This window comes from Miscanthus floridulus, chromosome 1 (assembly GCF_019320115.1).
Source record: "Miscanthus floridulus cultivar M001 chromosome 1, ASM1932011v1, whole genome shotgun sequence".
NCBI lineage: Eukaryota > Viridiplantae > Streptophyta > Magnoliopsida > Poales > Poaceae > Miscanthus > Miscanthus floridulus.
Genome location: NC_089580.1, coordinates 191,427,854 through 191,499,002, shown reverse-complemented (window position 1 = coordinate 191,499,002; position 71,149 = coordinate 191,427,854). Strand labels below are relative to the sequence as shown.

Here is a 71,149-nt window from a genome sequence, read left to right as displayed (position 1 = left end):
CCTACCACTCAACCCAGGGTGACCCTGGAGTCCACCGAAACGCTGAGACTATGAGACATAGTACTAGGCCCCCAAGGTCACTATGCTGTCTTAGGAGGGTGTGGGCCCCCATGCCTGTACCTCCCTACACTATCACCTTCCAACCTAGTAGTAGTGGCACCGCCCTAGTCAGTCGGGTAATCGTCTCCCGCCCATCAGGAGCGAGTGGTGTGCACGAAGGGTCCTATGATTCCGGTTCTCAAGACATACCAGTCCTTAGGGGGACCGGACAGGATATCTTCTCAAGGGGATAACCAACACCCTGTGCCTCAACGGCACCTCTACTGGGGATAACCAACACCCCGTCTGCTCTCACATGCACCTGCCATAGGTACATCTCATGAGGGATGCCCAGGTCGCACCCCATCGGCATGACTTGCCCCAATGACTCATCGTAGGATCCTGTCCGATCGACTCAACCCTCACCATACACCCAAGACGCACGCCAAGATCTCCCCAAGTTCATTATCCAGATTTACCAAGTTACCGACATCACGTGCCTTATCCACTCACGTTATCCCTTCACCAAACATCACATCATAGGTATAATGCGTAGTGAAAGTAAAGCAGTAAGTAGGATGCGAGCGTCTAGCCTAACAGCGGGTGTGCGGGGGAATAGGTTGCGACAAGGTAATGGCTCACAAGCAATCTACCATGCAACCTATCACAGTTCATTTGCATAAAAGTAAAGCACTAGTATCTACATTATAGCATGTCTAATAGGTTCTACGAGGTTGGGTGGGACATGGAACACCTGTTAAATGTCTTTTTTGAGATCCTCGGTGCACTTGTAGTCATACTTCTCCATGGTACTTCCTCCACCCACATGTCCTTCCTCTAACGGTCCTGATCTGATCATCGCTATCCTTGACACAACTACCTCAAAACAGCGACAAGCGAAAGAGCAATCAAACCACTAAACCTAGAAAGACTGCGGAAAGAGAGGCAACAAGGCACAGAAGAACTACACCAGAAGAACACAAACAGGGGAAACGACTTAGCCCTCTCGGCGGATGTCCGATCCCTGGGCCAAAGAAATGCAAGTGGTGATTTGCTAAGCACAAACTTAGGTCTTAGCCTAGCTAGTACTTCCTGGGTCGATCGTGTCGACCTGTATGGCTTAAATAGAAATGGCATAGGCCCTAGCTCATTCCAAGCAAACACCATAGCTCACGGTCTTCGATTCATGCGCCATGGAGACTGTCAAGAACCAAAAGGACTACAAGCATGAGAAGTTCTGTTCTCTCTCAATCTATACGCCATTATACTTGACGAGAACCAAGAGAGGGTGGAACGGGGAGAGAAGAGAAGAGAGAGGAGAGGCGGTCTACTTCCAATACACATGCCATGGCAAGAGATGAGGCATTGGAAGGGAGCAACACACAAAGAACATGAGCGTCCAAGTTACTTGTAGGGTACCACAACCTAGGTGCACTAAATGCACTAAGACATCCCTAGGGTTCTTAGCGGTGCGGTTGTCACTGCAAGAACCACAGAAATGCTACGGTCGAAGAAGGTACAAGCATACAAGAGCTTAAGCACGATAGAACCAAAAGAGGGGAACACAAGATTCACCTTCCTCAAATCCACTCGCCATGGCAACGATGGGAATCAGGGAAGTGGAATCTAAAGAGCAACAAACACCAAACAAGCCAAAGGCTCATTCCACATCTTACTAGATCGACGGGGATTTAGAACAAGAGAGGAAGAAGAAAGAATGGAACCCGCACTCCTCCGACCAACTCGTCATGGAATGGACGAAAGTTGGATGAAAGGAGGCATGATCCACAATCCAAACCAACTCATAGGGCACCACAACCGTGCAACTAAACGACACAAGGCTATTCCTACGGCTCATAGTGATGTGGTTGTCATCGCTAGACCTAAAGGAACACCGTGGTAGAAGTGGTACCAACATACGAGGTGGTTAGGACAAGAATGAGAGAAAGAGAGGTAGAGCTCGATGGTCATGGTGAGGTGAACTCGCGGCCACAAGCTGTACCTACATGAGTTGCTCCCGCTAGTACCATGATTGTCGTCCCCTATCTCATATCCCACTAGATTAGGTCTCACAGGGCTCGAATGGTGCGGATGAGAACCATGTCGATAACGACATCAAGTCCATGGTGACTGCATCCTAGGGACGTAGGTAGGAGCTCTTGATCATGGCACTACGAAGACAACAAAACACAAGGAAATGAGTTATGCTCGGCACCACAGCCACGACGGGATAAACCCACGACCGAGATGGACGAACACAACGTTTCCCAACCGACTCGAAGGCACGGTCCACATAAGACACACGAACAACCCACAAAGGACCACAAGGCACAACAACGAACCATGACTCGATAACCGACCACACACGATGTGATGTGGAGTAGCACTTCTTCATAGCAATCATAAGAAGATAGATAGACCGGCGGCGAAGGCACGACACAGGCATAGAATAAATAAAGATCATGATCATGTATAGACAATGGATATTGATAGATCAAGTAACAATGTAGATAAATGATATTGATGATCAAAGTCAACAAGTATGAAGAGAACATGGAAAAGAAAGGCAAGGGTCTTGCCGACATCATGTACGGCGTCGACTATGTTCGAGGGGTCAACCTTGATGAAAGCGGGGAGGTGGAGGGCTGCTGTGGCTTGTCCCGAAACATGGCAGTAGGCAGCCGAGAGACGACGGAGCACCTGTGTTGCAGGACGGGGTAGCCACACCAAGAGAAATGAGGCGTAGCCTCCCTACAAGGCAAGGATTCATAGCATGAAGGCTAGACACAAGGATGGACATGGCCAGGTGGTGCTGTCGTCCTCTGGCATGGTGGCGTTGTGGGGTCGCTTCCTCCCTGTGATAGTGGGAACAGTGGCACGAAGGCCGGGCTCAGCACGAGTAACGGTAGAGAGGGGGAAATATGGGGTCCTGGGCTTTGGGTGCTCACCGTCTGTTCGGGTAAGTCATTGCGGTCTTGGAACGGGGGCGCGTCGAGGTGCTGCCACCATGCTTGGGGCATGGATGAACATGCTGCGGCAGTGCATCAAGGCGAAGGCTTGCTATTCTAGTTGTAGCTTCAGCAGGGGATGCAGCTCCTGCTCTCGGCCATGGTGATGTCGGTGCGAGTCAAAGTGGAGGGCACCAATGCGGCCTCAGTGGAGCATGACGACATCGATGTGGAGAGGCTCATTGTGGCCAAGACAGGGTCGGGGCTTGGCGTGGCCACGACCGTGGATGAGGCACGGAGCAGAGCCTCAAGGTGGACATCGACGAGGTGGTGCAGCTGCGTGGACATCGTGGGGTCCTCGGGCTCGGCCTACGGTGGTTGTCGCGGACGCGCTCGTGGAGACGCGGCCACGGATGATGTCGAGGACAACGTGAACATAGGGGTGAGATGGTGCTCGTGGACAAGAGGCAAACGCACGGTGGCGGATAGGCTCGGCATGGCCATGAGCGTCGAGTGACGTGGCGAGGCCGGTGTCATGGCCACATATGTCAACGTGACGTAGTCTTGGGTGAGGAGATGGAGGACGGTGCCTCAGGCTCGACCTCAGGTCCGAGACGACGCTCGTTGGGTGGCCGCGGAGCACGGCGTCGCGGGTGGCGCCACGGCTTTGGCAGCGGCTCTGGCTTGGCGTGCTCTCCAGCGAGATATGGGGCATGACAAGGTGGAGTAGGGGCTTGCGGTGGTGAGGCAACTGGTGGTGCATCGGAAAGTAGCTGCTCGTGCGGAGGAAGAGGGAGAGGGATGGTGGCGGCGGCTGAGAAATGGAGGAGAAGGGGCGGTGCTGTGGCGGCCTTTTATAGCGCTGCGCGCTAGGGCTTCTAGGAGGCTCCAGTCATCCTTGGCATCCGTGCCCAGGGAGGGACATGTGGCATGAATCAAGGAGTGGAGTAGGTGAGGCGTGGGTGAGGGGGCGCTGGCATGCGTGTCGCGCAGCGTGTGAGCAGCGGCGGCGCTGGGAGCTCCCTACTCTTGCTAGGTCTCCCTAGGGCGGCTTGGGCCGGCTGGGCCACAACTGCAAGCTAGGCTTGGCTGCTGCTATCAGCGTGGGCTGAGATGAGAGAAGGGGGGAGAGCCGGCTGGGCTGGTTTGAGGAAGAAAGGAAAATAGATTTTCCCTTTTAATCATTTGTGACTTAGGGAATTTGGGAAGGGGAATTTTAGCTGAAGCTTGGAAGAGTTCCAAATGGGATTTGAGATGACTTTCAAAGGAGATTTCGAGTGGGAAATTTTGGAGGAGGATTTGAGGGAGAATTTTGAGAAGAACTCAAAGGGAAGTTTGAGAAGATATTCGGATGGAAAAGAGATGCAGCTCAAGAGAGAGATTGGGAGGAACTCTTGCTATGGATTTGTGCACTCCGACACAAAACCCTAAACCAACTAAAGAACTCCAGCACACTCCTACAAACAACCTACATGTATGCAACGATTTGTTAGTGAGTTAGACTTGAGCTAGACCTAGATCTACATGCTTCACTCAATTGCAGGAAAAGAAAAAAAAGTTCATATTTTTGGTCACTTGAAAAACCAGGATGTTACACTAAGGTGCCTGCTCTGTCTCCATGGCCTGCTCTCCCTCCTGAGTCTGCTCTGCTGGCTATGGCTCCTATTGTGACCCCCCTGAGGCTGACTCTCATCCAAGACAACTCGCCATCCCACAACCATGACAGTCCCAGCTGGACCACCATGACGACGCTTGACCTACTCTAGTGCAGCTCTCATAGATGGAGAGAGCTGATCTACGATCTAGACTCCACTCCTAGCACCTCCTACCTCTACACACTCTGATGCTGCAACTATGGCTGCTCTAGCTGTATCTGCATCTGGATACTTCCACTTCTTTGTTGCAAGCTTCTTTGTTGCCTTGCCTTTTAGATCTGTAGGCAAGCGAGGCGGGTGTCTTAGATCCTCATCACCGAGACCTCCAACATTCTTGACGTGAACCATCTGATGGATCTAAAAAGAACAACTGCCACTGACGAAGATCAACTGCCAACTGTCACTTCCGAGGCTTGGCCTCGATCCATACTCACGAGGTTGGCCCTAAGTTGATTGACAACTACAAATAGGACCACAACGGCATCGACTCGCTACACGATAGAATAGAGGGTATACAAATGATTTTAATTATTCATCTAGAGATACGAAACCCTAGGAAAATAAGCAATTAGATGTGAAATTAGAACCGAGGGCTTACTACCAGACAAACTGGTGAAACAATGAGAAGAGGAATGGATTGGGGGGCCACTGGGTTGGCAACAGGTGATTAGGGTTCTGGTGAAGTGCGGTGGCCGAGCAATACAATGGAGGGTAGTGGATTAGGGCACGGGCGAGTAGGAAAGTGGCTCTATTGCTTGCGATGGCAGGGACTCCGGCTTGGATCGGATGGCGGCGCTGGTGCATGGAGGCGACGCTGGTGAGGTGGCACGAGTAGGGCACGACGGTGTGGGCAGCGGCGGCGTGGCTACGGGCAGGGCACGGCAGCGTGGGTAGTGGCGGTGGTGTAGAGGACGTGCACAGTGGTGGCAAGAATGCAGAATAGAGATAGGTCAAAAACCACATGCAAAGATTTATAGTGGCCCCCATGGAGTAGAATAGGAAACAGAGAAGAGAGTTCGATTCCCGCACGATTTCTATTGATCGAACGCTTTGGTGGCAGCAATCGGATGCTGCCACCCAGCGTCCGATTGATTCCAGAGAGGTCCAAATCCCCTGGAATCGTGACCGGACGCGTCCGGTGAACATCGACCGGACACAGCCAGAGTCTGGTGCAAGCTGCCTTCATCGTCTTTGATCGATCGGACGCTGGATCGCCATCTGACCGGACACTAGGAGAACACTATTTCAACGTCCGGTCACTCCTTCTCAGTAGCAGTTCACCTCCTATGAACTGACTGGATGCTGGATATCAGAGTCTGGTGCAGCGTCCAATCACCCTTTTTCTAGCAAATCTTTAAAGTCCTTCGTGCTGCCTGTTCCCAATCAAGTCTCAACTGCAATAAGATCCAAATAAACACAAATTGGGACTGACATGAGTGACCTCTCTTAAACCCTCAAGTTTTTCAAAAATATTTTGCCTTAGGCTATAATTCTTTTTAAGAAAATAGGCAATAAGAGGGCAATTGAAGATAAACGATAATGCAACATTCATGCATATGCAATGCAATACTTGAAAATAAATCTAATTGCATGTCAAGTTTGATCCAAGGTTAAGCTTCTTCACACGCTTTACGGCGGTTATCTTAACCATGTTAGACAAGCCCTATATGCATTACCAAAAATTAAACATGTTGTATATTACAATGCAATGCAAGCTCATTTTTTAGTGAAGTTACTAAAATCAAGAACATTGAGCTCATTCTGCAATCGACAAAAGGTCACCTCATCTAGTGGTTTAGTGAAGATATCCACCAATTGATCATCGGTCCTTACACCTTCTAATGATATATCATTTTTAGTAATATGATCTCTAAGAAAGTGATGGCGGATATCTATGTGCTTAGTGCGAGAGTGTTGAACCAGATTATTTGCAAGTTTTACCGTACTTTCATTATCGCACAAAAGAGGTACTTTTTCTAGAACTACACCATAGTCTAGCAAAGTTTGTTTCATATAAAGTATTTGTCACAACAAGCACCTGCGGTAATGTATTCCACTTTGGTGGTAGATAAAGCCACACTATTTTGTTTTTTGGAGGACCAAGACACAAGTGATCTACCAAGCAAATGACACCCTCTGGATGTGCTTTTTCTATCAACTTTACAACCAGTATAATCCGAATCAGAATAGCCAACTAATTCAAATATAGCTCCTTTGGGATACCAAAGGCCAATACTTGGTGTGTGCTTAAGATACCTAAGGATTCTTTTAATGGCAATCAAATGAGTTTTCTTAGGATTAGCTTAAAATCTAGCACACATACACACACTAAATATGATGTCAGGCCTAGATGCGGTTAAATATAACAAGCTACCAATCATAGAGTGGTAGATAGTTTGATCAACCGTATTACCTCTCTCATCTAGGTCAAGATGTCCATTAGTTGGCATTGGTGTCTTGATTGGCTTATATTCATCCATCTTGAATCTCTTGAGAAGATCATTTGTATATTTCTCTTGAGAGATGAAAATCTCTTCTCTCATTTGCTTGACTTGAAAACCAAGAAAGAATGTAAGCTCTTCAATCATTGACATCTCAAACTCCTTTGACATCAATTCACCAAACTCTTTGCAAGAATCTTTATTTGATGATCTAAAGATGATATCATCAACATACACTTGACAAATGAAGATGTGCCCATCAAGCTTCTTGGTGAATAGTGTAGTATCGATCTTCCCAATGGTGAAGCCCTTCTCAATAAGGAAGTCCCGAAGGTGCTCATACCATGCTCTTGGGGCTTGCTTAAGCCCATATAATGCCTTGGACAACCTATAAACATGATTAAGATATCTAGGGTCTTCAAACCCGGGAGGTTGATCAACATAGACTAGTTCATTAATAAAGCCATTTAAAAATACACTTTTCACATCCATTTGATATAATTTCATTTCATGATGTGATGCATATGCAAGGAGGATATGAATGACTTCTAGTCTTACAACCGGTGCAAAGGTCTCTCCAAAATCTAATCCTTCAACTTGAGAGAATCCCTTTGCAACTAGTCTTGCCCTATTCCTCACAACTACGCCTTGATCATCTTGCTTGTTGCGGAACACCCACTTTGTTCCAATGACTTGCACCTTTTGGTCGCTCTTCAAGAGCCAAACTTCATTGCGGGTGAAGTTGTTCAACTCTTCATGCATGGTATTTATCTAATCCAGATCTTGAAGAGCTTCTTCTACCTTGGTAGGCTCATAGCAAGAGACAAAAGAGTGATGAGCAATAAATCAAGTAAGTTTTTATGAGCGAGTCATTACACCATTTGATAGACTTTCTATGATGAGATCTTGTGGATGATCTTGTAGTAGAGGTATATTTATTCTATTGACCACTTGAGGAGGAGGTTGTGGAGCATCAACATCTTGTGCTTGTACCACCATTTGATCATGGGAGATATGAGTATCTTTATTTTCTACTCTCCCATCTTTATCACCATCTTGTGGCATACTTGATGAAGAAGATGGATCAATCACTTGTACATCATCTTCATCATCTTTAGGCTTGATGTCTCTAACCAGAATGTTCTTCATAGCCTCCCTCAATGGTTCATCACCTATATCATCAAGATTCTTATGTGTTCCTTGGAAGCCGTTAGATTCATCAAATTCCACATCATATGTTTCTTCAACCAAGCTAGTGGCATAATTAAATACTCTATATTCTTTAGACTTTGATGAGTAACCAATAAGAAAACCAATATCACAACGTCTTTGAAACTTCCCTAGGTGTTGTCGCTTCTTGTAGATGTAGCATTTACAACCAAACACCCTAAAGAAAGAGACGCCCGGCTTATTCCCATTGAGTAACTCATAAGGTGTCTTACCAAGGAACTTTTGAAGGAATAGATGGTTGGATGCATAGCATGCGGTGTTGATAGCTTCTGTCCATAGAGTTTCAGGGGTGTTGTACTCATCTAGCATTGTTCTTGCAAGAGTGATCAATGTCCGGTTCTTTCTCTCAACTACACCATTTTGTTGAGGAGTATATGTTGCGGAGACCTTATGCTTGATCCCAACTTCATCACAATAGGCTTCTATGTTTGTGTTGTCAAATTCCTTCCTATTGTCACTTCTAATCTTCTTGGGCTTTACTTCAAATTCATTTTGTGCTCTCTTGGCAAACTTCTTGAAGCAAGATGCAACTTTGGATTTATCATGAAGGAAGAATACCCATGTATATCTTAAATAGTCATCAACAATCACAAGACAATAAAGATTTCCTCCTAAACTCTTGTATGTTGTTGGTCCAAATAAATCCATGTGAAGGAGTTCTAGCACGTTTGTGGTTGACATGAAAGCTTTGGTTGAATGAGTATTTGCAACTTGCTTATCGGCTTGACATGCACTACAAAGTTTGTCCTTCTCAAACTTCACATCCTTCAACCCTCTCACCAAATCATTCTTCATTAGCTTCTTGAGTGAGCTCATCTCAACATAAGCAAGTCTTCTATGCCATAGCCACCCAAGTGTTGTTTTGGTGAATAGGCAAGTCTTCAAATTTGTATCTTCGGAGGTGAAATCCACTAGATATAGGTTGTTGTATCTAAATCCTTTGAATATCACTTGATCATCATCCTTCTTAGATACAACAACTTCCTTCTCGGTAAACAAGCATTAGAAGCCAAGATCATATAATTATCTAACGGATAGCAAGTTAAAGCTCAATGAAGCAACATATAGCACATTTAAGATAGAATGATCATTTGATATTGCCACTTTGCCCAATCCTTTAACCTTGCCCTTTGAATTATCTCCAAATATGATTCTTTCTTGTCTATCTACTTCTTCATCTAGTGAGGTGAACATATGAGGATCACCGATCATATGTTGTGTGCAACCACTATCAATAACCCAATGACTTCCACCGATCTTGTAGTTCACCTACACACAAGAGATTAAGCTTTAGGAACCCAAACTTGTTGAGGGCCCTTCACCTTCTCAACAAGTGACTTTGCAACCCAAATTTTCTTAGGCCTATTCTTGTTGGGAGGCCCTAAGAATATGACTTTCATTTTCCCACTAGAATCCTTTCTAAGCATGTAGTGAGCATTGAAGGCAAAAGGTCTAGCATACTTGGGCAAGGGTTGTGGTGCTGGAGTTTGGCACTCATGGGCAAAGTGACCTTCTTGTCCACACTCAAAACATCTCTTTGGCTTTGGCTTTGACTTGTGTTGTTGTTGAGCTTAAGCCTTCTTCTCTTGGTTTGCTAAATACCCAATGCCACTTCTATCCATCTTCATGACGGTGTTCATAAGTAGCTCACTTTGTAGATACTTGCCTCTTGTGAACTTGCTCAATTCAATTTTGAGATGCTCTTTCTCTAATTTGAGCTTCTTGTTTTCTTCCTTGAGAGCATCATTGTTTTTCTCTTCCTTGAGCTTCTTGTTCTCTTCTTTGAGCTTCTCATTCTCAAGGATCAAGTCACCATCATGATCAAGAGTTTCTTGTACAATAGTGTTGTGGCTTTTGATCTCTTCAAGATCTTTCTTGAGCTTTTCATTATCATTCTTAAGCTTGACAAACTCATCATAATCATCGGCCTCAACCACTTGCTTGCCCTTGCTACTAGAACTTTGCTCAATGCTCTCAATGATTAAATCATCACATGATGTAGCTATATCAATCTTAACAATATCATTAGTAGCATCATGTGGCTCATTGGATAAGAATTCTTGAGAAATAACAAGATTATCATGATTGATCTTTAGAGTTGTATATTCTTCTTTTAGCTTATTATGGCTAGTGATGAGCTCATTGTGTATCCTCTTAAGTTTATCATGTTTATCTCTAAGCTCTTTCTTAGAAGATTTGAGCTCCTTAAGTTTGGATGATATAGCATCATTTGCTTCTCTAAGCTCAATACTAGCCTTTTACACCATATCATATTTTGCTAAAAGTGAATCATTCTTAGCTTCTAGCTTTTCATTCTTAGCTCTAGTCTTTATAATGATCTTAGTGTATTGTTTTAGCAATCTAGCAAGATCATCATAAGAAGGTGATTCATATTCATCATCATCACTATCGCTATCATCATTACTAGCATGTTCATCACCACTACTATCATCATCATTTGATACCTTGAGTTCACCCTTAGCCATAAGGCATAGGTGTGTAGAGGATGATAGCGGTGGTGGTGGTGAAGATGATGAAGAGTCAATAACAATTGCGGCCACCTTCTTGTTGTCACTATCATCATCAGATGAGCCACTAGATGAATCAATGCCACTCTTGTTGAGCTTCTTTAGCATCTTGGTGGTTTTTCTCACCATGAGAGCAAGACTTGCATCATCAACTTTATCATCACTTGAGCTCTCATACTCAAGTCTTGCTTTGCCCTTCTCTTGGCTAGCTTTGAATGCTAAGTCCTTTTCTTTCTTCTTTGTAGAGGATGAGCTATCTTGAGGTGTGATATGCATATACATCTCATGAGCATTAATCTTTCTCAAGATTTGTGTCGGTGTAGCGGTGGAAAGATCACATTGATGAAGTATGGTCACAATATGCCCATATTTGTCAATGGGGAGAACACTCAAGATCTTTCTTACAACATCAAATGGTTGCATTTGAGTGAATCCAAGCCCATTGACTTTCTCTACAAGAACATTCAAACATGAATATATTTCATTAGCACATTCTTTAGAAAGCATCTCAAAGGAGTTAAGCTTTTTTATGACAAGATGATAGCGTTCCTCATGCTCACTCTTTGTTCCCTCATGGAGCGCACAAACATCCGACCATAGTACATGGGCGTCTTTGTAGTTCCTCATCCGGTTGAACACATCTTTGCAAAGACCTCTAAAGATGGTGTTTCGAGCCTTTGCATTCCATTTCTCGTAATTCACCTCATCGCCTTGTAGGTTTGTAGCATCCTGAGGTTTTGGGAAGCCTTGTGAGGCGGCTCTAAGTATTCCAACATCTAGAGCTTCTAAGTACACCTCCATGCAAATTTTCCAATATGGAAAATCATCTCCCTCAAAGATAGAAGGAGGTTCATCCCTGTGAGACATCTTTCTCTAGGCGGTTAAGCCTAAATACGTGAGCACGAGGCTCTGATATCAATTGAAAGGATCAAGATGCCCAAGAGGAGGGGTGAATTGAGCTAATTCTAAATTTCTTTGCAATAATTAAATCCAACGGTTAGCCCAATTAACCCCTTGTGTCTAGAAAGTGTTTCTAATGTTCTACCACACAAAAAGTCTTGCCACCTAAGTTCCAATCCTATTCTAGCATGACAATTCTATGAATGTAAAGACAAGTATTGAATTGCTCAAAGTAAAGAGAGAAGGAGGAACGTGGCGATGCTTTGCCGAGGTATCGGAGAGTTGCCACTCCCCACTAGTCCTCGTTGGAGCACCCGCGCAAGGGTGTAGCTCCCCCTTGATCTGCGCAAGGATCAAGTGCTCTCTACGGGTTGATTCTTTGACACTCCATCATGGTGAATCATCCACAACCGCTCACAACTTAAGTTGGGTCATCCACAAGCTCCGCCGGATGATCACCAAGCTCCCAATCACCACCAAGCCATCTAGGTGATGGCTATCACCAAGAGTAACAAGCACGAACTCTCACTTGACTACAACAAGTCTAATAAGAAGGGTGGATGCACACTTTGCTACTCTTGATCTCACTAATGAGGGCTCTCTTTGAGATTCTCAAATCTCAATCACCTCACTAGGACCTTGTTCTTCTTGGCACTCTCAAAGGTGTTTCTCAGCTGTTGAAATGAGCAAAAAAGTACCCCCCACACGAATGGAGGAAGTATTTATAACATGGGCTAAAAAACAAACTGTTATGTGCATCTATGGGGTGATCGGATGCTCCGGTCATGTTGACCGGATGCGTCGATCAGTTCACCCCGAATTCCAGTGATTAGCGTCCGGTCATCACTGACCGGACGCGTCCAGTCGTGATTTTCCCTCTCTGGAACCTTACTGGAGTCGACCGGACGCTAGCCCTCAGCGTTCGGTCACTTCACCTCTCAGAGTCTGGTCACTTCCAAATGACTTCACCTTGATCAAATGAACTAACCGAACTCTGCGCCAGTGTCTGGTCACACCGAAGCCAGCGTCCAGTCAGTATTTGACCCTCTATTCACTTCCAATTTTTGATCGTATGTGAATGAAGTTTGCTCCAATGAATCTAAGGGCTTTTTAGGAGCTACCTAGTGCTAGGTTTAGCAAGTGTGCACCACACCTAACCCTCTAGACTCACCTAGATCAAGCTACCCATCCATACCCCCCTTAATAGTACGGCCAAAGGAAAAACAAAGTCCTAAACTACTCTAAGTGTCTCTTCAACACCAAACGACACTTAGAACTAGTCCATCCTTAACCTTGTCGTCCATCCTTTGAAAACCGAAATGATTTCCATTATAGGGGCATAACCGCCATGATAGCCCAATCGATCTCTATTACCATGACCTAACTTAATTGCCTCTGCAAAATACATGTTAGTCATAGTAATCACGTATTGTCATTAATCACCGAAACTCAACTAGGGGCCTAGATGCTTTCGGGTACGTCGATGGATCATGGAGTCATCTAGAGTATCAGCAAAGATGGTGTCTCGATGATTGTGTCATCAAGATGGAATGGTAACTTCTAATTTAATTTTACCTAGGCAAGCCCCGGTGCATAACCCCTATTATTCTGCACTTTAACTTATATTTGTGCGTTAAGTTTTTAAGGAGTTGAATGAAACCCACTTGCATATATATATCTTCATCCTATGAGTCTTACTAGTGTGACAGGATCATATAGATTGTTATGCTACAGGACTCCGGTAGAAGTTGAGTGATTGCCTGTCACTCGCGAGAGATAGGAAATATATTACTGTATGATTATCACTTGGAAAATATAAATGGTGGAAAGGAAAAATGGTGACCGGGTAGGGATATGGTTTGGGTATTGGTGGGTGTAAGAGGTTATGTCCTACAGCCAACGGGGCATAGCTTGGTTACACTGTTTTCCCTGTTCATGTCGGTTAAGGACCGGTCGTTGCATAAGACTCTAGGCAAGTCACAGACATATTATCCCGAGCACATACTTGTGTATGGACGCTTGGAAGACTTGTTACTCTATTATCATGGGTTCTGGCTCTTTTGGGACCGACTGTCAGGGTGGTTTTTGGGTTAGGAGATCTTTGCACCGCACTGAGTCTGGGACTCAGGGGCGGGGGTTTGGAGTCCCAGTTTAGACGGGAACTAGACCCCATGATAGGAGGGTAGTTGGTTGGTTCTGCTTGTGCCTGAGGTACAAGCGAGGCGTGTGTTTTCAAGGTACCTAGTTGGGGGCATTGATTCGTGAATCACCGAGCGATCCGGTATGGCTTGTTGACGGTCTACGACCGTAGTAAGAACTGGAAGATAAAAGATAGAAAAAGGTGATCTGATTGCTTACCGCCTGCTTGAAAATTCAGGGTATGTCTGATGCTGAGTATGACAAGAAGGATCCTCCTATGACAGTAGGCAGTGTGTATAGAGACATGTATGCATTTAAGCTGGCTTTAGCTTCGCATGCTGTCAAACATGAGTTTCATTATGACATTAAAAAGAGTGACACAGGAAGGTACAGAGTTTACTGCTGTGGGAGTACTGAGGGCTGCAGGTGGAGAATTCATGCCTCAACCATGAAGGATGATGAATCAATTAAGGTAATTTGTTAGTTTCGAATTTGTATGCTTTTTTATCTGTCAGTTATTTTTAGATATAAGTATTTTATTTTTATGCCATTTGCAGGTGAAGAGGAACCCATATCCCCATACCTATGAAAGCAAAAGGAGGTCTGACGTATGTAAAGGGGTTACACAGTTTTGGGTCTATAAACAAGTGATTGACTGGTTGAAAGAAGATGCAACTGTTGGTGCTACTGAACTCCAAAGGAGGCTGAAGTATGAGTACAAAATTTTGATACCGTACAAGAGGGTGTGGAATGGTAAGAATCTTGCATTGGATAAATTGTATGGACCCTAGAATAAAAGCTTTGATAACCTGTATAGATTCAAGGCTCAGCTAGATGAAATATGTCCTGGTTCATTTGTTGTGATTGATCACCACACCATTAATAGGAAAATTAGGTTTAATAGATTTTTTAGCTCTGAAACCATGTGTTGATGGCTTTCTTAGAGGTTGTAGGCCATATTTGGCAGTAGATAGTACTTTCTTGTGTGGAAAGTTCAGGGGCCAATTGTGCATTGCTTGTGCAGTTGATGCGCATAACTGGATGTACCCAGTAGCAATAGGTGTCATTGATTCTGAAACAAATGAAAACTAGATTTGGTTTATGGAGAGGTTGAAGGAGGTAGCAGGAAGAAATCAAAGAGACATGAGTGTCTAATATGCCATGAGTTAGGGCACCACTGGTACACCTGCAAGAATGGGAGTCCAGCAGACATAGCTGCAATAGAGGCTGACAGGTGAACTTCTCTCAGTTATATTTATTCATATATGATATGAATTGCATTAAATAATCTAACATAACTAAAATTTCACCTGTAGGGGTCTGCCAAAGAAGAGGCAGAAAAAAGCAGCTAAAGTTAACACAGAGACAAGCATTGTTGTGGCCACAGGGATGGTGTTCCCTCCCAATGAGGCAGTGGGGAATGCTATACACAAGAAAGGAATGAGAAAATCCTCTTCTTTATCATTTGTCTCTAAATCTAAGGGAGCAACAACAAGTACTTCAGTCTCTACTACTACTCCTTTCTTTAGCAGGTATGCCACTTCTTCATTTCTTTCTAATTTTTTGCAATGCCAACAACCCACACTAAACTTATGTTTCACGTACCACAAGATCTGTAACTAGATCCAACGAACCAATTCCTATTCAAGTTGTGCACCTTGCTACTTATAATGAAGATGATGTAGTTCAGCATGAGCCACATGAAGCTTCAACTGCTACAGTCATACATTAAGGAAGAAGATTGGATTGAAAAAAAGCTTACACCAAGGAAAGATGTGTCTGTCACTCTAGCTAGGGGAACAAGCAGCAAGGCTCCAGCTGACCCTTCCAGCCCAGCTGAAAATACCAGAAGTAAGAAGCAACTGCTGCTGGAATGAATAAAGGTGACTCCAGCATGTTGTTTTGATGATGCATTGATGTTGTACTTCTGGAGAACACTTTGGCTTTTGTGGTATGAAATCATTTGGATGGTATGAAATGCTGATGTAATAGAGCTGTAATATTTTGCATGATCAGGACATGTAGTTTATGGTACTTGCTCTGGACAAACTGTTGATATCAGATGAAATTGTGGTTTATGGTTTGCATGTTGATGAACAATCTGAACCATGAGCACTACTTATGTTTGTAATGTATTAAGGTTTGTCTGTTGGTGAATGAACAATATGAGAATTTTATATTTCTGGACTACATTCATCCATCCATCATTGACTCATTCATTCATTGATTCAAGCATACAAACACAGTGACACACATATATAGGACCCTACTTCTTCATAATTGCATACAAGACAAGGAAGATGATAACAAAGACCAGCTTCTCAATTCATTTGAGCTACTGCATAACCCTATCTTGCACTACTTCACCAGCCTGACCACCTTTCTGGATGAGAGCCATTGGAGTGGGAGTAGGGATAGCAGCTGGTGCTGGCACTGCCTGGCCACCTTCCTCAATACTGTCTATTTATAGGAGCCACCCAGGGAGAGTTTTTGAGGCCAAAGGCCCATCAGATTGGCGCCAAAGTACCATCAGATAGCCTCTTCTTTTTGAGGACATGCTTGTCTTTTCCATCATCCGTTAGCCATAGTTAGCACTGTATTTGGACGAAATAGCTTATAAGATAAAGAAGCTTAGAGCAGTGACACCTGTATACTGTTAATTTTTTAATAGCTTATGTATAATTATAATTTTTTTTAATGGTATATAGGTAAAAGGATCTCGTTGATACGGCCATTGCCGACCTACCTTGGCGTAGGCCCGCTCGCCTCCCCTTCCCGCCCTTGGTCCATACCGTCACCAGCCTAGCGCAGCATCGCCCCCGCCACTTCGAAACCAGATCCTCTGCAGTCGATGAGGACGACTTTTCTCTGCGGTCAGTGATCTGAAACCGTTCAGTAGAATCGGATGGTACACAGTTCCTTCCAGGCACTACACCCCTTCACGCACTGGGCCTCGGCCCAACAACGACGTTGCCTGGAGGAGCTATGGCCGAGCTCAAGATGCTCGTCGACCTGCTTTTCGCCCTTTCGCTTCGCTCGAGCTCCGTCGAGCCAATCACTAGCGTCGCCGCCGCACAAGATGCTTCGCTCAAGATGCCCGCCGCCGCGGTGCTGCTGAACAAGCTTGTTCTGACTCTGCCTCCGCGCTCGTCACCGCCGCCATAGCTGCCTGCATCACGGACTCGCTCGACCTCGCCGCTGCGCTGCCGTTGGGCTCCCTTGACAAGGCCGCAGTGGCCGCTGCTTCCGCGCCCATCGCCGTCGCGCTCGCGGCTCCGATCGACTGCTGCGTCGCGCCGCTGGCCCGCCTCGCCGCGCTGTCGTGCGAGGTCGCGCGCGGAGACGACACGACCTTCGATGTGCTGGACTGCGGCGACCGGATGTCCGCCACCGACGACCATGGGGCGACAGGACCTGCAGCCATGAAGCCGGAGCGTCGCAGTGGTACAGATGTGAGCGCCGGCGAGGCGAGGAACGCTGTCGCCATAACCAGCCACGGGCTGGCAGCGTCTGCGGCGACGGCGCCGTCTTGACCGTTATGGTGGGGGCGGGGAAGGCGAGCGCTGGCGAGGTAGGATCCTGCTGACGTGCCACGCCGCTGGATCAGAGAGGAGAGGGGAGGGGAGCGCCGACGAGGTAGGAAGCTCGGAGCGTCGCGGTGGCAGACGGCTGGGAAGAGGAACGCCGACCCGGCCATCGGTGGCGGCGGCAGAGTCGATCAGGGATACGTGCGTCGTGATATTGGACCGGCCCAGAAAGTTGCAGCGGCGCATATTTCTGGCTCCACCGTCGGATAGAAGTGAACGGCCAGGGACTGCAGAGCGCTTCGGTCGACTTGAGAGGATCTGGTTCCGCCACTTCCTCCTCACTGCACTCTCCGCGGTGCCGAGCCCTCGCGGACGCGCCGGCCCCGATCGGTAGCCGCCGTGCCGCGACACCAGCCAACGCCCCGACACTGTGCCGTTCTCCCCACCACGACGCCGAGCCTCCGCCCTCGGTCCGCTGCTGCGCCGCGCACTCCTCCACAGCCTAGCCCCGGCCACGCTCCGGCTGGATCCGCCACGGCCACGCCTCAGCTTCCTCGTCGTCGAGCCATCGGGGACGACTGCTCCGCGCCACCCTCGGTCCACAGCGACCCGGAGCTCCCTCCGCGCGCGCCGCCGAGGACTGCCAACGCTACGTCGTCGCCGGGAAGGCCGTCCTGCACCGCCCGGCGTCACCGACAACCCCGCCAGCGGCCGCGACCTGCGTCCGCATCGTTCTGGAGCCGCCGTCCTGCCCGCGAACCGCACAACAACACCGAGCAGAACTGGACGGCAGCGGCGGAGACGGCGATGCAGTGGTACTTGGTGGCCGCGCTCCTCACCGTCCTCACCAGCTCCCAGGCAATCCCCCAAACACTACATATTTTGTCGTTTCCCCTTCCTTGTATCTTTTTGGCTTGCTTCGATTACACCATAGCGTCTTAGATCTGTCGCCAAGCTGGGATTAGCTGTGAAATTTCGGTTGCTTCCCATTTGGTTCTTTGATGAGATTAGGGATGGAAACAGATCAGATACGGACGGATATCACCGATATTATATTTGTTTTCATATTTCTGTCCGGATTCGGATTCAAATACGGATAGTGTCAACCGTGCCGGATAGGATACGATTGGGTATCGACATCATAAATATGCGATTTGAGTATTCGCATACGGATACGGTATCGGATATTGAATATCCAGACTCGGATATGGACAGATCAGAACTCCTCTAAACGGATTCGGTTTCGAATACGGTCGGAAAATATCCGTACCGTTTTCACCCATAGATGAGATGCACGGTGGAATAGGCGTCGTAGGTTGCTGGATCTGCAGTTTATCTTTTCGAGCGGAGTCGCCATGCCCTTTGTGAACAGAGACGCGGTTCAGATGACTTGTGATTGTTACCCTGGATTCCAGGGCGGATTGATTGTCGTCGCGAAGCTTGGTATTGGTTATGTGGTGAGGTACAGGGGGGGATGATTTGGTGGAATTGTGGAATGGGAAATGACATGGTTGTGATGTTGTGCTGTGAAAATCTCTCTCAAGTGAGGGAACACGATCATGTGCAGGCTAAAACCTGAGGACTGTTGGCAGAATCAAGCCATAGTTAAACAGGCTTGGAAAGTTGCACATGACTTGTTTTAGTTTTTTCAGTTCCAATGTGTCTAATCGGCTTATCTATATATGCAGGGAATATTGACCACCCTTTCCCAGAGCAATGGCAAATACAAGTATGATTATGCCACAATTCCTTTTTTAGCTGAGCTCTTCAAGGTACATAATTCAAATTACATTTAATCTTTTGATAGCCTCATACCCATTTAATTACAATGATGAAAACGTGTATAGGACAGTGCAGTGATTCATCATTTTTTTGTGCTAACATTGCCCTGTTCTCGATGCAGTTATCTGTCTCAGGCTTCTTCCTCTGGAAGGAATGCCATTCTTCATCTCCACCAAGGATGACAAAGGAATGGAGGAGCGTGCAACTATATGTTGTTCCTTCAGTCATATACCTCATCCACAACAATGTCCAGTTTGCGACATTAACCTATGTTGACCCGTCTACCTATCAGATAATGGGAAACCTGAAAATTGTCACAACTGGGATTTTGTTTAGGTGTGCAACTTGTCTGCTCACTGAAATGCTCATTCTTTTATGCTTAACACCATTACATGATAGAATTCCTATTTGATTTCCTATTATGCTCTGTACCATGCCTTTAAGGAAATTCCATTTGAGAATTTTCTTTGTATTAGTGAAAAAAAGAATTTAAGTGCACAAGCGACATTGAAATACTTAGCTGATTATAATTTAAGCATTGGAGGGAGTTTGTGTTTGTTTCTACTATAACCTTAGGCAGTTACCTCACATGTACTACCATTTATCATCTGAATACATCATGTGTTTTAAGATTATGCTCGACCGCAAGACATCACTTCCGCATCGCGTGCCTCGGGGAGATCGATCTCCGCCGGGGGCAGCGCCCTTGTTTAGGTGGCAGATCGTATTGATATGCCACCTTTGTTGTCGTTCTAGCATGGGCCGCAGCACCAGATCACCTACCGCCTATCGCCGCCAGCCTATTCCTTACACTATTCATTTATTGATTTACATCTCAAAGGAAGATTCTTTTCACATGATGTTTGCACTTTTTTGGAAACTGTTGTTGAGCTTCCAGAGTTTCCTTATTTCAGTAACTTTATGTTTGTGTGTCCTGACTTATTCAGAGATTTGTTGCCAGGAAATAAGTAGTGTCAACATGATAATGAATGTGTATGCTGTGCTATCGTTGCTTGATTCTTTTTCTCATCGATTGATTAGTGTTCTTGTTTTGTTCTCTGCAAATTCTACTAGGCTTGTCCTAAAAAGGAAGTTGTCCAATCTACAATGGATGGCAATTGTTTTATTGGCTGTTGGTACAACTGCAAGCCAGGTTTGTTAATATTATCAAATACTCTCTCTGTTCCTAAGTATTGTTCACTTTGGCTTCTCCTAAGTCAAACTTTTCAATCTTTGACCTGGTTTTTGGAAAAATATATTAACATCTAAAAGTTCAAATAAATGCACTTCAAAATAATATTCATGTAGAATGTAATGAAACTAACTGGATGTTATAGATGTTATAAAGTTTGACTTAGGACAAAGCCATAAACTATAATTTGGAATGGAGGGATTGTATATCTTATTTCTCAATGATATGGTTTTTATTACCTAAAATGTATTTAAAGTTGATATTACTTCTTAGGTTATGTTTTAATGGATGGTCAGCAAGAATTGTAAGCATGTAATTAGGAACACCATTTGTTTTTGTGGGGCTGAGGCGTTTGACCTACTCACAACATATATGCTTCAAAGTTTTCTTTATAACAATTTGCACTTATACATTAATGTATAATTTCATTGGTAGATATGGTGATCTATTTTCAGATTCACACTAAAATCACAAGTATCACATAATTACTGAATGTTTTGGGAAGTTTGTTAAGCTACCTGTTTAGTTGACCGGCGGTATTCTTTATATATAGTTAAACTACTACATTTCAAAATATGACCATGTTAGGATTTGGAAAAGTTAGCCTACCCCAACTTGTTTGGGACTTAAAGGCTTTGTTGTTGTTGTTGTTGTTGTTAGGATTTGGAAAAGTCAGACTTTGTAAGTTTTGATCAGGAATTATTTAAACTACATGCGCACTTAGTAGATAAAAGTCGTGCCGATAGATTCACATTGCACATATTTTAATATGAATTGATTTGTAACCACTGATGATATATTGTTGTCATAGTATATTTGTAAGGACTTTTCTGGATCCTAATACACTTTTTGAAAAGAAACGAAGGGAATAGCCTATCGATGCAAATTTATTTCTGTTTGCAACATTTGATATTTCCATTCAAATAAAACACTGTAGAGATTAACTTATAATATTTATATTGGTTGTAGCTGCGATTTGTGTTTAGTAACTAGATTTCGACTGAGATTAAACGTACTGTCTCTTACAGGTGAAAGGATGTGGAGATGCACCATGTGATTCTCTTTTCTCAGCACCATTGCAGGGTTACATGCTTGGAATACTTTCTGCTTGTCTTTCAGCTCTAGCTGGTGTGTACACAGAATACTTGATGAAGAAGAATAATGATAGTTTGTACTGGCAAAATGCACAATTATATACGTAGGTTATCTAACACTGGTTCGTTGTCAGTAATTTCTCATGCCCAGAAACCATGCGTGCAGCTGTGCATACATCTTGATTATCAGTAATATGCTTGAGCTAGCATGACAGACTCTTTGATGCTCATCTTATGTGCAGGTTTGGAGTTATGTTTAACATGGGCTGGCTAATTTATGGTGATTTTAAAGCTGGATTTGAGCTGGGTCCATGGTGGCAGCGCCTTTTTAATGGTTATTCAATCACAACATGGATGGTAGTGTTCAATTTAGGATCTACTGGTCTTCTAGTATCATGGTTGATGAAATATTCTGACAATATAGTCAAGGTTAGATCACTCAGGTTCTCTGCCATTGAGGTGGAATAAATAATACTTGTTTTAAAAGTTTTGGTGTGTATATAACCACTTCAAAGCATAGATCAGTTATTACAGAAACAACAGTCAGATAATAGGTAGCAGAATATATGAAACCTCTGTTTAGTTTCCAAAACAAATTACAATGTATTTTTAATTGCTTCCTGCTGCAGTTTATTGCAGCACAACCACCACAAACTGACCCTCAGTCTTATCTCTTTATATGCACAGCTAAAAACTATGACCATTATGTCTGTTCCTAATGCCTGTAAAGTGAAGCTATATATTTTTTTCTTATGTCAAGTTCGTGTGTTGGTACTTGTTTAACCAATGTTCAAAAAAACGCTAGGCGCTAGGCAGGCGCTAGCCTACTGACTAGCGCCTAGGAAGATTAAACGTAGATTAAACATGATTAATCGTTTGTGTGTTTTTTAATTATTTTAATATTTTTGTGCTGCTGAGACCAAGATGAGTAGTAAATACTAAATACTAAATAGTACTCAGTAATAACTTGGAGTAATGAACATACATCTTGCTCTTTCTGCACACTTGTTGACATAATTTCCTCTCCTCCTTGGCTTCTTGCATCCAACAGCAGCTAACCATGAAAGAGAGACAAGTTAATAATCTGAAAACCAGACAATCAAATGATAGGCAAAGAGTAGAAACTCATCTATGAGGGGCAGCTCAATATTGTACATGCACAACCAAGCTTCTAGACAACAGAGCAGCAGCCAGTCAGCAGCACAGGTCACAAGATCACAGGAAAATATATAGACAACACTAACAGATCATCACTTGCCTTAATGGTCCACAAATTAAATAGAAGTACAGCACATAATAATGGTCTTATGGTCCACACACAAATTCAAGATAAATAGTTAGATATTAATATCTAGATAACTTGGCAGCATGCTGCCATAATGCAATCTCCTTACTCCGCAAATGTGGTGGAGTTTAGAATTGCTTCTTCATCCTCCTCATCTTCATAGTCAATGTCATCTTGATAATCAGGATCATCCGATTCAGATTCCCACTCTTCTTCATCCACCTCTCTAGCCACTCTTGCACTCCTATGAGGTTGGAGCTGTTCATTAGTTCCCATTGCTTCTCCAAGGACACTCCATGGTATCCCGGTACCCGGCATTTCTCTCTCATCTTCCTCATCTCTAAACACAACCAATGCATGATCATCCCCGCCGTCAAAGAAAAATCCTTGAGCTTCAGAAGCATCCTTACTTAGAAGCACTTCATAGTTACTCTTTCTAGCGATCTTCTCCTTCTTGGACATCAATTTATTATTGAATTGGATGAACACTAGAGAGTTGAGACGCTCTGTTGTCAACCTATTCCTTCTCTTTGTATGATGCTGTACATTACAAACCAAAAACCATGGAATTCACATCAGCTGATCAGCACTTGTACACCAAATTGGGAATAAAGAGCAATTGGTAGACTACAAACTGACCTGTTCAAAAGTGCTCCAATTCCTTTCACATCCAGAAGCGCTAGAAGTCAGTGAGAGAATTCTAATAGCCATTCTTTGCAAATCTGGTGTTCCACCTCCATAAAGCCTCCACCAAGATGCTACAAAATGAAGTGAAATATATCAAATATGTGCAGAATTGATTGCAACAATATCTGGACAGATTTGATTGAAGGAAATATATGGACAGAATTGATGCAAAAGCTTACCCGGATTGAACTCAAAGCGTTCACAGCTCTTTGCCATCTTTTTTGAGAAGTTTCCTTGTCTCTTTTGGAATTTCTCCAAGTCCTCATTAACAGTCCTATATTCCTTATCATCATCACCATAATAAAAGGTTTACACATTGCATGAATTTTTCAACCACAGTTGGATCAGAGAATATTGCTACATTGCTATAACTGTAGTAGGGATTCAGCATATATGCAGCCACATGAGTTGGAGAATCAAGCCTACCCTTCATTTTCTTGTCAACAATAGCCATGACTTCTTTGTAGTTCTTTTCCACATTTCCAAATGCCTCCTTTATCTCCCTCTTTGCCTTGAGAAGTTCTCCATACACATAACCCATAGATGGCTTCACATCCCCATCAACTAAGCGTAGCACTTTCACCAAGGGCTCAAAGACCTTCAAACAAAGGGACACATCTCTCCAAAAATTAATGTTCAACACCGTAGCTGTAGCATCCTTGCCCTTCTTGGACTTCACATCAGGTAAGTCATACCACTTTGAATCAACCACCATCTTTCTCAGACAATCTTTCTTTTCCATCATACTTTGCAATGTAAGATAGGCTGTAGCAAATCTAGTTACCCCTGGCCTAATGATTTCTCTCTTCAAGGTGAAGGACCTTAAGCATGCCAAAGTTCGGTGGTGACCATAGACAAAGATAGTGAATGATTTCGCAAGATCAATTGTTTTCTTGAACTTTGGAAGGTTGCCAATACCTTGCAGCATCAAATTGACAGTATGAGTTGCACAAGAAGTCCAAAATATGTTTGGTCTCTTAAGGCTCAGCAATGCCTTTGCTCCCATGTTGTTAGAAGCATTATCTGTCACAATTTGCACCACATTTTCAGCACCAACATCCTCAATTGCCTTATCAACCAGCTCATATATAACTTCACTAGTGTGTGACACATCTGACATCTCCTTTGACTTGATAAAAGTTGTTCCCTCACTAGTATTTGTGCACAGGTTCATAATACTTCTTCTCTTCATATCTGTCCAAGCATCAGTCATGATGGAGCAGCCATGCTTAATCTTCTCATCTTCACGGTCTTGTAGCAAGCTCTTGGTTCTTGCATGCTCCTCTTCCAATAATTTCCCCCGAAGATCATACTGAGTTGGAGGGTGGAAACCAGGACCAAATTGCCCAACAGCTTCAACCATTTCCCTAAACTCATCATTATCACAGGCATTGAATGGAATAGCTGCAGAATAGATTGGTACAAAATTAAATTCCAGCAACTAATCATGAATGGATTACAATAATTATGAAGGCTGCAACAATAAGGAATGATCAATTAGTGTGAAGTACAAAACATACCATGTGTATACACCCATCTAGCAACATATTACTGCACTTTGTGTGTTCTCTCTTTCCAAAGTGCATCATTTATGTTTTGTTGCCTCTTAGCTTCGGCATTGCTTAAGTTGGGATCAATCGGTCTTGCAAATTTGTCCAAGGGTCCTAGCTTGCGAGGCGTATTTGAGCTTCCAACAAGTGACTCAACTTCTACCACTTCCTGTTCAGCTGTTGAAAGCTGCACATTCTCCCTAACCTCTTTGTCATGCTGCTGCTTATCTCTTTTCTTCTTTGCTGTTTCATCAAGATTCCTCTTGCACTTTTGCTTCACTTCCTCACTCACTTTTGAGCACTTCACAATAGATGTGCCAACATGAGCAAGATGCTGCTTAAGGCGATAAATTCCTGCTGTGCTCTCTTGGCCACAAAAAGACACTTGACTCTGTTCTTGTCATTGGGATCACAGAGACGCCCCCACTCCCAGCCTATATCAGATGATTTCCTCTTTAGGTGGTTGTCAACCTCATTGACTTCTGGAGCCGTTGCCTCAGTACCAGCAGCAGCTGCAGCTTCGGACGTTGCCATGCTAATCCCAATCCAAGAACAGGATTAGAAGGCATAATAAGGACCAAAGATGAACCCATCATAAGGACTAAGGAGCTACTGAGCAGACAGGTACTAATACACATTCAATCTTAACCCTAAATCCCCAATCCAATTCATCAATTGAGTGATTGACATGCACAAATCAAAATTGCAGACTACATAGCAAGGGAAGATGGGAGAGACCGATGGAGCACCTGGAGAGAAGGAGCAGAGGCTGTGCCGGCGGTGGAGACCCCTGCGTGGCTGCTCCTGCAGTGGAGAAGCGGAAAGCAGCAACTATGGCCTCTGTGTCGGGACTGGCGACTGGGCGTCCGTCGGCCTCTGCGTCGAATCTCGGGACTGGCGATGAGGCAGCAGCTCGCCGGCAGGAGGCGGGGCTGCGGGAGGAGGAGGCACGCGAGAGCCGAGATGCGGGCGACGGCGACAGAAGCCCCGATGCCTCTCTCTGTTCCTTTCCGCGCCCGCTAGCCAGGTGATTTCGCGCCCGCCGCTCTTCTTTTCCGCGCGCAAGGGCGCGATTTCCCGCCCCCGTTCCTTTCCTTGCGCGCGCGACTTCCCGCCCCCCGCGCGCGCTTCTGCGCGCGATTTCCACCGCCCAGCAACGTTTTTTCTCCGATTCCGCGACGTTTACTCGCTGCAACGCGTGTAGACGAGCGCCTAGGACCGCCCAGCGTCTAATTGAACGCCTACCCCCTAAACGAGACGTTGGGCCACCGTTCAGCGACTAAACTCGATTAAACGGCGTTTAATAACGTTTTTTTGAACATTGTGTTTAACAATGGTTTATGTGACTGTTCTGGCCTTTTTATTGCATGCTTAGGATGTGCTATACATCTACTCTTAAGAAACATGCAAAGTCAACTATGTACATCCTGTGTCTGACAACAGGATTTATGAAGCAGTGCATAGTGCGTGACACAAGAATTTTGCTCTATTGAAAATTTGAAATTTCTCATCTGAAAATTCTTATGTGTTGGTTTGGTACATTTATGTTGTCAAAGCTTGTCCCTGAACTCACTTGACCTTTTTAATCGGATGATCATTGAATGTTGTTATGTGTTCTATTTAATTTTATACCTCATTTTTCTTTATTGAAAACGTGTGTCATGGAGCTCTGTTTTAATAGGTGTACTCAACTTCAATGGCAATGCTTTTGACCATGGTTTTATCTATATATCTTTTCAGTGTGAAAGCTACAATTCAGGTGCTATACTTTGGCTGTATTGTTTTTTTTTTTTGAAACTCTTTGGCTGTATTGTTAGTCCTGTTGCATTGGGGTTCTTGTAGTTCTTTATTTGTACTCACGTGCTTTAACCCTCCTTTTGCAGCTCTTCTTGGGCATTATCATTTGTATAATTTCCCTGCAGATGTATTTTATGCCTGTGCACATGCTTGTTGAATTGCCACAAACTTTGCCTGTAACATCAAAGTAGGTTGATGGCATTGATCAGGAGGGGGTAGGGCACTGTTGATTGAAGGGTTAATTGACTATCTGCAGCTCAGCTCTGTTTGAGTCATCTGTTTGGAAATTTATGGTTGTAATCTCAACAGCTGTGGAGCTAGGTTAGTTTCATTTTGCAGAAAAGGTGAATCAACTGTCAAGTGAGCATGTAATGCCAATACCAATGGATTGAAAGTTAACACGTACAAGCTTTCCAATTTCTATCCAGGTAAAAGATGGAGACTGATTGATCTTGTTGTCTAGGGAAAGGAAATCCATGCAAATGCAAATTTTCTTCAAATAGAGCAAAACTACTCATTCACCTTGTATCCACAATTTTGCATTAATGGAATTGATACAGAACTGACGAGTGGAATGAATGAGTTATGGCTTCATTACAAAAAGGTACAATATTTTGCTCCCTGCGGCAGCAGTCTTATTTTTTCTTATATTTTATCATGTAGTTATCTTTTCAGGAGATTCAAACTGGACTAAGTGCTCAATGAGCAACAGTCATACTTATTTTTTTGTCGTCGTCAGTTAGAAATGGCTTTCCATTCTAGCATCAGTTATTTCTTTAGTTAAAAGAAAGCACAACACTGTTACTGTGATTAATTTCACGAAAACCAAAGCATTGTTAAATTACGTATGTACCTAAGAAACACATTGTACATAACATGTTATGCATTGTAATTTATGAGATACATTCCATGACATGCGAATAAAGCCCCCATCAGGGATTATGGGAGTCTTTGCAAAATGTATACATAAATAAATAATCAAATATGCATATTGGATAATGATTTTATTGCATTTGTTGAGCCCCAATCTTGCAAAGAAGTGATTGCCATGACGCTTGTTGCAGTGTATCAGGCAACTGTATGTGAGCGCACAGCCATTTGGCCATGTGAGTATTCGCTAGCTAGGATTTGTCAATCGACGACTTGCCCAAGGCCCGAACCCAGCTACACAAATATCAGAGAGTTTTTCTTACACTTAGCAAGGATATATGTTTGTAATCTCATGTGACAAAGGAGGACAAAGTTGTCAAGTTGAAGTCTTTCCAGGTTGGACATTTAGTGAACCTTTCCCATGCCTTCTGTGAAAAAGCTTATGAACATTAGAGACAAATCTCTTGAGAACATTAACACCGGACATAATGATAATTAATATAGTTGGTCAGTGCTTAATTGAGGAGCACCTTTTCTTCTTGAGCACAATTCTATGCCTTCTGTATCACTAGCAGGACGAGTTAATTAGATTCGACCACGCGGTGAATCTGTCCACTGGGTAGAGCATTCTTGAATCGACATCAATTGTCGGTTTCTCTAGTAATTTCTTGATGCATATTCTGTTATAAAGTTTGCATATTCTCCTTTGAATTAGAGTTTCCATTTTGAGTTTGGTGGGAAAAAAGGGGCAGACAAGACAACTTGTAAAGTTAGCATTTTCCTTAGATATATATTCCTGCTTTGATAGTTTTCTTTCAAGCAAAAAAGCGCTTCATCTAGATTCTAGAGTGTACCTGTGGAGATATTTCTTCTTTTCATTGTGGAACCAGCTAAGTCAAATTTCAGCGAAATGAACGTGGCCAAGCTTGAAACGGCATCCGTTTGGTGCCAAATATCCGTACGTGTAGAAACATCAGATGAAGACAGCAACGTACTGATATGCTGCACGAAGGAAACGGGCGACTGATCGATAAGTTGAACTGAATCTTGTAGCAACAAGTTCTTGTTCGGACGGTGGTTCCCCTCTTCAGTGGTCTCTTCGCCATGTACGTACGTACATTGTTACCCTTTTGTGAACGGCACCATGTGAAAAGGATGATTGTTTTCGATGTGCAATGTGAGCTTCCCCCTTAAGATATCAGCCTGTTCGCTTGCTCGTATACGGTCGTGGATTATAAACTGGAGTAGTATTTTTTTTCTCACATCAAATTAGTCAGCAGTAAATAATCCATGATCGTTTACGATGAAACGAACATGCTGATGATGTCTCCTTTTTAATTGCTTTGGATTGGCGAGATGTCCGTTTCGGCTAAACAACAGCCGAAAGGAGGTTTGCCGTTTGGAACTTTGGATGCCCCTGGTTTGGCGTCGCCAGCGCCTTGCCCGCAGATACCTGAGCGCTACCACAGCACGTCACATCCTTTGTGGAACAGAAACGCTTGCAACGCAAGCCATTGTGCGATGCCCGCCCAACTCATGCAGCCTCATCCTAGGTAACCACATCCCCAAAATACTCTACTTGAAATCTTTTTTTAATATCCCTTTTTCTTCACATGAATATAAAAGACACCCACAGATTTTATTTCCTTTTTTTTCTTTTCCCTGAAGAATGCGTGCCAACAAGGAGGGCTGGATCTGTGAACTTTCACTAACCCCATATAGTAAGGCCGTCCATTACGTGAGTAAATAATCAACATGCTCTCGGTGATGAAAGCAAACCGCCTCTCACACCTACACAACTCTCCTATAAAAGCGCCTCTACACGCCAGGCCGTTCGAGCAGCATCACTCAAAGCCAGCCAAGCAGAAGCAGCTGCAGCCTCGCGCAGGGTGCTCAGAGCAGCAGCTTCCCTAGCAACACATGGGATCCTTGGGCCCCACCGTGAGCTTGAGCATCATGGCCAAGCCCAGCGGCCAGCAGCCGGAGATGGAGAGGAAGGACGGCGGTGTCTTTGGTGGCGGCTGCTGCGTCTTCCGGATGCCGCTGCACTACCCGCGCTACAAGAAGGCGGACTACGAGAGCATGCCGGAGTGGCGCGTCGACTGCCTGCTCCGCGAGTACGGCCTCCCCGCCGACGGCGACCTCGACAGCAAGCGCCGCTTCGCCATGGGCGCCTTCCTCTGGCCCGACCAGTACTGATCCAACCAAACAAGCTCCGCGCTTGCTGCGTGCCGGCCGTGATCTCGTCATATTCAGAGGATCAGTTGCATGCATCAGTTATAGCGAGACGAGACATAATCATCTCGATCGTATACTCTCACTGTTTACATGTTACTATCAGCCTTTTGTAGTTGTAACGGCCGGACATGGTACTTTTAGTATAGCTGAGCTGGATCGCGCGCTGTATATATAGTCGTATAGTTATGTTGTCAGAACTGAGGTGTTCTGTCATCTCATCTGTGCACGCTTTGATGTTCACAAACTCTCAGTTGTGTTGCAGGCATGAAGAAATGTCTCGGTAGTCTCAACTCTCAACTGGAAAACTCTGCAGATATGTTTCAGAAACTGGATCGTGATAAAGAAACAGGCAAGGTTCCAACTTCCATGGCCCGGACTGTGAGCCTATTCTTTCAGGAACCTGCGATCCACATCCATGAATTCAGAACGTAGCGGGGTTTCGGAAAGATTCAGGCGGAGCCATGGCGATAACCCGGGCATGCAAAGCTGGGTTAGTTAAAACCGGCCATGGTTTTTGCAGATCAACTAACGCCTCTCGATCGTCCGGCAGCACCCACAGACTCGTCGTGCTCACGAAGATAGCCTGCTATCCCGTGCCGAAGTCTCTAGCATCATAACAAGTGTTGTGAGTTGTGACGCAAATCCATGCATCTAGCTAGTGGATGCCCCCTCATCTAGTAACTGAAACGGCTGTAGGATGATTTGCGGTTGCTACAGTTAGTTTGATTTCTTGGCTGATATCTGCTAGCGGACAGTCGGATACAGAGAAGACACAAGTGAACGCGTCCCGGCTTATCAGCTATGGTACAGTGTTTTTATCTCACAACAAAACAGCATCAGCCGACTTATCAGACGCAAAAACCATCAGCCGAACAGCTCTGCCAAACGTTTATCCTCGGCTCACATCTTCTTGATGACTTATTCTTCCTGAATAGCAGCTTCTGCGAGTCTGCTCTGTACTGCAGACTGCAGTGCACACCGTTTCACTGCAGTTCTGCAAAGCATGCACAGAGCTGTAGACTACTGGTACAGACTACTTTGTACAGGAACACTGGCGGCAGAAGAGTTTTGACCGGCTTCGTCTCAGTATTTCACAGACCGCTCTTGTCAAGAGTGAACTGTACGAACGGGGACGGCGGGTATGGACTCCCACCACTCCCTCCACCGCCGGCCACCCTGTGGGTTCAACATGGCCCTCGCGACCCTCGTGTTCGCCGCGAAGCTGCCCGCCATCAGCCCGATCAGAATGTACTTGAACGGGATCACGGCCGCCACCACCGCAGCCCCGGTCAGCATCCAAATCATCGTCTCTGTGTGCTGCAAATGCAAAGCGCAAACAGAACAACGTCCAAATGTTACTTACAAGCTCCACAGTAGGCGTTGAACGCAATAACCAGAATGACTGAAAGATCAAACAACCACAACTGTTGTCTGTCAACTACAGGGGTACTACCTTTGGCGACCTTGCTAGCGCTATCGACCACAACCTGAGGATGGCAACGTTTGCTGTCTTGATGTACTTGTGCACTTTTTGTAGGCTTTGCTGTGCCTCCACTATGCTCTCCATTGTTGTCTTGTCCGAGGAAGAAGTATCGATGATCACTTCCGAGCATATCATGCCTATCTTTCTTTGCCTTGCCCAAACCATCAGGCCAGCTGCCAGTATCAGGGATGCAGCTAACACATAACTGAACCATTCACTGCACATGAGGGAGGGAAAAGATGCACATTACGTGTCCTGTTCCATTTTCTGATTCTAATTTATTCAGATACATGGCCAAGATGATCAGCTTCAGTGATGTGTGTAGGCTTACTTGTATATGGTTAGCAGAGCTACAGCAAGGATAGTGCCAGTAACAAGCGGCCGCTCCCACGAGGTTATCTGCTGGATCACTGGGCGCAGTTTGCCGATGGGTCCGACCAACCCCTGCATAGAAGGGACAGGATGGTGGTTTAATTTAAGACAGCACAAGAAGAACAACGAAGATACCAAGCAAAAAAAAGTTCAGGAACTGATCGTACCACCAGTACAAGAAGACTATCGGAGATGCCTTCATCCTTCATCCCTTCAATGGCAGCATTGGCAGCAGTGACTTCCCTGGCTTCACCTTTCACTTGACCTATCTTGTTTTCCAGGGATGCCAGGGGCTGCTCGTGGCTACTCGAGTCTGCGTCATGGTCTTTGGCTAGCTCCGCACTCAAAGGCGTGACATAAGATTTGCTTAAACCCTTGAATACATAGGATGCACTCAATCGGGTAATAGTGGAGGTCTGTTTCAGATTGCTTGCTAGTTGCTCAAGCACAAAATCACCTTTAGGCATGTCATCATACAGTGAGAACACTAAAAAGCTAGAAGCGGGCGGTGGTGACATCCGTAGCATCTCTCTTGCGGCGTGGAGCCTTATTACTCCCAATATGATTCTAGAGTGTACCTCCCATTTGTGAATGGGGGATACTATGTTGTACATTGATATAAAACGGTGGATAAAGAGTACTTCTCTGATCAGAGTAAGCCACATATCGCGCCTTGTTGAGCTAGTCATCTCGGGGAACTCCAAAACCAGAGGTTCTGATCTGCACAGATGAATGGTTCAGATCTAATTGATCATTTAGCCTAAGCTCTTCGTATGAACACCGAAAGGTTCTATATATTTAAGATGGAACTCACAGTGACTCAAACACAATGGCTTTGTCAAACAAAGGCACACCAAAAGGGCCTGTTGAAGCAGTGCTAATTTGGTGCTCTATTCCAGTGTCTGAAAGATCAACCTTTATAGCAGTTTCGTATGAAATTTTTCCGGAAGCCTCAAAATATAGTGCCTTGTTTGTCAGAGTCAGTCGGCCTAGAAAACCAAAAACACCAAACATTGACTAAGGTTATATTTTATTTACTAATGAAGGAAAATTGGTAATTCAGATTACTAGAATATGAGAAATGGAAGCAACCAGAAACAAAGTGATCATATTGATTACCTGGCCAACTAGTGGTTCCAATGTGCCTGACTACCCTTTGTGTTCCTGCTGTGCCCTCCATGTGCAAAATGAATTCATCTTCAGCGAATTCAACTCCAGTTGGAGTTGGCAAATCTTGAAAGAACTTGAAGGACCTAAAAGATATTAGAGTATGTAATTCTTAATACATTTGACAGTTATGTCGACAAATGAGGAACATTTGGCAGCATACTTATCCATTTCTTTCAGGAATCTGTCATAAGCAGGATAATGCAGCCTGTTAGCTGTGGTAGCAGTGAGAGCTTCAAATGTGAATCGAGCATTGACGACGTCACAAGCCAAAGGGAATACAGATCCAAACCACACGTACGCTTCTTCCCCAACAGTTGGCTCTTCATTCACCTGGGTAACCAATTGATGTCTGCTTAGAGCAAATTGAACATAATACACTGGTAATCAGTAATTTCTTTGACATGCTTACAAGAAGAGGCATGATATCTGAATAGAACAGTGACGTCTCATCACCCATCACATCTTCATTTTCTCCAAGTGGCTCCTTCCTATCTTCCCTTTCTTTCGCTATGCTCTCCTGTAGAATTTAGCACGTGTCATTCAGTTCAGGAATCAAGCATTTCTCAGGTGTGACATACATATGCTTAATCACCAACCATGGTGACCTGTTGATCCGATGGAGTAGGGGTTTCCCAAGCTAGCATCATATCGAAGGTGAACCGACTTAGCGAACCGTCACTTATCTTCTCCCCAATATCATGTGATGCGATAATTTGCAGGGCCTGAAGACTGCAAAACTCAACTAGTTTTCTTGAATAGTTGCCAACTGCTGCAGTCTTTAAGCCCAACTCGAAATCTGCCACCAAATCATTGACACTCCTATCCAATGTCCTGTGTGGCATTGACATATTAGTTGGCCAAATTTCGAAGTAAATTAAAGAGCATTTTAAGTTTTCTTTCCTTAAGAAAAGAATACGTCTGTTACTCCATGCTAATATATAGACAAAAGGATGTATGGAGAGAGACAAAAACCCAGATAAAACATGTCAATAAATTATACAGTTCAGGATGCTATACGAGAAGAGATTTTGCTTGCTTCAAAATAATACCGCCCCTTCTAAACTGATGGAAATGAGAATTGGATTAGAAGTTTTTGGCTTAAGCGTTATTAAGTTGTCAATACAAGATGTGTATATTCATGGGTCCCTGAATTCATTCATGCCTGTCTCCACAAATAATACTGCATCCGAACTAAACCTGCAACAAACAAGTATGGGTACACATCATAAAGCATGGAAGTTCAGATCAAGTGTCTAAGCATATTCCAAACTAAACCTGCAACAACTAGATTTGAGCACAACTGGAAAAAGATTAAAAGTTCTGTACTTATGATTGACGTTGGTCCGATATGACAGCAAACGAATAAGATCGAGAAGACGAACAGCGCACGCACAGTGAACATTGCCGGAGCACGTGGTTGGCGATGGAGGAGAGGTGCTTCCGCCCGCCCCCGCCCGGCGGCCTGCTTCCCGTGCCGGGTCCCGCCACCGGCGCGGCCGTCATCAACTCCCGCTGGCTCTCGACACCCATGTCGTCCATGGCTGGGGCGCGGGTGCGCACTGGATGCGTCGTCCTTCTACGCGGAAGCGCGGTCCATCGGGATGTGCGCGTGCGCCTATTCGTTGGTGCGTGGCTGGGCATGCTGCGTGCATGAGCACATGCAGCTCGCCACCTCGCCCCGTGCTCCGCTGCACGCGTCCCCTGCTCCCGCCTGCCACGTCCTCCCTTCCACCACTCGGCGGCACTCGGCTCCTCATGGCATGGGAGTGATTGGAGCGGCGGCGGCGGCGGGTCACCCTCCCGGCCCGAGCCCAAAAGCTGTGCGGGCCCTGTCCCGTGTGTATCCGTTTGGGCCGTGATGGGTTGAGTGATCTGGGCTCCCGGGCCGATTGTCACCGCCATCTGGGATGAGCTCAGGGCGATCCGTTGTCAAGGTCTCCTTCGCCGCCGACCCGCCCGGCGCCCGCGCTCTCTCACTGGTGCATCCACTACACCGAGCTGGAGAAGCCGCGCACTATTGCCCACGCGGTGGCCGGTGGACGACCCCGCCCTCATCACCGTCGTCGCCTTCGGTTGGGGGCCTCAGCTCCACAGCCGAGTACTTCAACAAGCCACGAAAAGACGCATTCAAACGCAGATGAACTCCGGATACAGTGGACATGGAAGAGGATGTAAATGGAGCAGGACGCTCTCTTCCAGCTGTGGGCGAAGGAATGCCTAATGGTGAAAGTCAGGGCCCGGGCTGCCCGGGCTGCAGCCCGGGGCGAGTCCATGTAGCCCCTTTAACATATGTGGTGTTTAACCTAAAAAACTATGATCTTAATTAGATAAAAGGAGGCATAGGAAGCAAGATCAGACTGTTTTGAACGTGAATCAGCAGCTCAGCCCGGGACGCAGCCCCGTTCTGGATCCGCCCCCTGGGTGAAACTATGGCATGACTAGCGCCTGGACGTCTGGCCCCAGGCCCGGGCGCATCTGGACGTAGCTCCAACGCCTTCAACCGCTTCGCATCGGATGCCCCCCACGCTCGCATCAAATCCCACGTCAGCGAATCGCATCTGGGTGTCCGCGACTGATCCCCATCCCGGTTGCGCCCCCGGCGTCAAGTCCGCCACGCTCCTTCCCCCGCCGTGCAGCGCTCCTCCCCTTGCCGTGGCACCATCCCCGCCGCGCCTCCGTCCTCCGCCGCGCCCCTTCCCCTATCCTAACATCTCATCTCCTCTGCAACATCCGTCCGACCGTTGCAACATATGCAGTATGTTATTGAAACATATCTGTATAGTCATTGCAACATCTAGATGAAACATATAAAACATGCGTATGAAACAACTGAAATATTTGGAACATACATTTGCAACATACGTCTAAAACAGATGAAACATATGGAACATACACTCGAAACATACGTGTGTAGACATTGCAACATATGCAACATCAGATCCTTTTGCAACATCAGATCCTTTTGCAACATCAAGATAAAACACATGAAACATACGGATGAAACGCATGAAAAAACAACTGATACGCAACATACGCAACATACAGATGAAACATTTGGAAACAACTTATGAAACAAAAACATGGCGCCGCCGGCAGCCATGGCCTACCTGGTGGGGAACTGTGATAGCCAATAAGCACTCGGGTGCAGTGGAGAGGGATGATGGCAGCATGCAAGTGGCTAGGTGTGGTGAAGAACACCACGCCGGAGCAGCGATGATTTTTTATTTTTATATCCGTACAAATGGCAATATTGCCTATTAGACCGTTTAGGCGTCAAGGCCCACCAACACGCGTCCGGACGAAAAGGACGAACTGGTCGCTCGGGAAAGTGATATTCACCGTACTGCTATACTATATGGTGGCCTGGCCTGATCCGAGCCAGCGTAGTAATACACGACGACCTATCAAAATAGTTAGCTGCATACCACCTCTACATTATATGATAATGACACCAAGATCGAAACAACAGTACAGCTACATTTGCCCACTACAATCGGGACCCAGGAAATGTGCAGCGCCATACCTTGTACTCCAAACTGGTGGACAGTGGACTGATGGTTTCAGCTCTCATCGCTATCTAGATTACTGAACTTCCAATCAGAGGGCAGCGTACAAAGAACAGCTAATGCAGCACATAAACTCCAGAGATGGTGTACTTGACAGGATTGAGCCAATACTTTTCTCTGATGTGCTCCTTCCGTCACAAGATTGAATCAACTTCTAGAGTTGTCATAAGTCAAACTATTTTAAGTTTGATCAAAATTACAAAAAAGAACACCAATATATATGACACCTAATTAGTATCACTACATACATCATGAAATATATTTTCATAATATACTTATTTGGTGTCACAGATACTGTTACCCTTTCCTATAAAATTAGTCAAACTTAAGATAGTTTGGCTTAGGGTGATTCAATGAATTGATTTATTTTGGAACGGAGGGAATATTTGTGTTCTCAATCGTGATCGAGACCAGTATTGCACAGATGATCATGCATGCCTCATGCATTACCTCCAATGAAATTGTACAGTACAGTATACACAGTATGAAGCTACACGAACAAACTGTAGATCATCTGATAGCTCCAAGCAGATTTGCACCTCCAAGCTTAGCGCCAGTCAATTGCTGTTGATCAAAGTAAACGCAGTTAAAATTCATCCTTTGACATCTATATGTTGGTATCATGAGATGTGTACAAACTACTTGCACAGAACGTGAGGTAGACTGTAAACAGAAGGACCCAAGATCCTTAGTAAATGGGACAGGACGCAAGAACATACAGTGTCACGCAAATCAACTTCTCGCAAGTAAGCTCTCTGAAGATTTGCGTCTTGCAAGTTTGTACCAGACAACTTAGCACCCTGAAAATAAAAATAAGCTTCAGCACATGCTCACAAAGTAGGTTTCACTAAGAAAAGTAATGAGGATTAGTACAGCTGCAAATAAGGACTGGTGTCAATGCTCAGGACTGCATGTTTCAGTAACAAAAAAATGGCTTCCATGGCACATCATATTGAATGGTTATAGACAGTACCAAGAAGTGCATTCAAAGTGTCACTTATGTAAATTGTTGCATGCTTATCTGTTGATATGACTAGTGTGCATATTCCCCTTGCTGCCCCATATTAATTAAGGAACTCACCAAAATGATCGAAGTCTAAGAACCGATTAATGCTTTACCCAAAAAAAAAACACCCAACTCATCGATCCTATGCCAGTAAAAAGGTAAGATGGGAGTAATCACATAGATGTGTGTAATAAAAATAACGATTTTGCTAAAAGGATGTTTGCTCCTTTGTCAGATAATGTAAAGGAAGCAAACAATAGTTTTGAACTGCATGTATATTTTTTACCACCCTAAGAGTATGAACATGATAGGTTAAAGCCGTCACCGTGATGGTTAGAGATTATACTGTCACAAACTTGCTTCAGTTCTAACAGGCAAAAAAAAATTCAACGTTCCTAGGAAATTGTGTCACATGAAGTTTCACTTTACCTTGAGATTGGCTGCTTCAAGGTTAGCTCCTCTTAAGTTGGCTTGTGTAAGATTAGCAGCCTGAAAATCCAATTGAATGGGCAATAAGATGCACAGGTAATCAGATTTCAATATTTATGGTTTACGGCCTACTAAAAGCCAGTTGATATGAATCTTTTATTTGCACCAATCTAGGTAAATAATACAGCATTATCCCTATGAAGGAAAACAAACAGGCATGTCTCCTGAGTGCGCTTCAGCAAACACTGGATTCTGCTGCCACGTTTTGGATGCTGATATATAAACATAGTATCAATGCACTAACATCCAACAACAGAGCAAAAATAAAATACACTATGATTTACAGTATAGTCTATGTGAACAGGAACACAATATGCTGAGTAGCATGCACAATGGTTTGCATACCTGTAAATGGGCAGAATGAAGATCCGTTTCAATGAAGCTACATCGTGTTAAGCATGCATCTGCAAAATAAACAGAGCATATGTTTTTCTTTTTATCATCACTTGCTACTAAAACTTAGAACCAATATCACTTATAGGCCTATAGCAACTGAATGATGGTCCTTGCAAAAATACGGAAATATCAAAATTCATACATAGTGCTAGAGACATAGTACAATTGACAAAGATATCCAACAACAGTACAGTTGTCAAGAACCAAGAAATGAAGGAACATGATTAATGTGAGCATTGCTACCTTGCAAGTTGGCACTTCGAAGGTTTGCTCCATCCAGAATAGATTCTTGAAGATTCGCTCCAATAAACTCACACCTGTTATTCCGAAGCAGTGAACATGAATGCTAAATTCTAGAGAGAGATAGAAGAAGCCATGCAGTTGCTGATAAGTAGAATGATTTCTTACTCACGCAAATTTGTGTTTTGGAAAGATGAAGACAAAGCTTCCACCTGCTGATAAGAATATAGAAGTATGGTATCATCAGTAAAATGTTTCATTTTATATAGCAAAAATCTTAGCCAAGAACTATACTAAGAAGCTCTTTTTAAGAAATATAAGACAGAATTGAAACATTTATACAGTCACAAACAAGTAAATTAGCATAGTTTCTACAGACTGCTACTGCTAAGAAGATGACAAACAACAATAAAGGATTTTGGTGTAACAGATTTACCCCAAATTTTGCTTTGTAAAGGTTAGCACATGAAAAATCAGTGTTCTTAATGCATGCATAACTGAAGTCCACCTCTGATAAGTCCTGCAGAGCATTGAAAAAAACATATTTTCAGAGTGCAAATTGTAAACTACAAAAAAAACTGAAAAGAGAGTTAAACACTGTCAAATTGTTCATGGGCACCACACAAAGATAAGCTAGCAGAGTGGTAGAAATCAGAGTAACAACAGCTAGAATGACAAAGGAACAATAGTCAATAATGTGGATAGATAACAACAGGAGAAATTCTACCAAGATCTTACAAGCTTAGACAGATCAAGGCCAGACAAATTCACGCCACGGAATCTGACTCTTTGTGCCTGTATGCTCTTGATCACGTCCTTTCGTGTCAATTCAGCCTCCAAACTGTCGGCTTTCTTCCAACCCAGCCTCTCGTTTATGTAATCAGCTAAACCCTAGAGCAGAAACCATCGCCTTATGAACACCAGTTGAGTGAGATCAGAATTTGTAAGGAAACGAGACGCAATTGAGAGTTATTTCATTTACGAGCAACTGGTAGTACTCTGCCTCTCGCAGCAGTTGCTGGTAGTCGGACTCCGACAGCACGGGGATGGCACCGTCCCTGAGCCAATTGAGCACGTGCCGGAAGTGCTTCCCGTCCCTGTCAACGAACACCATCCCCTTCCCCTAGACACAATGGCAAAAACCACTCAACCCATCCACTGAGGCCACAGCCCACAGGAGTTGCAAGAACCAGCGGGCGTACCGTGGTTGGGTGCTGCGGGAGCGTGTGCCGCCCGCTGAACATGGCGGCGAGCATGGAGTCGGGCTCCCGCTGCGTCAGTGTCTCCACGGTGGTCGCATACTTCTTGCCCCCTGCATCGCCGTGAATAAAATGATAAGACAGAGATACTCTGATTCGCACCCTGAACGGCAAAGGGGGCGGTGGATCAGGCAAGGGGAAGGCACCGACCTATATTGAGGAGGACCGGGGAGGATGAAGAGGGCTCCGGCGACTCCATGGCCACGGTCGCCGGCTTCGGCACCGGCGCCGTGGTAGGCACGCGAAGGTGGATTGCGGAGGGGGGATCTGGAGGGGGCGATTTGAAGTGGAGAATGGAGATGGTTGGGTAGCCCGTTCCTTCGTCTACCTGCTGGCCGGCTACGGCTGGGTTTTACTTTTTGTTTTTCCTTTTCTTTTTTGTTATAAATAAAAGAAAAAAGGTTGCAAATCTACTCTCTCTCTCCGTCAATAAAAAAACAAATCTAGATATTGGATAAGTCAAATTTATCTAAATTTATTCAGGTTTACAAAAAATATTAATAATTATATAAATATATTCCATAATCAATGTAATGATACTTATTTGATATAAAAAATGTTAGTAATATTTTATATAAATTTAGTCAAACTTAAAATTGTTTGACTTTTCAAAAAGTGAGAGTTACATTTTTTAGAGTGGATGGAGTAATTTATACATTAACTATGAGACTATCAACTCTAGAACATGTTGTCAAAAAAAAAAACTCTAGAACATGTTTACTTTGTCCAGGTTCAATTGTTACTTTTTTCCACGGCGCTTCCATTTTTTTTCTAAGTTTGTGGTACTTTTGGGTCTAGACTATACCTCAGTAAAGTTTGACAATATCTCATGTTGTGCACATATTCTCATGTAGATTCGACTAGAAGAGGGTTGCTGCGAGAATTACGAATTAGTGGATTACGTGATATAATGACGTGGATAACAAAATGCTTATATGTCTTGCTGACGTGGATATTATAGTTATATGCGCTAGTGGATTTTAATTGTATGTGATAGTGTATTGTCTAACTCCGCCTATGGTGGGGCGCCTTTGGTGTTCCAGCATAGCAGGTCTCAAACCCTGGTAAAGGAGGAGGGTTGTGTTAGGCATGGTGAGTCAATGTAAAAACTTAGCCACTTAAATGGAGATGAAACCCGAAAGAAAATCGTTGGGGCGTAACCCTCTTAACGACGCGCCATATCGGAACCCGGGTATGGTGTTAAATGGGCAAGGGCCGGGTCGTCACCCCCGTGACGCGCCGTGTCGTGATCTGGGCATGGTGTTAAGTAACCAAGGATCGGGTCGTCGCTTCCTTAGTGGCGCGCTACATCGGCGCCCGAGTGTAGTGAAAAATGAGCAAGGGTCTTTGCATCAGAGTCGACGGGTGCGAAGGGTAAGGAAGCTAGTCGAACCAACTAGGATCCGTTTAGGTAGTTGGAGTATAGGGCACTTACAGGTAAGTTAAGAGAATTAGTTGATACCGCGACTAGAAGGCATGTAAATATATTATGCGTTCAAGAGACTAAATGGAAGGGTCAGAAAGCGAAGGAGGTGGACAATACAGGTTTCAAGCTTTGGTACATAGGGACAGTCGCGAATAAAAATAGAGTAGGAGTTTTGATTGATAAGAGCCTCAAGAATAGTGTGGTGGAAGTGAGAAGGCAAGGAAATAGGATTATCTTAGTCAAGCTTGTCGTTGGTGATATGATCTTGAACGTAATTAGTGCGTATGCCACCCAAGTAGGCCTCGACGAGAGTGCTAAGAGACAGTTCTGGAAAGACTTAGATGGCCTGGTTAGAGCTATACCTAGTAGTGAGAAGCTTTTTATAGGAGAAGATCTTAATGGGCATGTAGGTACTACAAGCGCAGGTTTCGAGGCAGTTCATGGAGGTTTTGGGTATGGTAGTAGGAATCAGGAGGGGGAGGAAGTTCTGGACTTCGCGGTAGCTTTTGACCTGATGATAGCCAACACTTTCTTTAGAAAGAGAGAATCTCATCTAGTGACCTTCAGTAGCGGACAACACTGTAGCCAGATTGACTTTGTCCTCGCAAGAAGAAAGGACAAACGAGCATGCTTGGATTGCAAGGTGATACCAGGGGAGTGTGTTGTTTCTCAACATAACCTTTTGGTGGCAGATTTTTGTTTTCAGGTGCGTGCCCGTAGGGATAAACAAACTAAGATTGAAAGAATGAAGTGATGGAAACTGAAAGGGGAGACGTCAGAGGTATTTAGGGAAAGGGTTATCAAAGAAAGCTCTTAGAAGGAAGAAGATGACATAAACAATATGTGGGACAAGATGGCAACCAACATTCGGAAGGTAGCCTTAGAGGTGTGTGGAGTAACCAAAGGAAGGGGACGCGAGGCTAAAGATACTTGGTGGTGGAACGAGGAAGTCCAAAGGGTTATTAAGGAGAAGAAAGAATGCTATAGACGTTTGTATCATGACAGGAGTGTGGACAACATAGAGAAGTACAAGGTGGTAAAGAAGACTGCAAAGCGAGCTGTAAGTGTGGCAAAGGGTAGAGCGTACGAGGATCTTTATCAACATTTGAATACGAAGGAAGGAGAGAAGGACATTTATAGAATGGCTAGGGTTCGTGAGAGAAAGACACGAGACTTCAACCAAGTTAAGTGCATTAAGGATGAAAGGGAGCATCTCTTGGTAAAGGAGGATGAGATCCGACATCGATGGCAAGAGTATTTTGACAAATTGTTCAATGGTGAGAATATGGACACAACCTTTCAGTTGGATGACTCTTTTGATGACACCAATAGACGCTTTGTGCGGAGAATCCAAGAATCTGAGGTTAGATAGGCGTTGAAAAGGATGAAAGAAGGTAAGGCGATGGGACCAGATGGTATCCCAATCGAGGTGTGGAGATGCCTTGGGGACATAGCTGTAGTATGGTTAACCAAGCTGTTCAACCATATTTTTTGATCGAACAAGATGCCTGATGAGTGGAGGAGAAGTATATTGGTACCGATCTACAAGAATAAAGGGGATATTCAAAGTTGTACAAATTACCAGGGAATTAAGTTGATGAGCCATACTATGAAGCTATGGGAGAGAGTTATCGAGCATCGCTTGAGAGCAATAACGCGGGTCTCTATGAACCAATTTGGTTTCATGCCCGGAAGGTCAACCATGGAAGCCATTTTCTTAATAAGACAAGTTATGGAGCGGTATAGGGAGAAGAAGAAGGATCTACACATGGTTTTTATTGACTTGGAGAAGGCTTATGATAAAATACCAAGGAATGTTATGTGGTGGGCTTTGGACAAACATAAAGTCCCAACGAAGTACGTCGGGCTCATTAAGGACATGTACAACAATGTTGTGACTAGAGTTCGAACAAGTGATGGAGACACGGATGACTTCCCGATTAGGATAGGACTACATCAAGGGTCAGCTTTGAGCCCTTATTTGTTTGCTTTAGTGATGGATGAGATCACAAGGGACATACAAGGGGACATCCCTTGGTGTATGCTTTTCGCGGACGATGTAGTGCTAGTTGATGAAAGCCGGACAAGAGTGAATCAGAAACTAGAGTTATGGCGGGAGACTTTGGAGTCCAAAGGTTTTAGACTTAGTAGAACTAAAACTGAGTATATGAGATGTGACTTCGGCACTACTACTCGGGAGGAGGAAGATATTAGTTTGGAAGGTCAAGTAGTGCCTAGGAAGGATACCTTTTGATATTTAGGATCAATGCTATAGAGGGACGGAGATATTGATGAAGATGTTAGCCATAGAATCAAAGCAGGGTGGATGAAGTGGCGGCAAGCGTCTGGTGTCCTATGTGACAAAAGGGTACCACAGAAGCTAAAAGGCAAGTTTTATAGGACGGCGATTAGACCTGCTATGTTGTATAGTGCAGAATGTTGGCCTACGAAAAGATGACATATTCAACAGCTAAGTGTCGCGAAAATGCGTATGTTGCGTTGGATTTGCGGTCATACAAGAAGGGATCGAGTTCGGAACGATGATATACGTGAGAGATTAGGGGTAGCGCCAATTGAAGAAAAGCTTGTCCAACACCGGTTGAGATGGTTTGGACATGTGCAACGGAGACCTCCAGATGCACCGGTGCGTAGTGGAATCCTAAGTCAGGATAGTAACATGAAGAGAGGCAGAGGAAGACCAAAGTTGACTTGGGTAGAGGCAATAAAAGGAGACTTGAAAGGATGGAATATACCCAACGACTTAGCCTTAGATAGGAGTGCTTAGAAGACAGCTATTCATGTGCCTGAACCTTGATTGCTTCTGTTGGGTTTCAACTCTAGCCTACCCCAACTTGTTTGAGACTTAAAGGCTTTGTTGTTGTTGTTGTGATAGTGTATTGTCTAGTTGGACAACTTGCATGTTGAGATAAATAGTTAGTGGAGATTTGCTTAGTGAATTTTAATTGTATGTGATAGTGCATTATCTAGTTGGACAGCTTATATGTTGAGATAAATAACTAGTGGATTTTTGCTTTATAAGAGTATAAGACAAGATAAGATACAAATGTAAGAGTACATCCTTATATAGCTAAGCATACAACGTGTTTTATGATCATATACTTATGCAGAGAAGGTATAAATTTTGTTTTAAAAAAAACTATGAAACTATAATAAATTATTGGAGCCCTAAATACCCATCTGTATGATGAGGGGGTCTATTGGAATATTTTCCATTTCAAAGGGTGACGTTGCATATTTTTAGCATTTATTTTGAACAGGGCTTCCTTTAATTCAGTGGTTTATGCTAAGTTTATTTTGAGATTGATTTCCTATGAAATCATCTATGACCGTTTGCATCTTTTCTAACACTTATGATGACATTGTCCTTATCCTGCTCTGATACTAGCTGTGACAGAATCGTCCAATTTATACAAGATTAAGTATGATTGTCCCCGTTAAACACATTGACACGCGCCTACCGTCACTTATATAAACTCGATAGTCCGTCGAGTACCACGAAGGGCCTCAATAAATCAACTTCACAACCAAGATTGTACATGATTAAGGGAACAACATACATCATAATACATAGAGTTCACAGTGGAAGTTTAAATTACAAACTAAGTTTACAAGTATCTAATATAACATGAAGTTCAAACCGATAGTAAAAACAATAGTCTTGAAACAACTATGGTAGCACAAGTTCAATTATAATGCCAGTTTGATAACAACATGTCAGGTATCGGTATTAGAGATACCCAAAGCAAGGAAGTTAGCACCCACGCTGACTTCCCCAGATGGCTCGAGACATATTAGAAGGTCTCACCCGACCCCAAGGCCGTGGGCTCCGTCTCGTCCGACCTCAAGGCCATGGGCTCCGTCTCGCCCCTTAGGTGCGGGCTTCGTCTCGCCTGACCCCTTAGGTGCGGGCTCCATCTCGCCCGACCCCAAGGACGTGAGTTCTGTCTCGCCCGATGATGAGTACAGGCCCGATCTTTCAAGAGGTAGCCGGTAAGTTCGATTTTATGGAGATCTCGACGTTGGCGATCTGGCTTCAAATCAGACGCGATTTGAACCCTGCAACTGTTACACCACTACTCCGTTGGTTATCAACCAAGCACAACTTGATTGACCTCGCCAAGAAGGCTTTTCCTGCAAGCGAATCAAAGAGCACAAGCAAGAACGTAAAACACGCAATCTGAAATTGCAAATATGAATGACGCGAATATCAATAGAGGATTCAAGAACTCGGTTCCAAAGGACTAATCGACACAGTGGAGGAGATCAAGAACGGGGGCCCTGGATCACTGTAAAAGGATTTGTCACCACAGTTATAATGAACGATTTAGTTTCTCGATGGAAAACTAAACTCTAAACAAAACCCAATTGTGTAGCAGCAGCGGCGGCTGTGTTTATAGTCTAAGACTCGACCTAGGGTTGGGGACGGCCAGGGGTTGGGCGCCCACAACTTGGGCTTAAGGCCCGACATGATACATGGCCAAGTTGGCCCAAATAGGTGACGCAGCACCTTGCCATGGTCACACAGAATGATCCACGGACCTTCTGGAGCTCGGACCAGATCCAAAACGATGGCGTCGTCGTCCCCTTTCCAACGCATCCAAGAACGGCCCGTTTCGATGTCGTATGAGAAAGTTATGACCGAAACAGTGACGACGTGTCTGCTGAATCCGAGGGCGACGTGGCAGCTGAGTTGGGAACGAATTGCAACTTGGGGAAGACCATGGTGTCGGTGTGTCCAGCGTGGCGATGTCCTCATCATCCTCCCCTTCTTGAATTGGAGTCGTCCTCGACTTCATCTTGGTGATGTCCTTATCATCCCCTCCTTCTAGATTTGGAGTCGTCCTCGACTCCATTCCATCATCAATGAACTCCTGCAAAAGGTTAGTGACAGCAGGCAATGCACCAGGCATAAAAGGTTGACAAAACATAGTATAACATGGTGCATCAGGATTATCACATAACTCAGCAGTAGCAGAAGTTGTAGCAAGAAAAGCACCTCCTTTTAACTTAATCCCATTATTTTTAGCAATGTCTGTTGGAGGTTTATTTTTGATCTCATTAGCATGTTTAATAATATCCGTAGGAGACAAAGGCAGCAATATAATTTTCTTGTCCTTATGTATGATAGTGTATGTATTAGTTCTACCATGGTGTAAAGCATCATTATCAAATTCCCATGGGCGACCTAACAAAATGGAGCAAGCTTGCATAGGGACAACATCAAAATCAGCAGTATCATGATAAGAGCCTGTGAAAAAGCTAATGCGTGCTGATTTAATTACCTTAGTCTTACCACTATTATTGAACCATTGAAGTTTATATGGATACGAATGTTGTCGTGTGGTCAAGCCAAGCTTGTCAACCAAATCTGAACTCACTAAGTTGTTGCAACCCCCGCTATCAATGATAGTGAGAACACGACAACCCTGCACAATGAGATACATGTGGAACAAATTGTGGCGTTGGATCTTCATCTCTTCTTCATGTCCCACATGTGTACTCAACACACACTGCACAAGAAGGCTAGGGTAGTCCGCGGCAGCAGCCACGGAGTCAATGGTGATGGCCTCCTTGTCTTGATCGCCCTCGGTGGGATCTGCATCAATGTTAGCAGCAAGGACTAAATCATCTTCAACATCACTAGCACTTACATATCCATCCTCGGTAGCAATGAAAGCGCGACGACTGGGGCATTCCTTCATGACATGTCCCATGCCTTTGCATTGGTGGCAAATGATTTTAGAGCTAGACGAGGAGGAGCTAGTAGAAGCACCCGGAGTGCCCCCTTTCTTCAGCTGTGGAAACTGCACATTAGACAATTTACTTACCCTGAAAGAAAATGGAGGTGTAGATGGCTATGGTGCAACAGGAAGCTTGGGCGTCTCCGGCTCGAAACGCTGCTGAAAATTCCTCCCATTGTTAGACCTGAAAGGCTAGTGTTGTTTGCGTCCCTGTACTTCTCGTTCTGCCTTAATAGCAAGATGATACAATTGGGAAAAAATGCGTCATTCTTTGTAATCAAGTATGTTCTGTATATCATGGTTTAAACCACCAAAAAAATCTAGCACTAGTATCATGATCATCTTCATTTATACCACAACGTGCTAAACCAATAAGCAATTCTTGATAGTATGCTTCTACTCCTTTATCACCTTGTTTTAAAGTTTGTAGTTTCAAACGTAAATCACGTTGGTAATAAGGAGGAACAAAACAAGATTTCATACGTTGCTTTAAAACATTCCAAGTTTGAGGCACAGCAGCAGCATTATTGGCATTGCAAAGATCACTCCACCAGAACAAAGCAAAATTAGTAAACTCACTAGTAGCAAGTCTAACTCTATGCTCAGCAGGAACATTATGAGAATCAAATTTTTGTTGAACAGCAAGCTCCCAATCTAAATATGCCTCTGGATCAACATTACCAGCAAAAGGAGGTAGACTAAATTTAATTTTAGCAAAAGGATCATTATTACCATGATTATTACCTTCCATACCGCGACGATTGAAGTTGAGGCAGCGACGGGCACCACCATCAGCATACGCATCTTCATCACCAAAAGCATCCATATCTTCATCATCAGCACGATAAGGTGGAGGGCATTGCTCAAGCTGTTCAATGCGGGTGACCAGATTGTTCACGTTGCGCGTCAGCTCGGTCATAAGATTGCGTTGTTCAGTCATGAACGTTGTAAACTCGCCCTTGGATATGCACTCATTGAAGTCCGTCGGAGTTCCTGCCATGGTTAGAAGATAGAAAAAGACAACACCAAAGTATTATCCCTATCAACTAAAAGGAAAGAAGTGGTGGTGGTGGTGATGGTGGTGAAAGTGGAATGCAAAATCACAAGCGGCTTACCACCGTCTTGCCTGTATTCTTACCAACGCCAAACAGGAGCAAAACCAGAGTGGCGAAGCAATCTGTTGTTGAGCGTGGGTAACAGTTGCAAGATGAACCTGTGCTGATAGAAGAATATGTGGAGCTATAGGTAGGCACACAATATGATACCAAGGATTAACAATTAACGAGTGCAGAGTAACGATTGTTCAATCCGGATCCAAAGTACAAATCACAGGTGCTGGCTAAGACGTGTCGAGACGTAGCGCAACAAGGTGAAAACAAAGGACGATCGAAAGGACTCACAGAACAAGCAAATAGCCCAGACTTCTCCGTTTTTCCTGAATTTTTTTCTCGGATTCTTCCAAAAGGCACTAGTAGGAAACAAACTTTTTTTTTATTTTTTTCACTATTTTTATATACTTTTCTCTGAACAAGGATCACAAAAGATGCAACCACAAAAATTGGCACCTACAACTGAGGTGGGATGTGGTTTATAGAAATTCAGCACGTTCTCTGAAAAGCGTGCAAAAACTTTGATAATTTTTTTCTATATTTTCCCAAATTTTTTTGGCAATTCTGATGAAACCAAATAGGGCTTAGCCAAGTTTGGGTCGGCTCCAAATGGTGTCAAGAAGCTGCTGAAAAAATTTCAAATTTTTCTGATAAACGAGCGAAAAGTTATGCCTGTTTTACCGAAGGTATCTCAAGATATGTTTTCCAGAAGGCACAACACGGCGGCGGCAGTTAGGGCAAAGCGTCCCTAAACTTTAACACCGATCACAGGATCGTCACTGTGACTAACAGCAGTAGGTATTTGCCTGATGATGTAAGGAGGGCTGCGATGCAGGCAAAATAAGAGCGGCTGGCAACCTATCTAGGGTTTGCGCGGCGGCGAGAAGTTACACAAGGCGGCTAGCGGGTCAAGTCGAGTAATGTGGTGGCTTCGACTTGTTGTTTGGGAACGATGGATGGGATAGCGACGGAAAACAAAAATCACAGCAACGGGCGATTGAACTACGACCATGAACACAATCCTAAACCAGCAACAAGACTCGACCACGGACACAAACTCAACAACACGAATCTGAAATGAAATTGCAAAGGCACAAAGGGCGATAGGACAGCGGAAATTGAAATATTTTTGGGCTTTTTGTGGACTCTAGGTAATGAACAAATATGAATCTAAGGCAAATGAGATTATACCTCACGGTAAACCTAAAATATCTGATACCAATTGATGAGTATAGGCCCGATCTTCCGAGAGGTAGCCGGTAAGTTCGATTTTGTGGAGATCTCGACGTTGGTGATCCGGCTTCAAATCAGACGTGATTCGAACCCTGCAACCGTTACACCACTGCTCCATTGGTTATCAACCAAGCACAACTTGATTGACCTCGCCAAGAAGGCTTTTCCTGCAAGCGAATCAAAGAGCACAAGCAAGAAGGTAAAACACGCAATCTGAAATTGCAAATATGAATGACGCGAATATCAATAGAGGATTCAAGAACTCGGTTCCAAAGGACTAATCGACACAGTGGAGGAGATCAAGAACGGGGGCCCTAGATCACTGTAAAAGGATTTGTCACCACAGTTACAATGAACGATTTAGTTTCTCGATGGAAAACTAAACTCTAAACAAAACCCAATTGTGTAGCAGTGGCGGTGGCTGTGTTTATAGTCTAAGACTCGACCTAGGGTTGGGGACGGCCAGGGGTTGGGCGCCCACAACTTGGGCTTAAGGCCCGACATGATACATGGCCAAGTTGGCCCAAATAGGTGACGCAGCACCTTGCCGTGGTCACACAGAATGATCCACGGACCTTCTGGAGCTGGGACTAGATCCAAAACAATGGCGTCGTCGTCCCCTTTCCAACGCATCCAAGAACGGCCCGTTTCGATGTCGTATGAGAAAGTTATGACCAAAACAGTGACGACGTGTCTGCTGAATCCGAGGGCGACGTGGCAGTTGAGTTGAGAACGAATTGCAACTTGGGGAAGACCATGGCGTCGGTGTGTCCAGTGTGGCGATGTCCTCATCACCCGACCCCTTGGGTGCGGGCTTCATCTCGCCCGATCCCTTAGGTGAGGGCTCCGTCTTGCCCGACCCCAAGGATGCGGGCTCCATCTCGCTCGACCCTAAGGACGTGGTCTTCGTCTCGCCCGACCTCGAGGACGCCTGACCCCTTGGGTGAGGGCTCCGTCTCACCCGACGAGGACCCATACCACCACCAACCACTCTAGGTCCAAGCGTATAGGCCTAGGTCAAAACTCTGACTCTAGAAAAGAGGCTGGCATGCCTCGATGTAACCCGTAGCCATAATGGGACATACCAGGGGATTCACATCAAGAATAGTGTCGGACGTATCGATGTTGTTCTGCCTAATCCTCGTACAGACACTAACAGGCGCGTTAGTTCACCACGACGTCCACCAGGATGGAGTGGAATGCCATGACCGGCAGATGACGCCTGCGCATGGCGCCAGTGATGAACAGGGCCATGACATGGAGCTATCCCTATTGACATCTATAGGATCAGCGGGACCTGCATGAAAGGAGAAGAAGGACCAGACGATCCTAAAAGCCTTCTTCTCTCTCTTGTTCTTCTACTTTTTCCTCCTCTGTAACTTGTGCTTTCCTTCACCTATAAAAGGAAGAACACAATAAGAGCATGACACGAGCACACGGCTGAGCGGCAAGCGAGCTCTCAGCTCCCGTTCACTTTTTTCACTAGAGACTTGCGATCCTTTCCCTCTCACCTGTTTGTAACCCCTACTACAAACCAAGTGCCAGTAACACGAGCAACAGTGAACTAGACGTAGGGATGTTCCGCCTGAACCAGTATAAACCATTATGTCTTTCGAGCACACCATCCGAGCCAGACGCGCAAATACAAATGTACTTGTCGGTGGTCCAAAAACACTAACAATTAGCGCGTCAGGTAGGGGCTTTTTGCGCATCTCGACGTCCACATCTGCCCTTGGAATGCTAGTCATGGTGTCAGCTAGGTCCTGGGTGTGCATGTGTGCTTCGGGAACCTAGACTTCATCATTACGATAGAGGGAGAGTTGGCGTAAGTTCCCGTCGCCGTCCAACCTCTCCACTCCGATGGCCTTGATGCGATCGCCGAGGTGCTTAAGGAGCTACAACTGCATGTGCGAGAGGTCCATGCCCTTGGGAGCGACCAACTCTTCAGCTTCGATTATAAGAGGCTAGAGCGCCAGCTCGGCACCTTCCTAGGACACCGACCATCCCGGGAGGACCTGCGCCGCCTCACCTTCTCGTTAGCCAACATCATGACGTAGCTTGCCAGAGGAGAGTCGCTCTCCTTGGAATACCTCATTCGAAGCGCCCTAACAGCGCTCATGTTTGGTCTACGCCATGCCATAGAGACCGTTAGCCACCTTGTGGCGTAGCGGACACCCCTATCCCCTATGAATAATGAGTTTGTGGGGATGACCGAATATGTCATGGAATCTTTCCACGACCTCCTCGTGGGAGAATTAGAGTCGCCCTCTGACTTTAACTCCAGCAGGAGGAGCCATCACCCCTCGCATGAATGTTTCATGGCAGGTACCCCTGTGGGATACATCGAAAGCATCCGTGAGGGAGGGGCTACCCCAACAGATGACTTCAATGACAAGGTCGAGGGGGATGCAGGGGCCCTACCTTGCTTACGGGTAGAGCAACAGAGGGCACAGCACCAAGAGCTCAAAGAAGCATGACTCTAGCTTGAGTAGGAACGCATGGAGCTCGAGTGAGAGATCAAACGCCATGGAGATGGTGGGCGTGCACGCGTCGTGGCCCGCGACATGAATCAGAGGATCATCAAGGACGACGAAGCCCTCCCACACTTAACCTGAGCAAGCTAGAACATCGCTGCCATGGTGGCCTTGCTCCGAGGGCTTCCAGGGCCCACGATGCCTAAGGATCATCGGGGCCATCATGAGATTCACACGCTACTCGAGCGTGCAGTGGTGCAGCAGGCCGAGAGCTCATTGTCCCGACGACGCGAGCTCAATGCCAGCCAACATGGGCCCTCAATGTGACCTGATAGGGATGTGTGAGTCCACTAGGCATAGTGAGGTGACAAGGCGCGCATCGCAGTCCTGGTGCATAAGCGCCTTAGCCTCCACTGTGATGCGCGTGACACCCTGGATGTCGTAGGCATTCCCACGACGATGAGAGGGAGGAGGCTAGCCATAGCTACCACCCTTATCATGGCGGATGCTACAACAGCAGCAAGGACCGAATCTCGAGCCCCTACTTGCTAGGACCTTAGGCCTTTGGTCGACACATCCTCAACGTTGTCTTCCCACCGTGGTATCGACCGCCGACCAACATCCTGAAATACTCCGAGGAAACAAACCTCGGATTATGGCTCGATGATTATTGGCTTACTTACCAAGCAGGTGGAGCGGATAGTGACAATTTCATTATCCACAACCTTCCATTGTTCCTGGCCCATTCGGCACAAATGTGGTTGGAACACCTTCCGCCTAACCAAATCCAAAGTTGGGCGGACCTAAAAGAGATCTTTGTGGGAAACTTCTAGGGTAGATACGCGTATCCTGGGAACCCATGGGATCTCAAAAATTGCCAACAGAAGTCTAGAGAAACTCTTTATGGGTACATCCGGTGCTTCTTCCGGTAGTGCAATGAGCTGCCCGACATCGCCGACGCTGACATCATAGGAGCTTTCCTATCCAGGACCACATGCGAGTCCCTGGTTCACAAGCTAGGATGTAAGGGCCTGCAAACCACCAAGGAGCTCCTCAATATTGCCACCAGCCATGCCTCGAGCGAGGAGGCGGTCGGGGCGATTTTTGACCGCCCCATGGGCAAGGCAAAGTGGGACGATGACACCAACGAAGGCGCCTCCAACCACCCCAACATGAAGAAGAACAAGTAGTGGTGTGAGGGCTCACTCATGGCCACTACTGACCGCAAGGGGGTCAGAAGCCTGCTGAGGGTACCCCGAACCACTTCAAGAAGCTACTCGAAGGGCCATGCTCGAACCATGCTTTCCCCATCAAGCACCTATACAAGGACTGTGCCCTCATGAAGTGGTTCTTGTTTAGAGGCTCCAACAAGGGGGGCATAGGAAGGAGCCCAAGCTGGCCACAGACGACGCCGAGGTGAAGGACGACAGATTTTCGACGCTAGATGGCTGCCTCATGATCTTCGGAGGGTCAGCAGCCTACGACTCCAAGCACTGCCAGAAGCTTGCACGCCATGAGGTCTATATGGCTGAGCCGACCGTACCTTCTTTCCTCCGATGGTCAGAGTCTATCATAACCTTTGATTGGACCAACCACCCGAAAAGTGTCCCACAGTTGAGAAGATACCCGCTCATGGTCGACCTCATCATTGGTATGAAGCGGCTCACCAAGGTGCTGATGGATGGAGGCAGCGACCTCAACATCATGTATGCTGAAATGCTCAACGCCATGCACATCAACCGATCGCACACCTAGCCGATCAGGGTGCCTTTCCACAGTATCATACCTGGAAAGTAGGTCGTGCCACTTGGGTAGATCAATCTGCCCATCACCTTCGGGAATCCAACCAATTATAGGACAGAGACCCTTACCTTTGAGGTGGTGGGGTTCCACGGGACCTACCATGCCATCCTAAGACGTCCATGCTACGCAAAGTTCATGGTCATCCCCAACTACACCTATCTAACTTGTCAAGTGCCTCCTAGGCCTCAGGCATCCATTTGAAGTGGTCGGCCTTCTTCAGTAGCCGGTAGAGGGGGAGACCTCATTCACCGAGGCATGAGATAAAGCGGCTAAGCATGGTGAGGCACCCATTAACTCGTTGTACCCCCTATATGTTCTAGATCGGGCCCATCCTCGTGATGGCCGAGATCTTCTCTAGGTTGGCTTCGGTGCCACGCTCGAAGATGATAAAACCCAGCAGCATACCCCTCAGGACCCCGAAAACACATTTCTTAGGGTTGAGTTTGATGCCGTTTGCTCAGAGTTTCATGAAGGTCTGCTCTAGGTTGGCTATGACCTGGTTAGCCCATTTGGACTTGACCATGATGTCGTCTACGTAGGCCTCAACGGTTCACCCGATGAGGTCACCAAAACACTTGAGCATACAACATTGATACGTAGCCCCCGCATTTTTCAGACCGAATGGCATTATGATGTAGCAGAATGATCCGAACGGGGTGATGAAAGACGTCATGAGCTGGTCGGACTCTTTCATTGTGATTTGATGGTACATATAGTATGCATCAAGGAAACAAAGGGTTTCACACCCTGAGGTCGAGTCAACTACTTGGTCTATGCATGGCAAAAGAAATGGATCCTTTGGACATGCTTTGTTGAGACCCATGTAGTCAACACACATTCTCCATTTCCCACTCTTTTTTGTACAAGAACGAGATTGGCTAGGCCCTGATCCTAGTCCCCCAACTAACGAGGAACCACTTCTGCTCTACGTTGCTTCCACCATGCAAGTGGTCAGCGCCGCCCTAGTGGTAGAGCTAGAAGAAGAGGGACACCCTCAAACTGCAACATCCCATGTACTTCATTAGTGAAGTCTTGTCCAATTCCAAGACTCACTACCCCCAAATCTAGAAACTCCTATACGCCATCCTTGTCGCCAAAAGAAAGTTACGTCACTACTTTGAGTCGCATCTGGTGATGGTCGTGACGTCCTTCCCTCTCGGTGAGGTCGTCCAAAACTAGGATGCCACAAGAAGAATCACAAAGTCGGCACTTGAGCTAATGGGTCAAGGCATTTCATATGCCCCTCGAATGGCCATCAAGTCCCAAGTGCTGGCTAATTTCATTGTAGAGTGGATCGAGATCCAAATGCCACCAGCAGACATCGACCAAGAGTACTAGACGATGTACTTCGATGGATCGCTGATGAAGAAGGGCACCGATGTGGGGCTGGTCTTTGTTTTGCCCCTCAGGGTACACATGAGGTACATGGTTCGCATCCATTTCCCCTCCTCCAACAATGTGGCTGAGTATGAGGCACTCATCAACGGCCTACGCATCGCCATCGAGTTGGGTATCCGACGGCTTGATGTCCCGGGCAACTCCTAGCTGGTCATCGACCAAGTAATGAAGGAATCAAGCTACCATAGCGCCAAGATGGCTATGTATTGCCGAGAAGTCTGCCAGCTAGAGGACAAGTTTGATAGTCTCAAGCTCAATCACATCCTGAGGCATCTCAACAAGGCAGCCAATGCGCTAGCGAAAACGACGTTCGACCGAGAGCCGGTGCTGATAGGTGTCTTCACCAGCGATCAGTACAAGCCCTCGGTCCACTATGAGGAGGCAGAATAGACCGGTGATGGGCCACCTGCCCTAGGCTTGAGGGCTAACTAGCTGGTGGCTCCATCTGACCCCGAAGTCATGGAGCTTGAAGAAGATCCAGCGATAGAGCCTGACCCTCTATTGACTAGAGGATGTTTTACCTCGACTACCTCCTCCATGAGGCGCTACCGATGGACAAAACGGAGGCTCAGGAGCTTGAGCATCATGCCAAGTCCTTTGTCATCATTGAGGGTGAGCTCTATAGGTGAAGCCACACCAAGATCCTATAGCGCTGCATTCCCATCAAACAAAGGAAGCAGTTGCCGAGTGATATCCACAGTGGGGTCTACGGGCACCATGCCGCACCTAGGACCCTAGTCAAAACACATTCTGACAAGGCTTCTACTAACTGACCATAGTAGCCGATGCTGAATAGATTATGCTCACCTGTGAAGGGTGTCAATACTACGCTCGGCAGACCCACCTGCCGGCCCAAGCACTCCAAACGATCCCCATCACATTGCCGTTTGTAGTCTAGGGGCTTGATCTGGTCGGACCTCTCAAGAGGGCGCCCGGGGGCTATACGCACTTGCTTATCGCCATAGACAAGTTATCAAAGTGGATAGAGGCTTGACCGATCTCCGCGATCAAGTCTTTGCAAGTCGTGCCATTTTTCCTTGACATCATCCATCGCTTTGGAGTCCCAAACTCCATTATCATGGACAACGACACGCAGTCCCAAACTCCATTATCAAGTCTGAAAAAGTTCCTCCGATTCTACGATGAGTACCACATCCGTGTTGATTAGGCTGCTGTGGCGCACCCCCGCACGAATGGGCAGGTCAAGCACGTGAACGGCATGGTCCTACAAGGCCTCAAGCCTAGGATCTTCAACCGGGTGAACAAGTTTGGTAGACGATGGGTCACGGAGCTTCCCACGGTGTTCTAGAGCCTAAGGACAACCCCTAGCTAGGCCACCAGCTACATGCCGTTCTTCATGGTCTATGGTTCCGAGGCTATCCTCCTGACTAACCTCGATTATGGAGCGTATGACAATCAGGGAGCCGAGGCATACCTCAAGGATGCCATGGACCAGCTAGATGAAGCACACAACGTTGCCCTCCTCCGCTTAGCCAAGTACCAGCAAGTGTTGCACTGGTACCACAATCGTTGAGTGTGGGGTTGGGCCTTCAATGTCGGGGACCTCGTGCTCTGCCTCATCTAGAGCAACAAGAACTGCCACAAGCTCTCTCTGATGTAGGAGGGACCATACATCATTGTGGAGGTGCTCCGACCAGGCACCTACAGGCTCAAGACCATCGACGGTGAAGTCTTCATCAACGCTTGGAACATCGAACAACTATGTCACTTTTACCCTTAATTTACGCACGCTTTCTCTTATCGGTTTTGCTATCGACTCCTCGATCTCTAGTGACACCCAACCCCAGCAATGGCAAGGGGTTGGGCCTCACTCAGGGGCTGATAAGAGCATATCTATCTAGTAGACATTCTCTATGCCTGACCCTTTCTCACATTAAGATCTAGAAGCAAGGGTTGCAGAAACGAACGCTGAGTAAAACTGGTCGGACCACAAGAAACCTACACCCCAGCGGCTATGGCATTTTTGCTCACCAGCGTGATTAGAGTTTTTTGCTCGCACCCCAAGCTTTTAGCCTTAACCATGGAAAGAGTCAGAACACATTAAAGAGTATCTACCTAGAAAACATTCTCTATGCCCTACCCTTTCTCACATTAAGATCTTAGAAGCAAGGGCTATAGAAACAAACGCTGAGTAAAACTGGTCGGACTGCAAGAAACCTACGCCCCAGTTGCTATGGCGTTTTTGCTCATCAGCATGATCAGAGTTTTTTTCACCCGCACCCTGAGCTTTACAGCCTTAACGATGGAAAAGGTTAGAACACATTAACCTTTTTATACAAAAAGAGGAGAAGAGCTAAAAATCTGTTTGACCAAAATAAAATTTAAGAGCTTGTCCACTTATTTCAAGTTCACCGCCTAGCTTTACCTAACTAATCTCATGAGGGGATGATCTCATCCTCTATCTCCATAGGTAAGCACTATGCCAAAGGGGCCACCTCCTTCTCGATGTCATCCGACTTGGTGTCGGTATAGATGGGCAGCGTGATCACCTTCCACCACTTACTCCACCACCACCTCCTCCACAGTATGACCTTCCTAGTCTTTTAGACACAAACTCAGATGATGATGATGATGAGGAGCAGCAGGGACATGACGTGGGCTTGTAGGAGACCCTTGCTGAGTACTCTTAGAGATAGGGGGTGAGACGTTCCAGCCGCTTCACCACCACCACTCACCAACAAGGTCATGCCCGTATTGACTTCAACGGCGAGGATGATGATGATGGTGACGCTGGGACTACTATAGGAGGTAGTAGGGCTACTGGAGGTGATGATGTTGATTGGGAGGGCATCCAAGAAGAGGAGTGAGCTTGTTGGTCTTTCTTCTTTTCTTCTCTTTTTGGTGCTTTATGCCAAAGGGGGAGAAAATTAGAGGGATCAACAACTTTTTGATGCCATGTGTTCATAGCTGAAGCTTCATGTCATAGCCATTGAGAGTAGTCTTCGTTAGGTGGAGAGTTTGAGGGTCACTCAAAACTCTAATTTATGTAATAATGCTACCTATTTGACTCTATTTGTATCAGATATGGACATATACCTTTTGTGTGCTTAGCTATCATCATAATTGTGCTAGATTGTTTATCTTTTCAATCATAATCTGTTGTGTGGTGCTTGGTTAACTTGTGTTGTTGCAGTAAGTGCGGCAGTGCCGCACTCCCAGTGCGGTAGTGTCGCACCTTGCTGCTGCAGCAAACTTTGCTATGCTTGAAATGTTATTGCATCATGATTATATCTGTGACATAGTGTGCAGCACCCCACAGGAGTCATGGAAGTAGGGGGAGCCCTAGCACCTTAACTAAAAATGTGAATTTTGGCCTCTAAATGCCAAAATGGGAATTCAAATCCTCATTCACATAGTTAGGGGGAGGCTCTACACCCATGGCTCAAAAATCTTAGTATTTATTTCATATCTTTTGTAAGCTCTAATTGGGTTGTCATCAATCACCAAAAAGGGGGAGATTGAAAGTGTAATCAAGCCCTAATTGTGGGTTTTGGTGATAATAACCACGCAATTAGAGAACTAATGAGATTTATCGAGATGACAAGCAGGGAATTCATGTTTGAGGATGCTACACAAAATGGAGGAGCCCCCAATTACAAATGTTGATGGCTTCAAACTCAAAGGAGGTTTAAATTCTTTTATATTTTGAATTTGAGTATAGGAAAAGCCGTACTATAAAGGGAGACACAATGCTAAAGCTAATATATGCTACCAAGTGCTCAAACATACATATGCATCCTCAGATTCATAGCCAAGACAATCTACACTTCACTCTTACCCTTGTTGTCTTGCGTGGTGCGGCACTATCACCCTTAAGCCATGGCACTGCAATGACTTAAGTGACTGTTGGGGCTGAGGGGGTATTTATACCCATCCTTTTCATCCCCAACGTCTCTCTTCTGGCTCCTGCTCATTCTAGCTCATCCAAAACAGAAAAGGAGCTCTCTCTCTCTCTCCCTCCATTGTTGACCTCAAGCCCCCAAGCAAATCTATTGATTTCCCCATCAATCCTTGAGGGAAAAGGGTCCAAAACTCGATTAGAGAGCAACTCCATTGATTCCCCAACTCTAAAGAGCACTTAGTTCACGTTTTGGACAGCGGTTGTGTTTGTTACTCTTGGAGCTTGGCTCCTAGCCGGCTAGAGCGTCGCCCGTGGAGCTTGCCAACTTATGTGGCAGCCTCGGAAGGTTTGTAACCATTTCTTGAAGCTAGTAAACTCACCCCTCATCTCAAGAGTTAAGTCTCTTGACTTGAGATCGAGGAAGGGTTGGAAAGCCCCAAGCCTTAGTGGCTTACCTTAACAACATGGAGGTAAGCAAGCCTTGGTGGCGAGCCGAACCACGGGATAAATCATTATGTCACTTGTGCTTGATTTACATTACTTGCATGACATATTGTGGTTGAGGTGATTTCTAGGGTTTCTAGTCGATCTACTTGTGTGTGGTGTTCCTACTACTTCTAGCTCTTGATCTATGATTGTCATACCTGCAGTAAGCTAGGAAATTTCTCCGATCTAAGTTTTCGTTCACAGATTTTGAACTATGACTCAAAGTTGTCTATAGGTGCGGTAGTACCGTTGTTCTGGCCTAGCAGTGCCGTAGTCCGGTAGTGCCACCCTCTAGAGCAGCAGTACCACATGGTGAATTTGATAAAAAGTTTGAGTGTTTGTTTTGACAGACCTATTCACCCCCTCTAGGCCAACTAGAGATCCTACAAGTGGTATCAGAGCAGGTTACCTCATATACGCTTCACCACGTGAGGTATGGAGCCTGGAGGAGGAACTAGTAGCGTGAAGCGAGTGGATGTCAACATGGACAATAGCGAGCTAAGCGTGTTGACATCAAGCAACACCACACTACCACATCTTGAGGCTACCGATGTCGAAAGAGCTCCGATGATAATGAGAGAAGAAGAAGGAAGGAGGCAAGGAAGCTAAAAAGAGAAGCAAGAGAGAAGAAGGAGGAGCAGCGGTTAGAGGAGAAGAAGCAAAGGAAAGAAGAAAGAAGGCTTAAGAAAGAAGCAAGAAGAAAAAGAAGAGAAGCTAGGAAGAAGAAGGAAGAAGAGAAGGCAACAAGTGCATCATCAAGCATATCAAGTAGTTCCAAAGATGGAGATGATGATGAGTCATACCAAGTGTCGGAGGAGAACAAGAAGGAGAAGAAAGGAAAGGGCAAGGACAACAACAACAAATATGCCACCGTATCCTTTAACTACTCTTCTATTTCTATGACTAACCATGATCGGAGGTCTTTCATCAATCTGCCCATAGGAAAGTTACCTCATTTCAATGGGACTAACTTTGCCAAGTGGAAACACTTGATGAAAGCTTATCTTATAGGTCTTCACCCTAGCATTTGGGAGATTATTTGCAATGGATTTAAGCCACCGGTTGATCCCAAGAACCCAACACTAGAAGAGATGAGAATCATTCACCTCAATGGTCAAGCCACAAGTGTGTTGCTTAGTGCCTTGGATGGTGATGAGTACAATAGAGTGATTGGAGTTGATGTTACCAAGCAAATATGGGACACTTTGCACCTAGCACATGAAGGGATTGGCAAAGTGAGAAAGACAAGAATTGACTTGTTGATGTCAAAGCTCAACCGGTTTGTAATTTTGGATGGAGAGGGGCCACAAGAGATGTTTGATAGGTTGATGACGATGGTGGGAAAGATTAGAGGCTATGGTTGTCATGAGCTAGATGATCACAAAGTTGTCAAGATTATGTTGGAAGCTTATTCACCTAGAAATGAGACTGTAGTCACTCTAATTAGAGACAAGAAGAAGTTTGAGTACTTCACACAAAATGATGTACTTGGGAGGATCTTGACCTTTGACATGCAAAGATAAGAAGCAAGTGAGAGGAAGAAACTTGGAGAATTTTAAGCAAAGTTAGAGGGCACCAAGATCAAAGATGTAGCTCTCAAGGCTAACAAATCAAGCAAGCAAGGCTCTACAAGCAAGTCCAAGATTAACCAACAAGCTTCAACTAGCAAGCCCAAAGCAAGCAAGCAAGTTCAAGAAAGAGTAGAGACCACATCATCTTCAAGTGAAAGTGAAAATGATGATGATTAATATGAGAAAGTTGATGATGTTGCTCTCTTTATGAAGAGGTATCACAAGGGGCTAAAGAAGCAAGGCTACAAGGTAGTGAAGAGAAGCTTTCCAAACAAGAACAAGAGGACATGCTACAATTGTGGAAGCATCGATCACTTCATTGCCAAGTGTCCATATGAGATCAAGGACAACAAATATAAGAAGGATAAGAAAGAGGAGAAGGCCGACCATAAAAAGAGCAAGAAGTACATGGGAGAGGCTCACATTGGGCATGAATGGGACTCAACTAAAGAGAACACAAGTGAAGAGGATGAGAAGGTTGCAATTATTGCTATTCACAAGTCATCCCCTACACCAAGGCTCTTCAACGATATGTCCGATGATGACTACTACTCCCCTCACATTTGTCTCATGGCAAAGGGTGAGAAGGTAAAATCTAAATCGAAGGCCAAATCTCCTCCACCTCCTAGTGATATCTCTAGTAGTGATATTAGTGATAGCTCTAGTGATGATGAATTTAGTGATGAAGAAATAAACATGATAACTAAAATTTTTGATAAAAAGACCAAATCATTCATCACTAAGCTAATGGAGGATTTAGAGAGTGTCCAAACTAAGCTAGAATATAGAGAAGATACTCTTATCCAACAAGAGGATCTCCACATTGCTAGCAAAGAAGCTCTTGTATTAGAGAGAACTGAGGTGGAATCCTTGCACAAGGCTTTGACCAAAGAGCAAGAGGACTATGCTATTACAAAGAAAGCAAATAAAGCTCTCAAGAAAAAGTATTGTGACTTGGATGAAAAGCACAAAGAACTTGAGATGCAATATGGCATTCTTTGGGATAGCAACTCACATCGCCCTAAGGCAAAGGAAACCTCTACTCCCTCCACTAGTCAAGGTTGTGGAAAATCTTTTAATCTTGATTTGAATGCCTATTCCACTAACCTTGCAAAGATGGAGGCTATGAGAAAGGAAATTGCTAGGCTCAATGAAGTCATTGGAAAAGGGTGGATAGGTAAGACCCAATCCAATGATAGGAAGAATGATGAATCAAAAGGGCCACAATTCAAGCAAGAAAGACATCCTTCAATCAAGCATGGGCTTAGACACACAAAAGGAGCCAAGACAAATGGAAGAAGGATAGTGAATGGCTATGAATGTGTGCAGTTTGAAAGGAAGGGCAAAATTGGTACAGTTTAGCCTGCATAGACCACGGCAGTGCAGCGTCCCTGAGCGATAGTGCCGCGCCCTGCAAAATAGAAAGGCTACCAATTCTGCTCCTGATCAAACTAAGCCCAAGAAGAAGGTGTACCAGGAGAAATAGTTTTTTCAAAAATAAGTATGCCTATCAACCAAAGACCTATGCACCTTGACAAAGCTTGACATCATGCTTTGTTTTGAGGAACAACAACAGTGGGAAAGTGGTTGTAAAATATGTTGGAAAAGAAATCAATATATATAGGAATACTTCTATTTGGGTTCCTAAGATTTTTGTAACTAACATGCATGGCCCTAAGTCAAATTGGGGACCTAAATCTAGCAACTAAACTTGTTTTGTAGGCATACTCCTCCGGTGGATCAAGTTGGGTGCTTGATTGCCGATGTACAAATCATATGACCGGAAAAAGGAGTATGTTCTCATCATATTCCCCAATGACGCACTCAAATGAAAATATTGTCTTTGGAGACAATTCAAAAGGGGATGTGATTGGTCTCGGTAAAGTTGCTATAACCCTTGAGCATTCAATTACAAATGTATTACATGTTGATTCGTTGAGTTACAATTTGTTGTATGTTTCTCAATTATGTGAGATGGACTACAATTGTCTCTTTTTGGATAAGGGTGTGGAAGTCTTTAGAAGGGAGGATTCCTCTATTGTCTTTATGGGTCAATTAAAGAACAAGCTTTACTTCGTTGATTTCAACAAAAGTAAAGCTAAGCTTGAGACTTGTTTAGTGGCAAAATCTAGCATGGGTTGGCTTTGGCATCGCCGACTAGCCCATGTTGGGATGAGAAACTTGGCCAAACTTCTAAAAGATGAACACATTCTTGGACTAACAAATGTTCACTTTGAGAAAGATAGGATTTGTAGTGCTTGTCAAGGCGTAAAGCAAGTTGGTGCACCTCACCCACGAAAGAGCATCATGACCACCAAGCAACCATTAGAGCTAATACATATGGATCTCTTTGGACCAGTTGCCTATCTAAGTATCGAGGGTAACAAATATGGTCTTGTTATTATTGATGACTATTCCTGTTTTACTTGGGTACTTTTCTTGCATGACAAGTGCCAAGTTCAAGAGAAGGTAAAGATATTTGTTAGAAGAGCTCAAAAGGAGTTTGGTCTTTGCATCAAGAAAGTGAGAAGCGACAATGGGACTGAATTCAAGAATACTCTAGTTAAGGAGTTTCTTGATGAAGAGGGCATCAAGCATGAGTTTTCAACTCCATACACCCCTCAACAAAATGGTGTAGTAGAGAGGAAGAACCATACACTCATTGACATGGCAAGTACAATGCTAGATGAGTACAAGACGCTGGACATCTTTTGATGTGACGCCGTTGACACCGCTTGCCATGCCATCAACCGCCTCTACCTACACAAGAAGTTGAAGAAAACTTCATATGAGCTTCTAACCGGTAACAAGCCTAAGGTGTCTTACTTTAGAGTGTTTGGGTGCAAGTGTTTCATACTTAACAAGAAACCCAAAATCTCTAAGTTTGCACCTAAAGTTGATGAAGGTTTTCTTCTTGGTTATGGATCAAATGAGCATGCCTACCGTGTCTTCAACAAAACCTTCAGGAGAGTTGAGATTGTGGTAGACGTGACATTTGATGAATCTAACGGCTCTCAAGTGGAGCAAGTTGATTCAAGTGTTGTAGAAAAGGAGGATCCACCATGTGAAGCAATCAAGCAATTGGCTATTGGTGATATTAGACCACAAGAAGAAGAAGTCACTAATATGGAGGTTCTTCAAGTTGCTGTTGCACCTATTTCTAGTGACGTACCTGATGCTACACTACAACAAGCATCTGCTGCAACTCCAGAGCGCGGTAGTGCCACACTTGAGGATGGTAGTGCCACGCCTACATAGTCAGCAGCAGCTGATTCGACTCTAGCTCGAGGACAAAACCTACAACCCATATTTGAGCAAGATGATGATGAAGATCCAAAAGATGAACAAGAGGCCATTGAGCATCCAAGGCTAAGGTAAACAATTCAACGGGGTCATTCCGTTGACAATATCCTTGGGAGTCTTCGAAAGGGGGTAACAACTCGTTCACCTTTAGCAAACTTTTGCCAATTTTACTCGTTTGTTTCCTCTTTGGAGCCTCTTAAGGTAGAACAAGCACTTGGAGACCTAGATTGGGTGATGGCCATGCAAGAAGAGCTAAACAATTTCAAAAGAAACCAAGTGTGGACTTTGGTGGAATGACCTAATACCAATGCCATTGGCACCAAGTGGGTCTTCCGCAACAAGCAAGATGAGAATGGAGTTGTGACAAGGAACAAGGCAAGGTTGGTTGCTCATGGTTTTACTCAAGTAGAGGGCCTAGACTTTGAAGAAACATATGCACCAGTGGCAAGACTTGAAGCATTTTGAATGCTTCTAGCCTATGCTGCTCATTAGAACTTCAAGCTATATCAAATGGATGTGAAGAGTGCATTCTCAATAGCCCTATTCAAGAACTTGTCTATGTTGAGCAACCACCGGGTTTTGAAGATCACAAGTTTCCCAACCATGTCTACAAAATCCAATAGGCGCTCTATGGGCTTAAGCAAGCACCAAGAGCATGGTATGAATGCCTTAAGAAATTCTTGCTTAAACAAGGCTTTGAAATAGGCAAAGCTGATCCTACCCTTTTCACTCACAAAGTTGGCAATGATATATCTGTGTGCCAAATATATGTCGATGATATAATATTTGGCAGTACTAATCATTATTTTTGTGAGAAATTTAGTAGGATCATGACCAAGAGATTTGAGATGTCCATGATAGGTGAATTGAAGTTCTTCCTTGGATTTCAAATCAAGCAAGTGAAGGATGGAACTTTTATTAGCCAAACAAAGTACACCCATGATATGCTCAAGTAGTTTGACATGGTGAATGCCAAGCCTATCAAAACTCCCATGCCAACCAATGGACATCTAGATCTCAATGATGAAGGAAAAGTCGTAGATACTAAGGTATATCGCTTCATGATTGGCTCTCTACTTTATTTGTGCGCATCTAGGCCCGATATTATGCTTAGTGTGTGCATGTGTGCTAGATTTCAAGCTAACCCGAAAGAGTGTCACTTAGTGGCCGTTAAGAGAATCTTGAGATATCTAGTACACACTCCTAACCTTAGCTTGTGGTATCCTAAGGGCTCTAGGTTTGATCTACTTGGGTATTCAGATTCTGATTCCGATTATGCCAGTTGCAAAGTAGATCGAAAAAGCACTTTGGGGACATGTCAATTCCCTAGACGGTCCCTAGTGTCTTGGAGTTCTAAAAAGCAAAATTGTGTTGCCCTTTCCACCGCCGAGGCCAAGTATGTTGCAGCCGGTGTATGTTGTGCTCAACTACTTTGAATGAGGCAAACCCTTCAAGATTTCGGATGCCACTTCACAAAAATCCCACTCTTGTGTGACAACGAAAGTGCCATAAAGTTAGCCAACAATCCCATAAGCCACTCAAGAACTAAGCACGTAGACATCCGATATCATTTCTTGAGAGACCATGAAGCCAAATGAGATATCAAAATTCGCCATGTGAGCACCGAAAAGCAACTAGTCGATATCTTCACTAAGCCTCTTGATGAGTTAAGGTTTTGTGCTTTGCGTAGTGAGCTAAATATACTTGATTCTTGTAATGTGGTTTGAAATTTAGCATGCCTCTAATTGATCAACTAGTATCTGGGCAAGAGTTGCAAAATTTTATATTTTGCTTCAAAATGGTTTAGAAAAGACAACCTATGTATCATGATCATGGTCTGTATTGTTTATCTATTGTTGGTCATGATATATAAGTGATATGTGTCCATATCCTATGTAGAGTGAGTCTCTTAGATAGTAGCTAACTCCCACTATTTTGGAGAGTGTGGCAGTGACGCGCCTTGCGTGTGGCAGTGCCTCTCTGTGGCAGTGCCGGGCTAGGCATGCGATAGTGCCGCACTTTGAATCTATATTAAGATTCAGCCCACAACGGTTTTACTATGGGGCCCATCTACCTTATCTCTTTACCTAGGCCTGCGGTAACACCCTCTCTCCCTCATTCTCACCCGACACCATCTCTTGTACCTTCTCTTCCTCTCATGCCTACATGTCGCCATCGCCTGGCCATGTGCTGCCGATCTTCGGCGGTGCTGTGGTGGTTGCCGGCCATCTTCCAACGCCACCGGTGACTACTGCTGCTCTTGGCCCGAGCAATTGCTCTTCTTCCCTCTCCAATCCTTGTTTGAGAAGGTATAACCCTAATCCAACTCGATCTATGCAATGTGAGGTTATTTGTGATGGATTCAGGTTCTTAGTGGTAGTATGAATGAGTCGGAGGGAGATTTGATGGACAAATTGAATCAATATGTTGATTCATTGGTGGGGGCGCATAGCACATGCGGCAGTGCCGCACCCTGTAGCTTGAATCTGCACCTAGCTATGACTTTCCATAAGATGACTCAATGTATTGATTGGATTTGCTCACCACATGCTCTCTCCCACTCAAATTGCTGCTGGTACTCCCATTCATTGCATGACCTCATGTGTTTTATCTTGAACTATGAGCTATGAGATCATGTGGTGATGTGGGAAAACATTTGAAGAATGGATTTGGTAAGAAAGAAGAAGGAGGTCATGAGCTTGTGGAGATGCTGAGTGTGGCAGTGCCGCTCTCAGGGTGCAGCAGTGCCGCACTGCCTGAGCAGCACTACCCAAGTGGTCTCCCAAGTTCATGATCTAAATCCTTTTTCTTATTAAGACTGTTCTACATGTGTTTTTCTGCTTCCCATTTATACAATTCTTATCTAGTTTCATTACAATGCATAGATGGAGCACGAAGATGATGACCGTAGAGGAAATAGGAAGATGGTTGAGTCAAGGACAAGGATCCCCCTTGTCATGGTTGTGGAAGATTAGTAGTAGCTAGCAGTGGTGTAGCTCCGAGGGGTCATGGTGACAGGGGGAGGCGTGAGCAGTACATCAAAGATGACGAAAGGTTGGAGATGACTGGTCATACCATGGATGCCTGTCCGAACACTCCCCTTCACTTGACCGAGTTTGATAGATCCTACATTAGAGAGGTTGATGGGGAGATGCTTATGAGAGTACCAGATGACTCTCGTCAGCGTCCAGTCATCGACTATTCCAAGAGTTGGAAGTTGGTCGAAGAGGCGAGACATATAAATCCCTATGCAGTGTGCAAGGATTTGGACATCGACTACATGTTTTGGAATGAGTTTTATTCCAACTTCTATGCCACTGCTATCCTTGGTGTGAGGAAGACCAAGATAAGGAAGATGTAGTATATTGACTGGGATGAGATATAGAAAAAGGAGGAGCCTGAGTTTGACAAGGTGATCAAGGTCTGTGACTGCTTTGAGCTCTCCGATATCATGGGTTTTTAGTATAACTAGAATGAAGAGGTACTTACACAGTTCCATGCCACCGACTTCTATGATTAGTCCACTAATGAGATACATTGGATGATGGATGGTCGACACTACTGTGTTGATTTTGTCACCTTCAGTTGGATTCTGGGTTTTGGGGAAGAGCATCGGACTTACACTCACATTCATGATGAGCCCAGAGCAGAGATTCGTGACATCAGATACATGTGGAGAGACAATAGGGCTGCTGATGGCAAAAGGAGTGGGCTGCATAGTTACTATTACATCCTAAGCATCCTCATCAGGAACACTATCAATCCCTAGGATGGAGCAGCCTCGAACATAAATGGATATGTGAGGAACATGCTAGCTCGCTTTGCTCCAGGAGGGGATAAGTTCAATATCTCTTAGTTTATTTGGCATGAGCTGAGGCTTGTTATGGAGGATGGGAGGAAGGGGCTACCCTATGCTCCTTACCTCATGTTCTTGACTGACAGGGTCATAGGGATTAGCTTTCCAAAAGATAGGATGCACACTATCTACAAGATTGAGAAGACCCAGCCTACAATAGCTAGCCAGGCCACGGGAGGCTCCCATGCTTATGAGGACATTCCTGAGTCCTCTTGCTCTAGGTCTCACAAGGACAACAAGATGAAGAAATTTGGAAAGTGACTCAAGGCAATATTTAGCAAGTGCAACTATGCAGTTGAGCGAGCCTATGAGACACAGCTAGAGCAGTGAGAGCAATGTGGAGATCACCTTCCACCACTTCCTCCACCACCACCTCCTTCATAGTACGACCTTCCTAGTCTTTTAGACACAGACTTAGATAATGACGATGAGGAGGAGGAGGAGCAGGGACATGATGTGGGCTGGCAGGAGACCCTTGCTGAGTACTCTCAGAGATGGGGGTTGAGATGTTCTAGCCACTTCACCGCCACCACTCACCGATAGGGTCATGCCCATATTGACTTCGACGACGAGGATGATGATGATGGCGACACCAAGACTGCTGCAAGAGGTAGTAGGGCTGCTGGAGGTGATGATGTTGATTGAGAGGGCATCCAAGAAGAGGAGTGAGTTTGTTGGTCTTTCTTCTTTTCTTCTCTTTTTGGTGCTTTATGCCAAAGGGGGAGAAAATTAGAGGGGTCAACAACTTTTTGACTCCATGTGTTCGCAGCTAGAGCTTCATGTCATATCCATTGAGAGTAATCTTCGTTAGGTGGAGAGTTTGAGAGTCACTCAAAACTCTAATTTGTGTAATAATGCTGCCTATTTGACTCTATTTGTATCGGATATGACATGTATCTTTTGTGTGCTTAGCTGTCATCATAATTGTGCTAGATTGTTTATCTTTTCAATCATAATCTGCTATGTGGTGCTTGGTTAACTTGTGCTGTTGCAGTAAGTGCGGCAGTGCCGCACTCCCAGTGTGGTAGTGCCACACCTTGCTGCTGCAGCAAACTTTGCTATACATGAAATGTCATTGCATCACGATTATATCTGTGACACAGTGTGTAGCACCCCACAGGAGGCATGGAAGTAGGGGGAGCCCCAACACCTTAACTAAAAATGTGAATTTTGGCCTCTAAATGCCAAAATGGGAATTCAAATCCTCATTCACATATTTAGGGGGAGGCTCTACACCCATGGCTCGAAAATCTTAGTATTTATTTCATATCTTTTGTAAGCTCTAATTGGGTTGTCATCAATCACCAAAAAGGGGGAGATGGAAAGTGCAATCAAGCCCTAATTATGGGTTTTGGTGATAATGACCACGCAATTAGAGAACTAATGAGATTTATCGAGATGACAAATAGGGAATTCATGTTTGAGGATGCTACACGAAATAGAGGAGCCCCCAATTACAAATGTAGATGGCTTTAAACTCAAAGGAGGTTTAAATTCTTTTATATTTTGAATTTGAGTATAGAAAAAGCCGTACTATAAAGGGGGACACAATGCTTAAGCTAATATGTGCTACCAAGTTCTTAAACATACACATGCATCCTCAGATTCACAGCTAAGACAGTCTACACTTCACTCTTACCCTTGCTATTTTACGTGGTGCGGCACTGCCGCACTTGAAGAGAGGCACTGTCGCACTTAAGCCATAGCACTACCATGACTTAAGTGACCGTTGGGGCTGAGGGGGTATTTATACCCATCCTCTTCCTCCCCAATGTCTCTCTTCTGGCTCCTGCTCATTCTAGCTCGTCCAAAATAGAAAAGGAGCTCTATCTCTCCCTCCATTGTTGACCTCAAGCCCCCAAGCAAATTCATTGATTTCCCCATCAATCCTTGAGGGAAAAGGGTCCAAAACTTGATTAGAGAGCAACTCCATTGATTCTCCAACTCTAAAGAGCACTTGGTTCACATTTTGGCCAGTGGTTGTGTTTGTTACTCTTGGAGCTTGGCTCCTAGGCGGCTAGAGCATCGCCCGTGGAGCTTGCCAACTTGTGTGGCAGCCTCGGGAGGTTTGTAACCATCTCTTGAAGCTAGTGAACTCACCCATCATCTCAAGAGTTAAGTCTCTTGACTTGAGAATGAGGAACAGTTAGAAAGCCCTAAGCCTTAGTGGCTAACCTTAACAACATGGAGGTAGGCAAGCCTTGGTGGCGAGCTGAACCACGGGATAAATCATTGGGACCTGTATGAAGGAGAAGAAGAACCCAGCGACCCTAGAAGCCTTCTTCTCTCTCTCGTTCTTCTACTTTCTCCTCCTTGTAACCCGCACTTTCTCTTTGCCTATAAAAGAGGAAGCAGGGTGCCCCATGCTGGAGGGAGAACACAACAAGAGCATGACACGAGCACATGGCTGAGCGGCAAGCGAGCTCTCAACACCCGTTCACTCCTTCCACCAGAGACTTGGGATCCTTTCCCTCTCTCGACTGTTTGTAACCCCTACTGCAAACCAAGTGCCGATAACACGAGCATCAATGAATTAGATGTAGGGACATTCTACCTAAACTAGTATAAACCCTTGTGTCCTCCGAGCACACCATCTGAGATAGATGTGCAAATACAAATTTACTCGTTGGTGGTCCAAAAACATCGACACAACCTTCAACAAAAGCATAGATGAGGCATATAAGCAAAGCCGAGCCCACTGGCACTTAATCAACACCATCCCATACTAGACACAAGCAAGTGATGCAGCACTCAACAAAAGTATATCACCTGCAATGGAGGGAATAAAATCCAGAGTACTCAATTGTACTCAGCAAGACTTACCCGATAGGGAAATAAAATAAAAAGACTCCAAGGGTATATAAGGCCATATGTGGTGGTGTGAGTTGGGTAGCATTGCTTTGCAAAAGAGCTTACTAATGTAATCCATACTTTCAAATTTTAGCTACAAGATTAAATGTTGAGGTAATTGGAACTACATTAG

General features: G+C 44.9%; 4 protein-coding genes across 13 annotated transcripts; 2 read left to right on the top strand and 2 right to left on the bottom strand.

Moving 5' to 3' along the window:
• Positions 1–16,718: 16,718 nt before the first annotated feature.
• Positions 16,719–30,546, top strand: LOC136552280 (CMP-sialic acid transporter 1-like). 7 transcript variants are annotated; one of them, XR_010782790.1, is made up of 9 exons: positions 16,719–18,265; positions 19,096–19,179; positions 19,311–19,525; positions 20,264–20,342; positions 21,410–21,579; positions 21,718–21,904; positions 26,679–26,756; positions 26,881–27,138; positions 27,223–27,803. XR_010782790.1 is itself a non-coding variant. In XM_066543806.1 (8 exons), exons 1-8 carry the CDS (start codon positions 18,215–18,217, stop codon positions 26,983–26,985), a joined length of 969 nt encoding a protein of 322 aa, XP_066399903.1. In that variant the 5' UTR covers positions 16,720–18,214; the 3' UTR covers positions 26,986–27,799. The 7 variants fall into 7 exon arrangements, 1 of the variants encoding a protein (XP_066399903.1); XR_010782786.1 differs by adding an exon at positions 30,165–30,546 and having other exon boundaries at positions 16,720–18,265; positions 26,881–27,398; XR_010782784.1 differs by adding an exon at positions 28,555–28,809 and having other exon boundaries at positions 16,720–18,265; positions 26,881–27,398.
• On the top strand, positions 29,354–30,146 carry LOC136552300 (uncharacterized). Its single transcript, XM_066543838.1, has 2 exons — positions 29,354–29,385; positions 29,478–30,146. The coding sequence occupies exon 2, from the start codon at positions 29,585–29,587 to the stop codon at positions 29,861–29,863; it is 279 nt and encodes a 92-aa protein (XP_066399935.1). The 5' UTR covers positions 29,354–29,385; positions 29,478–29,584; the 3' UTR covers positions 29,864–30,146.
• Positions 30,547–30,740: 194 nt separating the features above from the next.
• LOC136552263 (uncharacterized) lies at positions 30,741–34,867 on the bottom strand. 2 transcript variants are annotated; one of them, XM_066543791.1, is made up of 10 exons: positions 34,321–34,867; positions 33,524–33,758; positions 33,337–33,444; positions 33,088–33,257; positions 32,877–33,010; positions 32,572–32,746; positions 31,925–32,477; positions 31,717–31,829; positions 31,356–31,602; positions 30,741–31,219 (listed from the first exon to the last, which is right to left on the bottom strand). In XM_066543791.1, exons 1-10 carry the CDS (start codon positions 34,827–34,829, stop codon positions 31,010–31,012), a joined length of 2,454 nt encoding a protein of 817 aa, XP_066399888.1. In that variant the 5' UTR covers positions 34,830–34,867; the 3' UTR covers positions 30,741–31,009. The 2 variants fall into 2 exon arrangements, with proteins under 2 accessions (XP_066399888.1, XP_066399894.1); XM_066543797.1 differs by having other exon boundaries at positions 33,533–33,758.
• Positions 34,868–36,540: 1,673 nt separating this feature from the next.
• LOC136506977 (FH protein interacting protein FIP2-like) lies at positions 36,541–40,215 on the bottom strand. Of its 3 annotated transcripts, none has more exons than XM_066501851.1 (11): positions 40,034–40,215; positions 39,827–39,936; positions 39,607–39,747; positions 39,363–39,515; positions 39,061–39,144; positions 38,793–38,836; positions 38,628–38,701; positions 38,334–38,392; positions 37,929–37,988; positions 37,213–37,293; positions 36,552–37,057 (listed from the first exon to the last, which is right to left on the bottom strand). In XM_066501851.1, exons 1-11 carry the CDS (start codon positions 40,080–40,082, stop codon positions 37,004–37,006), a joined length of 909 nt encoding a protein of 302 aa, XP_066357948.1. In that variant the 5' UTR covers positions 40,083–40,215; the 3' UTR covers positions 36,552–37,003. The 3 variants fall into 3 exon arrangements, with proteins under 3 accessions (XP_066357953.1, XP_066357948.1, XP_066357943.1); XM_066501846.1 differs by having other exon boundaries at positions 36,556–37,057; positions 38,793–38,839; XM_066501856.1 differs by lacking the exon at positions 39,607–39,747 and having other exon boundaries at positions 36,541–37,057; positions 38,793–38,839.
• Positions 40,216–71,149: the final 30,934 nt, after the last annotated feature.

Excerpts from the sequence above, each read along its gene's own strand:
- LOC136552300 (XM_066543838.1), top strand. The coding sequence starts at position 29,585 with ATGGGATCCTTGGGCCCCACCGTGAGCTTGAGCATCATGGCCAAGCCC.
- LOC136506977 (XM_066501846.1), bottom strand. The coding sequence starts at position 40,082 with ATGGAGTCGCCGGAGCCCTCTTCATCCTCCCCGGTCCTCCTCAATATA. Across the intron at positions 37,989-38,333 it reads TTCATTCTGCCCATTTACAG|GCTGCTAATCTTACACAAGC; the intron begins GTATGCAAACCA and ends TTGGATTTTCAG. Across the intron at positions 37,058-37,212 it reads AAGTTGATTTGCGTGACACT|CAATTGACTGGCGCTAAGCT; the intron begins GTATGTTCTTGC and ends TTTGATCAACAG.
- LOC136552263 (XM_066543791.1), bottom strand. The coding sequence starts at position 34,829 with ATGGCGGTGACAATCGGCCCGGGAGCCCAGATCACTCAACCCATCACG. Across the intron at positions 33,258-33,336 it reads CAGATATCATGCCTCTTCTT|GTGAATGAAGAGCCAACTGT; the intron begins GTAAGCATGTCA and ends TTGGTTACCCAG. Across the intron at positions 33,011-33,087 it reads TTCCTGAAAGAAATGGATAA|GTCCTTCAAGTTCTTTCAAG; the intron begins GTATGCTGCCAA and ends AATATCTTTTAG.
- LOC136552280 (XM_066543806.1), top strand. The coding sequence starts at position 18,215 with ATGCAGTGGTACTTGGTGGCCGCGCTCCTCACCGTCCTCACCAGCTCC. Across the intron at positions 21,905-26,678 it reads ATTCTGACAATATAGTCAAG|GTGTACTCAACTTCAATGGC; the intron begins GTTAGATCACTC and ends CTGTTTTAATAG. Across the intron at positions 26,757-26,880 it reads GTGTGAAAGCTACAATTCAG|CTCTTCTTGGGCATTATCAT; the intron begins GTGCTATACTTT and ends CTCCTTTTGCAG.